The sequence below is a fragment of the Excalfactoria chinensis genome, chromosome 3 (genome assembly GCF_039878825.1).
Source record: "Excalfactoria chinensis isolate bCotChi1 chromosome 3, bCotChi1.hap2, whole genome shotgun sequence".
Taxonomy (NCBI): Eukaryota; Metazoa; Chordata; class Aves; order Galliformes; family Phasianidae; genus Excalfactoria; species Excalfactoria chinensis.
The window spans coordinates 73,607,997-73,680,085 of record NC_092827.1 but is presented as its reverse complement, the minus strand read 5'-3'; positions in this window follow the sequence as shown (position 1 = coordinate 73,680,085).

Below are 72,089 nucleotides of genomic sequence, written 5' to 3'. Positions count from 1 at the left end.
CAACGGCAACTACTCAAGTCATTGGGATTTGAAAGCATTATCAAACTGGAAGTTCTGTTCTAAAGCACTGAGAAGTTGGTGTGGTTTTGGGCTATGTTTTACAATTGTTTTGGTTTGTGCTGACCTTTTTTTTTTTTCTCCCCTCTGTTTGGAGGGGGTTGTTGGCCTTTTCGGGGAAGTTTCATTTTGCTTTCATTTTAAATGTCTTAAAATAGGCAGGTTCTCTAAGATTTGGTGGTTTTAGCTGAACTGTGTATGAGACAGTACAAGCAAGTCAAAGTTACATTCTGTTCAAATGTAAAATAGATTTCAGTAAGTAAAAAAAGAGCCTCTCAGGCATCCCGTGTCCATTTGGCAACAAAGCATGGTATCTCTCAGTAAAATGCATCCTTTCAATTAAAATTTTATCATCTGGAGTTTTATTGGAATTGCACTAAACAATTTGTAAAGCTTCAATTCTGTGATGTATCAAAAAATACATGATCTGTTATTTGGGAGCATTTCCACAAGCCATTAAAACCACTGGTCTGAACGCTTCCTTCCATTGCCTGCAATAAATGTGAAGCAAAGTCACTGCAGCCAAGGGAGTTACCCCACTTCTGTAGTACTGAAATTGAGATCAAGATTTAACTAATTTTTTGTCATTATCAAAGAGAAGTACCCATACATTTCCAAAACAATAAAGTGTTGACAACAGTGCTCCATAACACATCTATTTTTATTTTAAATAGTTTATCTGTGGCTGAAGAGAGTGAGGAAAATTAAGCTTCATCAAAAATCTTATTCATGCTTTCCAAACTGGAATGAATAGTCTGTCATTTTACTTATGCAGCTCTTTCAATTCTTTGCTTATGGAACAGTGGTTTTCTGATTTGTTTCTTCCAGTGTGGGCTACTGATTGTGTGCTGCAGTTAAAGCCTCTTCATCTCAAAGAAAAGTTATTACCAGTGCATTGTGGGATGCCAGAGCTACTGTTGAGTGTCCAGTAGCTTTAGCAGTTCATCAGACTGAAACTAGGAACACACAGCGGGTGGGACATCTGCTTGGAAAGCTACAATAGCATCAGTCAAACACACACACACAAATTATAATAATGACTCATTATAAACTCTTTGTGCCTCTAGAAGAACACGCATGTCACAGCTTGCCATCCTGTTATCATCAAGAAAATGAAAATGCTGCTTAAAAATAGATGAAATGTATGTTCATGTAAACACACATTTTTATGAAGAAGAAAGTGACAATTAAACTACATCAAAGTAGGAGGCAAAACACAACACTGATGAAAGAGAAAAGGCGCCTGGAACTACGCACAAAGCTCTTTCTAAACAGCTGAATAAAAGCAACACTTCACATCATTGTATGAGATAACTCAATCTGAACATGGAAATCCACTAATTTTTAAGGGAGAGGTAGATATGTACATACCATAAAATTATCATGCAAAAACTATGGAGTCTTTGACATCATATATTTTTTCACCTTATCAGTAAGACTTTGTACTCTCCAGGGATTCTTATCTGTTGCCCAAAACTCTCTTTACATGTCAAGGTCTAAATTTACATTTGCATAAGTTTTTCCATTCAGGGCCTTATCTCTTTGGGACAATTGAAAGTGCACTCTTATATGCTGCAGAGGTGAGAGAGATGAGCCACAGTTCAAAACTGGAAGCATTGAATATCAGACAAATTAGTACTAGAGTTGCTCTGAAAGTAGTGTCCTCTATCTTATTATATTGGCCCATGACATCAGAAGTGGATGTTGGTGTTATGGTAGTAGAGGCTGAACTGTCTCACCAATATCCCATTTTATTGCCACATGACAGATGGCAGCAGAGGGGCAGTCTGACAAATTGGCAGATATGGAAGCATGTATAAAGCAATGGAGTGTCAATGAATGAATTCCACAAGGAAAAAATCACACCCATAGACATCTACTGATGCATGTTGACTGTTTATGGAGACCAGTGGATGTGAGAAGTACAGTGAGGCAGAGCATGGTGCATATCAGCAATGACAACAGTGATGTGAAAGAGAAGCTGTCTTGTGGATAACCATACACATCTGCTACACCACAAAATGAAGAGTGACTCAAAACAGCTCATCTGTGCAAACCAGAGGATTATGATCAGCTAACTTGTTGGTTTCCTGGAACCTGGACAAACCATCAAATCCAACAGCATCAAGACACCAACAAATCTGAAGACTTGAACTTCCAGAGTCAGTCCAGAGGAGAAAATAACACTTCTCTTTCAACACAAAAACACCAGGTACCATACCAGTTTTAAGACCATGCTGCACGCTACCAATCTTGGCTGGAATGTCCCATTACACCTACTATACAATCCAGATTTGACACCTTCTGACTTCAGTCTGCTTGGGCTAGTGAAAGACAGACTACATGGGTAACATTTCCTAGCAATGATGTCATCATAGTAGCTGTATAACAGTGGGCCACTTCAATTGGTGCAGATTTTTACAAGCATCACATTCAGGCTCTTGTTCATTGCTGGCAATGCTGGCTAATCATGAGAACTGTTGAAAAAGTGTTTTGTAGATGAGAATTTGCTCTATTGGTGTTATTGCACTCCTCATATCTGTTTTTAGTTCCCAAATAAATAAATAGGAGGTAGAATCTTTTCAGAAAGGATTCATTATGAAATCACAACTTCAATAAACACTTAAGTTTGGGAAGGTTTAATATTTAATACAAAGCCAAAAGGAATCTTTGTTGTCTGGAAGTCATAAGGTAGAGAGAAAACTAATTCTACCTTGTTCCTCCCTAGAAGTACTTGAAGCCCAAGCTAAGTCCAAGAATATAGGATGACCAGGGAAAGTCAAGACCACTTCAAAAAGTATCTGGCAAGAATATATCCTGTCCTTAATCAGGTCCTTCAACTCTGAATACAGTGGGAGTTAAATGTTCACAATGTTCTGGAGAGTCATCCAAAGTGTGAACTTTACAGGGGAATACAACTCTGCAGCAAACCAATTTTTCAGACACACCAAATGATGGAAAACGAACAAAAAAAATGAAGAACTTAAAACGATCTTCTTTGAGGCAGCTTCTACAAAACACCAAGTTTTGGAAGTATTATCCTTTAAGGTACCATTTACAAAGCAGAACATTTTAGCAGCAGCCTATCTTCCCTGAGCCTGCTGCCAAGAAGGTAGTATCAAAGTGATTTCCATCTCAGCTGCAGAAATCCTGTTAGCAATAGAAAACTTTACAAGGACAGAGACGCAAACAAATATCCTTGATTGTTCCAGTACTTTGCAGCATTACTGACAAGTAGTGCAAAAACATGCCTCTTTCTGAAATTATCCCTTACAGATGTGATTGTGACAATCTTGGGAGATAAGAATTTCATACACAGTAACAACAGCAAGCACCAGGACAGAGGTCATCAATGCATATTAAGACAAAAATATAATGTTTTCCTTCATTCTTTTTTCTAATATTAACTACTGAGTAGCTGAGACAAGTTAAAACGACATCCTGAGAATAGGCTTCCCTTTAGCTAGGGTCATGGAAACTTCCTTCAGCATCATAGTGAAGGCCATTTACTAGCATACAGAATAAGCCACTGTTTTCAGCTTCCACAGCCACTTTGTGATCTGTGAGAAGTGCTTCTCCCCAGCTGAGTTTTCTGAATGCTATCATGAACACAGTCAGCGCAGCAAAATCACAGTGCACACAACATTAAACCCACTGTCACCTCAAGGATGACTTCTGGCCAACACTCCCTTTCATATTAATCCAACTTTTCCTTCAAACAAAGTTGTGATGTATTTGTCCACTGGCTTTTTCCCAGCTAAATTCCTCTGAATAACTCTGCATCAAATAAGAACTGACACCAAGCAGACATCAAACGTGATTGAGTTCTCCAAACTTTTTAACTATTGAGCAGCTGGCACAACAGAAAAATCATGTGGATTTTCCATCCAGCAAAATTTGTTCTTTCTTAAATGAGTCCCTGGCAAGATTACTTAGGGAGATATAAAAACACTAAAAATAGGAAGAAAGGGAGGAATGATGTTCGTTTCTTAAGAATAAGATAGCTTACAGGAACTAGGAAACTAAACACCTGAAAATGAATACTTGAATATGAGGGAATATAACTGAAGAAAAAAAAAAAAAAGTTTAAAGATCTATAGATGTCTGTGCTAGAGGAGGCTTAGATGAGCTATAAAAAAGTATTCTTAGAGGAGAGGTAGTGAAGCACTGGAAAGGGCTGCCCAAAGAAGTAGTGGAACCCCTATTCCTGGCAGTATTTAAGTGGCATGCAGATGTGGCACTACAGGACATGGCATGGTGATGGGACTCAGTAGGTCAGGATGAAGCCACCTTGAGTGCCTGTACCTAGCAGCAGGCACAGAGGCTGGTCCCACATTAGGTCTGTGGAGAGGAACAACAGGTGCTGGCATCCAGTGTCTGGCCCACAAACCCTACTTGCTGCAGTCTGGGCCCAGGGAATGAATGCCCATTGGCATCCATTGGGGCCAGCCTAAAGCACTGCTTTCACCTAAATTTCCTCTCAAAGAAAGCTCACTTGTTGGTCTGAGATCCCCTTAGGAATGCAAATCAAAATACAGTAAGCAAAAAAGGCAAACAATTTGCTTCCAATCCAAACTGACACGACAGCACAGACACACGCTGACACAGCTAGTTTTCTCAAATAAAGCTAACTTCCATTCATAGAAAATGTGATTAGATCAAATAAAATTCATTTATGAATAATAAACAAAGAGCCTTAAACCCATTTATTTGAAAAAAGGCCTGTAAAATTTCTAAGAAACATTATCTGGAACCCACTGACAATTCCTCAACGTCTGTAACTGGGAAATAGCCCAACCCCTTGCCTCCTCTTCCAGTTTTTTCATTTAGTTCCCTGGAGCTCAGGCTGAAATCCAGGTGCCCACATCTCCCTAAAGACAGGGAATGCTTTCATTTAATGGAAACACTTTCCTTGGCTTAGTACAAGAGTTTAGTCCACAGACAATCCAGTCGTCTTTCTCTTCTCTCCCAAAAAGCACCCTGGCAGTCCATGATGCTCAGATGTATGTAGGATTAATTTGGAATACTAGTAATTACTTTCCACCTCAGTCTCACTATGTTTAAGAGAAAAAGATAGCATTTTTTAATTGGCAGCTTATTGAACTATTTCTGCAACCGGTGTGACCAACAAAAATAGGATCCTGACCTTGTGAAGCTGATGAGTCATCACCGGTTGACTAACTCCCAAGCCACAGTTTTTTTCTTATCATCCTTGCCATTAGCAAGAATAGACATTTTGGGGGTTTATTTACAAAGAAATATATGTACAAATGTGCATAGCAAATGTACACAGTAAATTTAAAACAACTCTGAACAGCTTTGAAACAACACAATCTAAACATTTTGATTAATTTTAATGTTTTCCTGAAAAGACATACGTTTTTCTTTATTGATTCAGTGGGCTTACTAGAGATACACCTCGTGAATAGATATCAGTACCAAAATAGTGCCCACAAAGCATAGAGCAGTCACATAGGATTCTCAATGACAAAAAACAGCCGGATCAGTTAGGAGTAGGTAGCAGTTTTGCTGGCACACTAGACTGCAATTTCACTGGTTTAGTGGTTTAGCTAAAGAGGAGTGGAAAAAGGCAAAATGATCTATAATAGAACAAAAGTTATCTGATCATGGTTCATACCAGCCAATGAACACATCACCAATTCAACTAGAAGAAGCATCTAACTAAGCTTTGTGTTCAACACCAAGTATAACAGAGTACAGACCATACTGCCTCTAAATCCTAAATCCTCCTACTCACATTTTATCTTCTTAGTGAGTAATACAACAAACAGGCTGGAAGTCTACTGTCTTGACTGAGATATTTGTGTTTCAAGTAGTAATATTAATTAACAGCTGAAAAGTGGAGGAGACAGAACATTGTTATCGCTCCATGTGGTAACTAAGAAATTAGAAGATAAGCTCAGATTGGATTAACAGACAGTGAAAAGAATGGCTGCAAGGTCCTTTTTATTTGTTCAAGCCATGCTGTCAAGTTAACATTAAAAAAAACGATCATTCAAAGCCCATCATAGAGGACTTGTCGCATTACAAGAACCCTGTTACTTCCAAAAAAGTTGAAGCTGAATGTTCTTTTTCAAAAGCAGCTGATTAAAAAAACTACTGACTAGGAAAAACAGTCTTAAAATATGATGCTATTTGATAAACGTCTGAAAAGAATATAAAACTCAGCAGAATTTCCATTGCATTCCCCATTAAAATGACAAAGAATCCAGAAAGTGCTGTTCATTGATAGTGTAAGTGAACAAAATCAAACTTGAAAGTAAAAAAAAACATCCTACAAATCCAATTTTAGAAGTTCTATGAATGTCTTGCTAAAGATTCCATTTCAGTTCTTTTCAGCCTTTCTAGAAGAACTGCTGTAGCATGCACAATGGTAATAGTCAGCATAGCGTTTTCAAATATTCCACTGAAAAATTTTAAAGCAATGCTATACCGAATGTTACCTGTACACTAACCAAGAAAAATAAGTCTAATCAGAACGGTACAAGTGAACTAAACTACAACAACAAAAAATAATAAAATCACAGAATAATGGAATATCCTGAGTTGGATGGTACCAATAAGGATTGTTACATCCAATCTCCACCTCCACACAGAACCACACAAAATGCAAACCCTGTGTCAGAGAACATTGTCCAAATGCTTCTTGAACTCAGGCAGGACCTGGACTATAACCACTACCCTGAGCAACCTGTTCCATACCTATTGTCCACTGGTAATGTACTTCTTCCTAACCTCCACCTGACCCACCCCAGTACAGCTCCATGCAATCATAGCCCTCCTTTGAATACTCTGATAGGTTTGTCTCCTCATATTGTATCACCCAAACCTGCAAATAGTGCTCAGAGTGAAGCCACACAGCACAGATGGGGACAACCCCTACACAGACACCTATGACACAGGTACACCATATCACACCCAAATATGTATGCTGGCCAACTTATACTGAAAGGCAACTGACAGAACCATTTTCCAGAGAAAAGTTTCAGCTTCTAACATTTAGTTTCTGAACAGATAGTACCTAACTACTGGTTTTCTGCTTCCACAATGAATGCAAGTTGTTTAGGATCCCAAAGAAAACCTTCTCATAATCATAACCTCCTTACATGCTGCTGAATCATGCAATGACCTCTATAAAAACTCTTCAGTTTCATTATTATTTTCCACAGACAAATGTGTAGTGCTTTCTTTCAAGATCTCATTTTAGTATTACCGGGTGCAATGCTTTCTAGCTAATGTTAGCCCCATCCTTCTCAAATAATCACCCTGAGTAAATGCTTCTGAGTCAACATCTTATGGTCTGTTTTGTGTAATTTTCCAATAATCTCACACAATGTATTATTCCCCACTTTTCATGAGATTCATTTAACTATCAGTTAGATACTCAAATCAGATGCACACAAGCATTTGCTCTCAGTTAATTGTCTGGGCTTCTTTTTACAGGCTATAGAAAAATACAGAAGACCCCCTCCCCCAAGGATGATTCAGCCCATCCTGAGCACTCACTTCAACAGAGGGTGATTCATCTCTTTCTCTTCCTGACTAAAACTACTTTGAAGGAGCTGAAGTCAGATGAGATGAAACCCATAACTAATATCTTACAGTAACGTCTGCGTCATCAGCTAGCATGGTTCAACAGGAGCATATTTGTGGTGAAGAACACTTTGTGCTAAGAAGCGACACTAGACAGTAGAGAGAGGCAGCAGTATTTCAGATCTGTTCCAGTTTGTCTCTATGGGCTTAAAGTCCATTAACAGCAAGAGCTTATTTAGATTTCCTACTGCAACGTTGTCTGGTAGTTTAGTTTTTGTCACCATTTTCCATGGTCTAAAAACATTCCACAATAAAAACCAAAACTGGTAAATACAGGTGGTGCAATTTAAAAGCTTAGTCCAAACTGAATCTCTAATGTAGATTCACTGTGTTAGTATTAGTGTACTTCAGAACACAGCTGTTGGCTTCTTGGCACCCTGTCTGCACCCTGACATCCAGGCAAATACAATGCCTACTGACAACTGCCAGCACTCCGTACCAGCCCTGCATTTTTGACCCTTCTTACATCTGCTAGAGTGCCTAACATAAATGTAAGTGCAGTGTTTCAAAAGGAACCCCAGCACAAGCTGCACCACCAGCTCTGCTTCCCTTGCTGAAAAGGCTCTGCCTGACATCCTCATGGTTATATACAGCCATCTTCCTCTTTCACTCCACAGTTGATTGATGTAAGAGACAAACAGCATGATGCAACAATAGCAATGAGGGTGAATTGAAAAACTGTTGGCATGGGTTGAAGAGTGAAGGATTCCAGCACTCCCATTTTCTGAAACACAATTCTTGCCTTTGACCTTAATGAGTTTCACTCACTATTCAGGTTTTAAAAGTCTCTGATGAATCTAGGGGCAAAACATTTTCGTTTTCAATAAGAAATCAGGCCAAACACAGTACGAGGCAAACTAAATTGAAAAGTACTCCCTGGGAACAAAGTGAAGACTAATAACAGACACTGAATCACCTGATGCTGGGTCTCACTAGCAAATGTCACTGCTAAATCAGGCATCCTTTGTAACCTTAGGAAAGGAGTTGCATGGAAAATTTAAATCCCACAAAGAGAGCACCACTGATTTTAGAAGAGGACATAAAGGCCTGCTATTAATGAAACAGCAACAATGCAACTTCACAAATACTTAGCAATCTGAACTTCTTGCCTTGAGTCCTTTCAGTAGTATGAACACCGAAAGGTCATTCTGCTCTGTCATTCATACCTGCACATTTCACTTAAGAATGTTTTCTACTACCCACAAGAAAGAAGTGGGCATTTGAATAGCGATTCGCACATGGAACACTCATTAAAATGGACTCAGGAACACTACAAATGTAAAGTTTGCAGCCCAACTTTAAGCACTGATGTGATTCAGCAGAGATAAAGCAGTAATTCACAATATGTTTTAACTGAAGCAAAGACAAAGTAAGTTGACATTTATCTCTCCTCCTCCCAAATAACTAGAACAAGCTAGTCAAGGGCTGCTATACCAAGAGGAAAGACCACTCTATTCCCCAGGCGGCCCACTTTGTTACCTCGTTCCTTTCAGAACCTTCTTCTAACCATCTGCACAATGCAGTAGAGAGCAGAAATAGAAATTGTTCACAGACCTGAGCTCTCAGCTGAATTCACCATGTGCAGAATTCACCAGCCATTAGGCCTCCCATCCTCCACATCCAGCAGATTTCTTCTTCTCTGTCTACATCATCTCTCACATCTGAAAAATCAAAAGAGGTAATGAATTAAGTAAAACTACACTATTTTTTACATACGAATATATATGTTCTCTTGTCAGCTTATTCCCTCATTGTGCTGCTAATGAGTTACAACACCTCCTACTCTCAGTAGCAGCAGATCCATCTCAAAGATAAGAAAAGTAGCACAAATTACACATCCACATGATACTAAAGCCATGCCAGCAACACAATGCCTTGAAGGTGGATCAGGTTAGGCAGAGGTAGATACAGCAACAAGCTCAGCAGAAAGGCTGAAACACCTTTCTTGGAAGCTCAGTAAGTTCTTGGCAGTGCTACTTATTATACTTTTATCAAGCCAGCTGATATAAATCTAATTTGTGTATGCAGTCCCTGTGCAGTCACAGCAGTAGCTACACTGGAGCACATAAACCCTAAATAAGTTCTGTGTTTTCTGGTCCAATTCCCCCCACTTCGAATTCTGTCACTACATAACCAATGAAAAATGACTACAGAATATAGCAGTTCTATTTGAAAGCATTTCCTATAAAAATAAGCATATACACACAACTCATGTGAAACAAGCTGTAAATACACATTACAAAGATTCAAGGGAGGCCAGAATTAAATGCAAAAGCTCAGATCTCAGAGATGCTTTACCTAAGCGTTCAACTGATGTTAGCATATTACTCCCAGTTCACATGAATGTAAGAACGAACAGATGCAGGCCCAAGGACCGAGTGCATAAAAAAGCAAAAGAGCTAATTCATATAAACTATGGATCTCTTTAAGCTGTCCTCATAATTTCTAAATTTGCGGCACCACATATTGGCACATGTATTTCTATAACAAAGCAGTTTTTAAACAAATAACATTTCCTATTGAACAATACTAGAAATATCAAGATTGAAATCTGTCAAAACAGTTCTGAGAAAAACTAATCAGAATTTGCACACTGTAGGCTTAACTCTGCCCTGAATTCTAAACCCAGATCTTTATAAATCTTACAGAAATTTTTCGTTCGAATTTATTTGGTGTTGCTGTCAGCTATGTCAGACTACTACATTTTTCTCTTCATGTTCAAAATAGAAATGCTGACAGTCGCATCTCATTCAACAACAACCTGTGAATTACTTCAGCAAGAGAGTATATTGAGACATGAAGTGCATCAATTTATGTCAATTTATACCAAAATATTGTAGAAGGACATTTTTCATTACCAGAACTCCCCACTAATGCTTTTGACACCTCACTTAGTTCTAGTTTTGCTGACTGCCATGCTGCATTGCAGAAGCCTTTTCTTGCCTTATATCAAAGCAAAAATGAAACAACAAAAGATGTGACAAGTTCAGTGCAGTCATGCCACTTCATGCTCCCCACAAAGATGCAAAATCATTCTTGGTGAATATCAGAAGTTTCAGTTAACAGCTCAGCTGAACACTGTTGTTCATCTGGAGTGAGAGTCCTAAGACATTACATCTTTATGCTCATTAAGTTTTTCATCAGATCTCTACAGCTGTTATTTTTATCAACTTGGTTTCTGGGATTGAATATCATGAATTTTTCCACACAAGGAACATTCAGCTCTACATTTTAAATACTGTGAACTAATTTAAAGTAACAAATACACATGAAAGAGTCAGGAGGCGCACATAACCATTCCTCCAGTCACAAGTAACAGAGTTTCCTAATACTATACACTACAAATTATTCTCACATAATTTGTATACTGATTAAAGTTCACCCCCAGCTAGCAGCCCAGGCCTAAACCCAGGGTCTGAGATTTTTTTCCCTAAATAGAGTGAAGTTGAACTGTGAATGTACGATTTTCTGAAGTTTAGAGTCCTTCTTTAGACTGAGATCCAGAAGCCACAACTTATTATAAAATCACAAAGGATGAATTAAGGTCAAGAAATACAGCATAGAATTTAATATAGTCTGGGAAGAGCCATTTTTCATTTGGAGACTGTAATTTAGTTCTTGGTAGAACCAAGCATGACCAACCACCAACAAATTCCCTTCTGCAACCAGTATAAAGGCTGAAATGTGCATCTGTAAACTACATCAAAGAGCATTAACAACACCTATATCCTGTCACCTTTCCTTCTAGGTCATTTGAAAGGTTGCTATATAGTCACATTTTGGATCTAAATGACAGACCGTATGAAGAATCTCTTAGATACTGAAACTTCACACACCAGCCAGAAGTGCTTCGACTTTCATTAAAAGTTTTTTATTTTATATCAAAAATGATGCATGTCATAAGTGATTAGACTTGGAAAACCTTGGCATTCCACTGAGTACTGACACCCTGTATATGTCATCCTGATTATGTCCTATTCCACAGATCCATACTTCCTCTTAGCGTCAGAAACCTTTCACAGTAGTAGCATTACTGAAATCTTTGCATTCACTCAATCAAGAAATGTAGTCCCTGAAAGCAAAGTACTGAAATAGGTTAGGCCCAAAGAAGAGCAAGATACAGGCCGTAAGAAGCAGCAACTTTGTGAAGGCATAGTAGAGAAGTAGATCCCATACTCCTGGGAGACCCTCAGCCTCTGCACTGTCCAGTCCAGTGATGAGCTCCCTGCCCCCTGTGCTGTACATCTCCTTGTACATCCTCACAGTGTCACCTCTAGTCTACAAACCATTCATGTCACAAAACCCTGGGAGAAAATCAGGATCTATGCATAGCTCTAGGGCTAGGTGTATCCTCCATCTGCTCAGCTGAGTCACTGTGAAGTTTCTCTTGTAGCATTTGCTTCAACCAAAGAAAAAAAGTCTGTTCTCACCTTGCAGCCACCTTGTGCCACAGTCTGATGCCCTGCACTTCTGGATCACAGCGTGCCATCTGGACTTCTGCCTTCCTCTGAGCTCAGTCCCTGTCCTGGGCCACCTCGCAGTCATTAATTAGCAGCACTGCCTTCACGCAAAGCACTCTACCCATCATCATTTATAACATAAATGCCTTTTCCCCCTGACTCTCTGCTATGTTCCTGCTGCTAAATGTCCTCAATTTCGTGTTCTTTGTACTAGGCTTTGGCTTCAATAATACTCCAATGAAAAGCTGTTCTAAAGCAATGCATGCTGTCAGAAGCCCCTTCAAGCAAGTATGATTTCTCATAGATTAGCCTGTCCATGTAGGTGGAGAACCTCAAATTGAGTAATTAAAAACCTAAACAGACAATAAAGGTTTATGGTCAAGTCACTGAACATGCTAGATTTTCAAGTATTTCCCAAACAGCTGCCCATGTGCTTGCGAGCTCTTGCAGACCATTAGTTTCCACACCAGCCTACTTGCATCATTATAAGATTTAGCTTGCAAAAAAAAGCTAATATAACACATTACAAAAGGGAAGTTTTAGCGATGTGAAACCAACTAAAACGAATTGGTAATGAATTCAAGAGCTGACTGCCAACATGTTCTGTTCTGCTATTATACCAGCATGGTATCATCAACGAAAATGAGGCTTTTTGAACTGAAGAAGTTGGCAAATCATCGAAACGTATCAAAAACTATTGCAGGCATGAATAAGGAAAAGACTGAGAAAGCATATTCTTAGAGACAAGGTCCTAGACTGAAAACCACAAGAGCAAGATTTTGGTTTTCTGATGCTCTTCAATTTTTTTTTTTTAGATACACCGTATCTGATCTTGAGTAACCTTGGTAATAGCAGAGTAATATGCATCCCTGAACGCGCTGGAGCATGTGTTGAAGATCTGCATCCACACCTGGAGACTTGTTCCACAGACAGCAGTCCCTCAGCCAGAGGCAGAATGCATGTCTATGGTCTCACTCCCACATCAATCCTGTAGCAGCATCACCACCAAGGCAGAGCTCCCTTCCTGCAGACATTAGACTGTAGGCCTTCCTCAGGGAAGCAGCCTTGTTTTTCTTTTTAAGAGATTTGGTTTGCAAGAGCAGAACTGAGTATTTCTCTGGACAGGGAGGGAACCTCTCTATGCACTGTACAACCTGATAGCAGCCCCCAAGCATTATAAGTCTACTAGAAACCAGAACACCATCTAAAACCAATCCACTTCTGAACAGGAAGAGATTATGACAATAAGGAAATACAAGTCTACATTTCTAATGCCCTAGAGAGAAAATTATTATCCTTTTTCCTATGGACCTTCAAGGCAGAAAATGTGAGCATCCCATCACCATAAAAAAGTTACATAATCAAAACTCCACAAATCCTAAGGCAGGAGATGACAGGTTGCCTGCATTAACTCTAAAATATTTCATAAAAGCATGCCAGAAAAAGAAAAAAAAAAATCTGCTGTAGTTTTAATTCTATTCCCTCAGCCACAGATAAATGCAATGATACAGCATGGCAAATTAAATATTCTAATGGAAATCAGGTCCTTTTCTGAAAGTCAGAGTGACCTGAGCAGCCACCCAGAATAAGAACTTGCCAAAGTTCTCTCAACCAAAGGACAAATCTAATAGTTCTCACAGTACATAGAACTGTAGTAATAGAATTTTTCTATCTCCTATATAAAAGCACACAACTTAAAATGAATACCACTGAAGAAGATGAGGTAGCTAGCAGTTGCGTAAGAAAACAATGGGAATTTTAACAAGGCAGTAAAAAAAACCAACAAAAAACATCTGTGATGGACACAGCTGTTCAGTATCTCTTACATTTCATCCTCAATTTTAAATAATTAATTTTGAAAACCAAGCAAACAGTAATTGGGTTTTAATAATTGAGAGAAGACCAGATAAGGAAACAATATCCAACAAACAGGAAAGGAAATTAAGAATTGATGGAAACGGTCTTAGAAGTTACAGATAACTTCAGAATCATGGTTCAATGTATTCAATTTTCTCCTCAGGGAATTCAGACACCCTTGAATCTTACTCACGTTCCTGCTTTGCTTCTTGTTAAACAAGATTTCAGCATTTTCATGTACTGCCGCAACACTATATTTAGTTTTATGACTTGCAGTAGCTAACAGTGCAATAGGATGGCTGCGTCCTTATTAAGAAGCAGCTCTGCTAATGGCGTTCATGATCTGTTCTGTAAAATGTATAAGTAAATTCAAAGATGTGTTCCTAGAGATTATACCCACAACAGCTCCTTGAACAGCACACAAATGTATCCCTGCCAACTCTTGATGGATGGCTGCACAGAGAGTGGGATTCACATACACACAACAATGATATATAGGTAAACTGTTTGTCTGCACTCATTCTGTTCACTAGTGTTTGGAGTGGGTGGGCACAGACAGGAGCAAAGGTCACTGATGTCTAAGAACACTTAATTTTGCTGCAACATACTTTAAGAAAATAGGCTACATTATATATAAGAACTGTGTAATAAAAGTCAGTCTGTTGTTCTCTTTATTCATTGCATGGAAGTGTCAGCACTGAAAGGGTGCTGTGGATTTACAGTGTCCCAGAGCTTTCGTATTTCCAAATGCATAAAGGAATTTCAGAGAGGCTTACATGGAGAACTTCAAGCAACAACTCTGGATACTCTTCAAAAAAATAAAGAAAAAGCCTTTGACAAATTTGGAGTGCTTTTCCTACCCACCACTGTCCCATATGCATGTTTATTTAAATCAGTGTAGTGTGAGATTGAAAGATATGCGGTATGTCTCTGATATAGCCAAGCTAGGGGCAACTGGCTTAGAATAGAAATCCCCAGGAATGCATCTCAAGCCCCCAGATGAGCGCTAAGCCTATCGATAGTATCTCAAAGCCGCTCTTTGGGTCTCTGCTGACCCAGAACACTCCAAGACAAGTGAGCTAGGTGGTTGAAAGTTTTCCAAGCCCCGTGACATGGCTCAAACTCTAACAAGTCACTCCTGCAACTTGTTAGAGCTTTAAAGCTTTAAAAAGATACAGCAATTTTTGTTGCTGCTTTACCATAAAGCAAAATACCAGAGCATTAAATTAACCAACAATAATCTTCCCAGGCATGAGTTAATGCCATGCTGAAAGTCAGCAAGCTTACTTTAATTTGGATTATGAGTCAACAAGGAAATACATGTATTGCAACTAAGGTCCCATAAGACTAATTGGGCCAGATATTGCTACACCTTATCTCTTACAACTTACTGCACAATTTTTGTTCTTGGAATAGCTGAGGCTCACAAAGCAACATATATCTTGTCCCAAGACACATTACTACACCCCTGAGCACCAGTAGTTAGAGATCTGGTCAACAATTGAATTGAAGCCAACTCCGTAATTAAACTGCTTAATCAGCTTCATTGGCAGGTCCATTCTTTTCTCCTAGTATTACAAATCAAGTTGACTGAGATTACTCTTAATTCTTACCGATGTATCTGAGAGAAGTCTCTAGCGTACTCTTGTCAGGGGATGCCCTGAGCAAGATGTCAACCTGAAAAACACATTCCGACCACCCAGGAGATGTCCTCCACTGTGCATCAGGACAAAGATGAGATTTATTTCCTTCTCTCTTTGAGAGTTAAAATTAAAAATAAATAAATAGATAAATTAAAACTGCAACTATTATTTCCTAGAAGTATACACCGCAGTGAACAATCTATGCTGGTCAAGGACTGAATTAATCTTTGAAAAATTTAAAGTGTGCTAAATCAAAGAAAAAAATAAATCTTGCTTTTTGTCATACCAAGGTGGCTTTTTTTTTTTTTTTAGAAACAAACTAATTAAACATTTTAAACAGCATCGATGGGATTATAAATCAGGTTTCACAATCCAGTACTAAAGAAAAGAAATTTATGTCTTCAATAGCATTCATGAAGATGTATTATTTATAAGTGCTTTTTTCCTTTGATTTACATCCTTAAATAAAATCTGTTATCATAGTATCATTTGACTTTGGTCTCCTAAAATTCTACCTCCAGTTATAGCACCTGAGAAGCTATTTCATGCTAGCTTTAAGAAACCTTCTGTTTTGAGCATGCTCTGACCTTTGCTGGACAAACATTTTAGAATTTGAGTCATTCTTGGCGATTAGAAGGGTTGCTCTCAAATAAACATCTGAGAAGTGTGTTAGCTCAGTCTACTCCCTTTCGAGCAGCCTGAGCTGCCAGCTCCATTGCTCTACAGGAACAACACCATGCTCCAGCTTTTACAGGAGGCCACAGGACCACGCTGCACTGTACCCTGCTCCCTTACTGCAGCCAAAGAACAGCAAGCAAAGCCTTCAACAGGTCAGCACTGGCATTTCTCCTGTTCACTTCAGTGGGTTTCAGACTGCCAGGTATCACTGGCCACAGAACCACTGTGGGATATAAAGGCTCAGAGGCCATTTTCCCATGCATCCTTAGAAAGGTTTGGCAGCAGTAGCAAGAGTGGCCAGCTGCCAAGCTCACCACTGGCTGGCGGTCAGACTTGCATGCTGTTACAACAAGATTACAGGAGCAAAAGCTTATCCACAGCCACCTTGCATGTGGCTCATAGTCCTACAGCACTGCTGGATCGTGACCCCAGGCATCTCACCCAAGTTCTATAAAACTCTTCACTCTACACTGCTGCTGTTTCAGAAACAACCTGAGCTGCTCTTTCCAGACTCTCATCCCTCCAGCACAGCCACAAGCAGCACCACGAGGCACGCTCTCACCTGTCCCAGTAAGGCTCAGGGTTTGCTCTCATTTCAGAGCCTCAGTCCCCCAGGTGCTTTTCAGCCCTTTGCTTCCTGTTTCAGCCCCATTAATACTTACCATCCAGCACACGTATTATAGACGCACAGAAACAAAAGAGACAGGTTATCAGTCTGCTTTCTTGACAGGATTTGCCTTTTAAAGTCTCTCCTGGTAATAAGCAGAACCAACTACTGCTGGAAAGCATTTGGAGAGAAACAGCATCAGCAGCACAGCGTAAATAATTAACTAAACCATTCTTTCAGATTGCATTATGCAGAGAGGAATAAATCATCAGACAAGCATTTAATATTTCATGAAAGTTTTCATAAAGTTGGGAAATCAAGTGTCCTTCTACATCATTTCAAAGCACGGACGAGTCATCAATACATTAAAGAACTGCATCTTATACCCTAGGCAGCACTGACAGATGGATTCACTGAGTTTTCTGCATCCAGTAAGATATCTAGATGGCTCATGATCAGAATTTCTTGGGCTGGGAACAGGGAGGAGAACCAGGGCTTTTAAAATTGAGTAGCTAGAAATTGAGGCATACAGCACTGCTAGCTATTGCTGAAAACACTGACTCACTAAGCTGGTGAAGAGCATTTGTGATGCTGAATGACTTCTTAAACAAAATATATTATCTACCCCCTTAAGTGATACTTATTAGTAATAAATCTATCCTCTAGAAAAAGAAACAAAGAAAAAAAAAAAACAAAAAAAAACTCCCTATTTATAGTTTTACCAATGAATATTTAGTATCATTTCTTTTAAACCAAAAATTAGAAAACATGGAACTCATTCAGCCATGTAACATATTCTCCAAATCATTTAACATTAGTTTTCTCAGGAAGGAAGGATTTTGTAAGTGTCTTGGGACTTTTGCTAATGACAAATTATCTCTTAAAAATCTCATAAATTCTTTGTATTAACATCGACTTTCCCAGACAAAATCATTTTTCAATGCAGAGCTTGCCTGGAAATGAAAAGATACAAGTAATTTGCTATTTTCCTGTTTTATATTTACTCCTACCTATTTCCAAATATACACATTTCAGATTTCCTTTGTAATTTCTGCTCATTATCAATAGCAAATCAAAGCCCAAGAATTCTCTAGCATTTTGTGCCAAGCTTTTCCCCAAATTTAACTGATGTTCTTCACCCTATAATGAAATCCCAGAGTTTCCTCAGGTACAAGAAAGCTAAAAGTACTGCAGTATCTGGAACAGAAAGCAAATAAATAAAAATAAATACAGGAAGGATTAGAGAATCATGGGTTTTGTTCTTTGCTGTAGTTGTAGAAAGCCAAAAATAACTTCTATTCTATCTGAACCAACACTGTTGTGTGCACAGGAGACAGACTTCTTCAATTCCTAATATCACCCTACACTGAAGAGCAAGTGTGAAGAATTGAAGCTCTAAGGAGTCAGAGTTCTATGAGAATTTTTCTGACAGCAGAACCTCCCCACAAAACCAAGATGTGATCAGAACATTGCATTTCTAATCTTATGACAACATTTTAACTTAAATGACAAGACATACTAAGGCCATGATTGTATTTTTTTTATTGCACCACTAGATCAAGATAGAGAACTATGAAAGTTCTCTCATGAATAAAGGTGTTCTTTAAAGAGAAATGGAAAATTGAAGACTGCCTCCAGAGTAAAAGTTTTCCTTCTACTTATCATATATCCTCTAGAAACAAGATGATTAGAGAACTTGCAGAATTGTGTAGTAAGCAGAATAATAAGCTCTACAAAGATAAGACATGAAATAGAACTACAGAATCATCGAGTCCAACCCTCCTGCCAAGGCAGGCTCCCTATACCAGGTCACACAGGTAGGCATCCAGGCGGGTCTTGAATATCTCCAGAGAAGGAGACTCCACAACCCCCCTGGGCAGCCTGTTCCAGTGCTCCATCACCCTCACTGTAAAGAAGGTCTTGCGCACATTCACGTGGAACTTCCTATGCTCCAGTTTCTGGTCATTTCCTAGAGTTTATCAGGAAAAGTCGCAGTATGCGAGCCTGTACATAGTAAATACACAGATTTCTCAGGCTAAACCCTAGCACTCACAGCCCTAACGACTAAACTTTCTCTTAAAAGCTCTTCACAGAAGAGAACAGAATCAGTATCCACCAAATGCTGTATAAAAATGCAGGCTCCAAGTTCAGAACTGAGTAGAAACACACAGATTCCCTAGAAAATTTGACAAAACTGAAAATCTCATCTTAAAGTGAGTGAATATTTGAGGATGGATTGTTTGTCAGTTCAGCAACGTGCTTCCTCGTGGCTGGATCTATGGAGCCCTGGGTTCTGAGCTGGGAAGGGCTTCTGACTCAGCTCCAATCTGAAAAGGTGTTTGACTTCTTTGTTCCAGTTTTGCTTGAATTCATCAATTTCCGAAATACAATTCTGATACTGAGAGCACGTTTGTCATACATATTTATCCAAGTTAGCACCATGATAAACAGACAGAGCTTTATATGTATACACACACTGAAGCATGCTTAGATATGCACACACAGACTACTTGGTTGCCTCTCCTCTTTTCCCTAGACCAGCCGCGTTGCTCTCTACCATCTACTGTTGGATGGCCTTTACAATACTAACATTTGTAACCCAAATATTACACCTACAATGTATTATAAAGCTCAGCTGCATCAGTTGTACTGGGAAAAGAATAGATTCCTTTTTCTCTTCCCAGTTTAGGTACAAGCAGACAGGCAGGCACAGCCCAGAGCACACACTGTGCTTTACCTGAGCTAATGGGCTACAGCTAGTTCCTTGTGCATTCTGTAATAGGGCCAGGTGCATCCAAATAAAGTGCACTTTGGTCTCTGCTGCTGTTATTTTAACTGGACTTGTTATTCTCACTTCTCCCGAAGCCAATTAGTCAAAATTCCATCAGTTTATTCCACTTCTAGCCAATTTCTAGTATGCTGTTATCAAAATATACCAAATCAATATCCTTGAATGTTTTATTTATTTAGCCTGTAAGGGGTTTAAACCACCCTACATCAAATCCAGTAGCTTGGTAACAAATTAATCATCATCTTCACACAGCAACCAGCAGAGCACTGCACTATTACCCTGTTCTCTCCTAGTGAGGACAAAAATCCACATGACCACACAAGAAACACCAGTGAGATACAAAGTACTAAGCATATTAGTTGGCATAGCTCTGCAGAAAGCATGTGCATTCAGCTGTCTTCCAAACAAAGGAGCAGGACTGCTATGTCTGATGTGTTATCCTAAGAGATTGTTTAAATCTAACAGCATTTGAGATTCAAATAGGCAAGCAAGAAAGTGGGCAGTTTCCCAGAAATGTCTCTGAAGGCAATCTATCCTTCTTAGCAACCAAAAGATAATTACTGCAAATTAAGGAATTAGATAGTAAAACATAAGCCTAATCAGAAACACCACTGCCAACATTTTACAATCAGTGGGCTCATTGGAAAAAAATAAAGGCATACTGATTTTCATTTCGCTAAAAATTAATTACAGGAATAGAAAAATGTTTAGAGAAATGACGAAGATAAAAGAACTCCAAACTCATGAAAATCTTCCAAGGAACAGGAAGGAAAAATGACCATTTGGTAGCTTTAGAGGCTTAGCTGAATTTGAACTAGTCAAATCCCCTGGCAGTGTACCTTGCATGTATGGACACTGTGTCATATCTCACCCATTTGAAAGAGCTGGGCAAAATTCACATCTAGTTCAAGCAAACATAGATGTCCTAAATACAGGAAATTCGCGCTTGCCTGTGCTAGTGACAAACCCAGATGCCTCCCACACACTACCTAGGAAAGATGAGTTAATGTTTACATTCCGAACTGTGAGGTCTCTCACACTATTCAAGTTCTGTATACAACTAGCAGTGCAGACTCACAGAAACATTATCTGAGCCATGTTCCCAGTACAGTAAACCAAAGCAGACAATGCATTCCCCCACACACACAACCCACATTTATGCAGGTCACATGGCACCCATGCTACATAGGTATTCCATATTATACTGTATTATTCCAAATACTGCTCTGGCAGTCCAGAAATTCCAACACTAAGTTCACGTGAGATAAACAAGAGATTCCTATAGGCAGACTATCTGAGACAAGGGAAATTCCAAAGCAGTTTGAAGTACTCGTAGCAAAATTCAAGGGGTACTTTAGCTGAACAGTCTTATGATGGAAGAATTTCTCAGGTTCTACCTAATTTTTTTACTTTTTCTTTTGTTGCACCAACAGCCTTTGAAAAATCCAGAGGTTTTCTTTGTAGTTTTCCTTCATTGCTCCTTTCTCCCATGCGAAAAACAGGAAGAGAAGATTATGACAATGAAAAATTTATGTTACATGATCAAACACACAGAGTTCAGGGAATTCTAGATGTAAGGTTAACAGCTTTCACTGTTCATAACATAACGTGACCACAAAAACTGACAGATCCAATAGACTTCACTGTTTTCTCATACAAAGTTATACACTTTCAAGGAACTTCACCACATATTTATTCACTGTTCACATAGTTTTTCAGGCTGTTCAATAAGAGCTACTACGAAACTCAAGTTTTTCTTTTGGTCTTTCAATGGATTGCTATTGTAGATTATGGTTTTCTCTTACCTTCACCTTAAAGGAAATGCTGCCATAATATTTAATTTAGTTTATTATACACAACCTGACTTATAAGATATCTTCATCCCCTTGGGTACTAAATACTAAAAAAAAAAGAGAAAGAAGACTCAGTCTTCTGGTATGCACCTATTTCTTCTGGACCATGGATAAGACAAGCCCTTTCCCAAGATTAGACAGTTAAAAGGTAGAGAGTTGTGGAATCCACATGACTTGTATTTGGTTAGTCAGTTTGGTTTCACTGTTCCTGTTAGCTCGTTGGTGTTTATTATATAGTAAAGAAAAAAATAGTGGATCAGTTAAACAACAACAACACAACACCAAAACAACACTCCCAGATTGAAGTTCTCTCAAAAGTGGTCAACTACAAGAAAAAAAAAATCTGTAAATTCTATGTCAAAAGCAATTATGCTCCATAACATAACATAAGCAGTCATATGTTCCTTGAGGTTTTCTCTTCAGCCAGCCTTGCTATATCAAAATTTGTTCCAAACAAGCACAGATTTGTAACTACTACTCCCGGTTCTTTCTTCTCCAGCACCATTAAGTTCAGGAGTATAAGACACCTACCTACTACACACAGGCTAATTATTTTGCTCATAGCAAATAATCCCATTACCATTTTTTTGTCTGTATGTATTAGCTATATTGATTTTTCCAAAGATCCTACTTCCGCATTAACCAACCTGGGGCCAGGTCCCTAGTGAGAACCCAGATTTTCATTTACAGTGAGCCAGTTTGACTACAATACATTTCATCTGAACCACCATAACAATTCAACTGTATTAAGAATATGTCTTGGAAACTAAATTAAGTGTTGAATCAACTGTGCTTGATGAAAGTTACTCTGGAGTGTGTCAGGAATTGTCAAGAACAAGCAGAGCTGCCGAGGCCTTTCATTAGCTCATGGAAATTCACTGAAATCTCTCAAGTTTAAAGCTTAGAGAAATGAAGGAAGGACAAAGAGGAAAAGGGAAATCCCAATATTATTATTTATTCTGGAAAATACATAAGAGCAAATAAGACAATCTTTTTCTTCACAAAAACTTCAGCTTATAAACTTCAAAGTGGATTTACCAAAAACATTCAGGTTTCTTCTGGTATATGAGAACAGTGAGAGCCTAAGAGTGAGTAAGCACAAGAGTTGCTGCAGTGGCTTTTCTTGCATATAAAACATAGGCATGAAAACAAAGCAGAATAAAGATTTGTGAGTAAAATTGAAAACTAAAGACTCAGCTTCAGGGCAGCACACATTAAGAAAATTTTAATCTGGTCAGATGTGAATCTGTAAAACAGCTGGAAGAAGGACCAGAAATCTAGAAGACATGAACTGTAGAAAATACTAAATTTATCCAGATTTTCTATCTTAAACAACAACAACAACCCACACACAAAAAAAGGAAGAAAAAGAACAGAAGGTAATTTCTTGATCTACATTATAGGCCTGTTTAACCATAAGGAAATATTTTTGCAAACTGTAGAAGCACAAAGCTCTAGGAAAAAGTCTCCAATGGCCAAACAACGTTCCGCAACTGACTAATAAGAGAATAGCCCCATCAGAACACCAGAGATGCACCAGCTGAGAGCAGGTGAAGTAACAGACATCTCTTTGAGTTCATCCCAACATCCTAACATGATAAATGTTTTCAAGTAAGTTCCATCCAGAGCCCATCATATGGTTTAAGAACTAAAAAGCTTTTGCTTCTATAACACGGAAAGAAAAAAATGAGTTTCAGTGAGCCCAAAGAGGGACTATCTATCTACACATACAGTAATATCAAAGTTGTCAAAATGTATCGTGTGAGAAATGCAAGGAGGCCCTATGACAAAAGTTCTTTAGGTACCCTGCATTAATTAAAGATAAGAAAACTTTAAACCTGTGCAAAAAGTATATGCATCTCTAAAACTTTTGGTTCTTAGTGCAGACATAACTACAAGGGCATTGGCCCTGTCCCTTTTAGAAGTCCACATGAAAGAACACATGAGAATTAATACTTTACAAAAAGTTGTAGGTTCGTGCTTCTTCTGGCTCATAAATGAAGTACTGAAGTTTAGCAGCACAATATACCACCAGACTGACAACATGTCTTACTTGCCTCTAAAGACTCTTATTTGATAGACTGTTATATCCTATGGCCCTGATACATTAACAGTATTACTTTTCCCAATTAAAGACGGAGATAAATTATTTACAGAGTCACCTGACAGCTAAGAAATAACAGATTATTTTACCATTTTAACTTTTATATTTGCTTCAGTCAGTTGTGTGTCATATGCATACAACCAGCCTTACTGAAAGCAATATGACATCTCAAAGAAAGGAATTTTAGATGTAGATACCAGATAACTTGCTACAAACTTCTGGGATTTCTAATGAAGTAGCAAACATTTGCCAAGTTTCAGAAGGCTAAATAATCAGTCTCATTTAAACCACAGCCATTAAAAAATTGATCCATCATGGACTGACCTGGCTCCAAATATTCTTTTCCACATACTAGTTAAACTAAGTTTAAGAACTTAGGGTGAGCAAGGCAGTGAAAGCAAAGTAAACTGCTAATATTTCAATCCCTATGAAAAGTTACCAAATTTTATTAAGTGACTGCTGCCCTAAAACTTTGCAGGTATTTAAGATGATAGCACAAGTGTTATTTCCAATAACACTTCCTTACCAGGAAACACATGCCATTGACATCACAAAATAGTTTGAGGTAACTGAGCTCCTAGGCTGTGGAGAGAAGACCTGGCACATCAGAGCAGAGATTTTTCACAACTACTCCCCATCCCAGACCAAACAGTAGCACAAACCAGCTCTCATGCATCTGCCTCTTAGGCTATCACATACAGAATGCACACAGAGGGGGATCCACAACAACATCAGAAGGATAATCATGCCAAGGTTTTATAAAATAGATCGTACTACAAGCACCTAAACTATTTCAACCCACAGCATCACCATGGGGAAAAGTGCTAAGCAGCACAGCTTCCACGGAGCCAGCATGCCTTTAGTAGTAAAAGCATCCTAGAGCACCTGCTGAAGGCTCACACTAGAGAGATCAGAGCTCCTGAAACTGCATTCACATCCTGCTTGGTCTGCTGGCTAATGGGGAGGGCAAGCAACATATCAGCTTGCCTTCCAAGCAGTTTGTAATTAACCATTACCCAGACTCAAGGAGAATACCATGCTTTCCATTAGCTCCTCTCCCTCATGCAAAGAAATGACCAACACACCCCTGTTAACATCACTGAGCCTAATATAGCAAAACCCTGGATTCCCCCTCCGCAACAGTGCAAAAGCAAGCATGCCCAGAGGAGTTTGTTCAGTCCTCTGCCACAGCACTAGTTTACGTCCATCGTTCAAAATGAATCAATAAGCACAACAAACACAGAAAAATTATTCTGTTTCAACAGCATGCAAGGTAATGTTATAGCTTTTGATCAAATATTACTCAAGGCTTTCAGTGGTACACTTTTCTATCTCGCTGTAAAAGAAAGATGAGACTCACTTCAGCTTCTCGATTCACCCACCTTCCTACCATATAGGCTATTTAAAATGACTGAGATAAGCAAAGCTCTTCACCAACCATTTCTGCCATCCTCAAGCCAGAGATTTCACCTACAGCAGAAAAAAAAAAAACAGAGCAGAGCAAGAGTGGCATCCACTTGCCAGTGCAGCCATGAGTGGCACTGGCAGCATGGGTTCAACAGACCACATGCAATTGCTCTAATTTCCCCCAGCCTCCTCCACTCAGTGCTGAGAAGCAGGCTACAGATCCAATTTGAGTTTTATCAAAGTATTTTCCTCTAGCATTCATAAAAATTTCATTTTCAAATTCAGAAGTTTCTGGTGCAAAGGAGCTCCTAAGGTTCAGTGGTATTTCAGATTACACATTTCAAATACTCTTACATACACTGAATTATTTGCTGTGCCTTAGTTTAAAAAACTGGCCATAGATTCCACTTACAGTAGTAGTTTAGTAATTTACTCATATAATTTAAAATGATATGAGTAAAGAGCTAATTATTTTACTTTTGTTACATTTGAGTTTTCAGTAAAAAGGTCTGAGGCTTTAATTAGTATAAAATCAAGTCATTCCATTGATATTTTTGAGTACGGTGCAATTACATTAATGAAAATCAAACTACAAAGAACTTGGCTTTCAATAGGTATTCAGGACTATTAAAGTAAACCTTTAAGAGCAATGCTAATTGCAAAAGAACAGAACTTTTTATTAGAATGGACATATTAAAAAGCCATGTACTGTGCAGAGGGAGAAATATTTTATGGTTTAATGGAAGCGTGAAACTTTTGGCTGCAATATCTCAAGCGGTATGCTTTCAAGAGAAAGCTATTTGGCCCAAGTCCAGAAAAAGATTCGCTGTCAGTCTGATTGTGCTTTGCTCAGTTTCTGGATGCATAAACACAGAGCAAAATCCATGACGCTACAAGCAGCCTATCTTTTTACATATTATATATCCCCAGCATTTCTTCTTCAGACTCTCAGTTCCAGAGTTAGGAACGGCTTAGCGAAGGACTTTCATAACGACAGCCATGGTGACAACATCTCATCCCTACTTTTCATATGAGTTTTACATTTATTTTTTAAATAGATAAAGCCAGTGAGTGCCTCTGTAGATACAAGGAAAAACTGTAAGAGAGAAGGAGTAGTTCTCTCAGCCAGCCATGCTCCTCAGTATATTTTTACAGACAGCAAACTCAAATGAATGAAACATAGGGCAGGAGCAAAGAGAGGATTACATTCTTTGGGCAAGCACAGATTTTCCCATTGAGCAGAGGGCTTTCCTTAGAAGGGCAGCTAGATTTATACAAGTTCACATACACACTGTTTAAAGTCTGAGATCTGGAATTACCTGAATTTCCAGCTAACTGATTACTTAGCTTACATTTGTTACCTCTGATTTCCACCTTTAATTTCTTTTTCTGCAATTCTACCAAATCACAGCATCAAAAGACATACAGAATAGTGCTTTCTCACTCAGTTATATTGTATTGGTATGCTTTACAAAGATGTTAGTCTGCACAGAAATAGCTGTTTGACTTAAAAAGCAGCAAAACCAACCACCCTCTCAGACATGTTTAAAAACCTCAGGAGAAGCGGGGAAGTTATTCACACAGAAACAATTTAACATTCCAGTAGATCTCATTTATTTATTTTTCAGAAAGAAAGGTTTATTAGTGCTGCACTGACACAGGTATTTTTATTCATTTGTAAGGCACTTCTCAGCAGTAGCAATTAATGCTATTGCATATGCAGTCTGCTGTGAAGTATACTCTGAAATGGTTTCTAAAAACAGTCTAGCTAATTTTCCTAGCAAAATCTTTTAACAGCTCTGCCAAAACACCCAGACATAAAGCAGTCTCATTCAGACAGGTCTTAAATATTTGTCCCCTTGCTCTGAAGTATTCCTTTCAGTCACATCGTTACGTTTGGATTGTGCTGATGAACACAGATTGCAGGGCTGTTTACCAATCCATAACCACAGTGATGCAATTCCAACTTAGAAAGAGATATTTATCTCCAAAGGGAATTGCTTTACTTGTTAACAAGCCTTGTCTTCATATCGTGTCTGATTTATAAACACTGGTATGGGATCAAATGAAGATTTTTCCATCCACGCATGCATTTACCTAGGCAAAGGGTAAAGCCAGGGCTAACAAGTTTATTTTCCAAATTTCCTTCTGCAACACAGAAGAAACCATGAAGTATGTGTTCCCCATGCACCCTAATGACTGTGAAAACAACCTCCTCCTACAGAGAACTTTGCTCTCAGTGATAAAACCAAGACAACAAGTACTACAAAGCACCGCAAGAGATTAAGAGGAAAGCACCACTAGTGTCCATGAGCCAGCATCATGCCATGGCAGATAATTTATTATGTAATTAACCTATATAATGTACTGGCATCAGAAGGATTACTTAGAATCATAGAATGGTACTTGCAGTTGTACCATTGAGCTTAAGCAGAGCTTTAGGAGCTTCAGCTACAAAATCCAGTTGTATCCAATCTGCTCAAAATAGTAGTATGTTTCTTTGTCAAATAATCTTATGCACCACTTAAAGTGCGTCATGCACAGTAGAGGAGAAAATGCATGCAGGTGACAAAACAACACAGGCTTACAGCCAGTGACATTCTGGTACATGGTAAGAAGAGAGACTCATTGTCTCACATCATCATGTGACTTCTTCAAGCAAATTTTGCTTGAACTTGAACTTTAAGCCACTGAGAAATAAAAACTCTTTTCACCTCTGTACTATGCTTCATCCTGCCCCCTTCAAGATGCACAAAGAAACTTTTATCATCCTAAAGGCTGGAAAGACTTGAAGTAAAAGATCTTTGAGCACTGAAGAGCCCTCTACATAGGAATATCACAGAGCTGAGTAATCTCATCAGGGAACAGGAGCATCTCTTCAATAAGACAGCACAATTAATACTCACCATTCTTAACCTCAGTAATATGAGGATGGAAATTTAGCATTATAAACACTTCTTACTTTCATGGTTTCTTCTTTTCATCCCTCCTAGAGCTTATGCTGTAAAAGTAATAATACCAGTATCTCATCCAAGCAGCATATCAACATTTTTGATAAGGGGGAGATAGAACAGTGCTCTTTGAAGCTACCTAATAAGATCCAAAGCAGTCCACAGAAAAAGGCTGAAGAAAAAGAAAATTCCAAGGCAGACAGCAATACTTATTACTGACACTAGTTCCACTACAGGCACAACACCTTAACTACCAAAGCAGATATTCTCTCTTTAGAATTGTCAGAGGTATCCTATTCATTCAATGCACAAAAGACATTTGCTTGAGAAAGACAGAATTTTGCAGTCAATCAACCTCTTTCAAAAGCCATCCAGCCTTAGGGACAGGTAGCACTGCTGAGAAACATGCCTGCTTATTTGGGCAGAGAAGTGCAGAAGCCTCCACGAACTGTAACGGGTCCTTTTGAGAGGAACACAATTCTTCTCACCCCCCCAGTTACACTTGAAGCAATTCTGTGCAATTAGGTCTAGTCTCTCACCTGTGCTCACACATTCAAGGACATTCTAGTAGTTTAGCAGCAGTTCACCATCAGTAGGCACAGACAGCACCCTGGTGACATAACCACAACAAGAAGGGGGCACTGTGACAGAGCAGCAAGCTGGGCCTCATCAACACAAATGAAAATTTCCTATTTAATTAGAGATACAGACTGCTTAGGTAGCACATGTAACTATAGGTATGTAATAATCACTTTTTCTCTCAAGTTGTCACTTCAGCTTAAGAATTCAGTAAAAATAGTGCATCACTCTCCTCCTCAGTTTCTTAGTACATAAACTTCATTGGGTTTCATACAGCACTTACTCTCACTTACAACCTGCGCACCTGCATGTTGCCATTGAAGTCTCACTTGCGTTTTCTAAACCTGGTTTTAGTCTGTATCATAGATGACTATATAACAGAGGGAAATGTTTCTGCCCAGTACTAGAGAATTATCAATGTGTAAGAAGTGATTTAAATGAGAAATGCAAACCTAAGGACACAAGAATATTTGACGAAAATAAATCAGGAACTCAAAACTATACTGCATGCTCTCCAGAAACAGAAGTATTGATGTTGTAGCTATGCTCTCCAGAGCAAGTAAATCTTTTTCTCCTCCATTTTTGTGTGAGTGAACACCCATAGTCTGAAAGCAGGACTTGAATACACTGAAAAAAATAAAATAAAATAAAATAAAATAAAATAAAATAAAATAAAATAAAATAAAATAAAATAAAATAAATAAAATAAATAAAATAAATAAAATAAATAAAATAAATAAAATAAATAAAATAAATAAAATAAATAAAATAAATAAAATAAATAAAATAAATAAAATAAAATAAAATAAAATAAAATAAAATAAAATAAAATAAAATAAAATAAAATAAAATAAAATAAAATAAAATAGTATCTGCTTTCTTTTAAGGAAGCACTTTCAGCATCTCACACTTTACCTCCCACTGATTATCTGAGCTTTAGATTGTATTTTCTCAAACCTTTGTGCATTTTTTTTTCCAAACACAGTATCACATTATTAAAGTCTTTATTAGCTCACTTAGTCCTTCTGTTCCTCCTTCCAGTGATGCATGCAATTCATTTCAATTTGATATTATCTGCTAACGTCATTAGTATATGCTTACATCCACTCTGAAGTAATTAAAGATAACCCATTGAAAACACTGAGACACCAGGAACACAAACATATTCATCAATGATTGCTTGAGAGGGGAAAAAAATAAATACAATCAAAGTCTGCTCCAGGGCCAGATTTCAGCACCAGAATAACAGTTGATGTAAATGGTACATCACGCCTCTTTTGACATAAGAGAGAGATCATTATGCATCTTATAAAAACCTACCTGTGGAGAAATTATCCCTTACCTTTCTTCCCAGTCCCTGAGGAAGTTTTTGGTCTAAGTAAGAGCATTCAAATCTCCAACAGATTCTCAATTTAAAATCAACCAAGCAAATATCACTTTGTGAGGCAAAGTATGAAGTACCTCACTAAAAACCAGATATTATAGCACCTATATCATTCCCTGTCTTTCTTCCGTCTTCTTTTTTATGGTTTTATCCATGAGTATAACCCAGTTTGCCTGACAATATTACTTCTTTATGAAGAGACACTGATTGTTCCTAATAGCTCCATTACCCTCTGGAACAGACTCGTCTATGATATGCCCCAAAGGCATCATAGTGCATCTCACAGACAACACATGCAATGTTGGAAGGGGATTTGCACCAGTGCACAGGATCACAGAATACAGCCCATGGAGGTCACCTGATCCAGTACTTCACCCAAATCACAGCCAGCAACATGGCCTTTCAAATCTTCAAGAAAGTATAGCCTGTCTTATCTGGTGCCTTGTTCCAGAGTTCTCACCTCTCTCATGATTTATAAATAATCAAAAACACTCTTGATCTTTAATTGTAGTTCCAGACCCTACATCTTAAAGCCCACGGATTGTGCTAATGCTGTATACTCCCATTAAGTTTCTGATCCAGTGTCCTCAGTATTCTCATTCTACTTAATGTAGCTGAAGACAGACTTAAGGTCTCTCCCTTTTGCCCTCCTTTCTCAAGGCAAAATGGACCAAGGACTCTCATCTTCTTACCATATGCCATCATTTCCAGACCTCAGTCATACACTGGACTTGCTCCAGTTTATCCAAGTTCAACTGCCTCTCCACTTGGGGGAAAAAGGTCATATTGAAAACAAGTTTTTCTTTTTGGGGCAAAAAGTAAGCATTACTCATCAACCACCAGCTTCCATGGGATTACATGGTGTTAGGTGCAACAGAGGTATTTCTCTGCTACTACTGGCCTACCATTCACTGCTAAGACATTCCCAGCTATCATTTACCCCTAATAGGAACTGAGTAACTCCTATCAAACAACTGACACATTGCTGGTATTAGACACAGGAACTCTAAATATAACCATTCCTATACCATTTACATGAAAGTCAAGCAAGGTTTTGCATGCCCCGAAGAAACTGTTTCCTTTCTCTCTTGTTGCTTCTTAACTGCACAGCAGTCATCAACCTCATGGTCCTTCCTAAAATTAGCCAACGCTCTCTTTTAACCTAAGGTACTCTTCAGTTTCTTTTCTTTTAAAGCAGTTATTTCTGCCCGGTGATCACAGGTGGGGAAAGCAGTTATGCCCCTTGTTAACTCTTTCCAGATTTTGCTGTTGTGAGAGATAAACAGAGCTAATTTTTAGTAGGTCAGTCACCAGGGGAAGCAATCTCAATACATCATTTATTCTTTCAGTACTTTGGAATAATTAAAGAAATTACAGTCTATAAAATGTATGCACAGCTATACAGAATGGCAAATGAGATTTTAATGATTTATTCACAATGATTTTCACCAATCTTTTTCATAATCATAGCTAGATCAAGGTGCAGGCTCCTATCCTACTCCATTTCCTCTAAAACTGAACTGAAAACAACATCCCTAGATTACCAAATTTTTACTGACAATTTCTAGTTCTCTGAAGAGCCTCAGATCACCAATGAACCCAACCAGACTCCAAGGCAGTTTACTTGCCATTGGATACTTCTTCCTCACTATGGCCCTATTAACATATCCCAGGTTCCCATCAGAACTTCTATTCACATTGACACTTTCCTCTCTTGCAGCCATAGAAGTAAATTCGCCTGCTGCACCAGGAAGCCTCAATAGTTTACAACTCAAAATAACACCCACAAGCAGAGCAATACATAAAATCTCTCTTGAAGAGCTGACAAACAAAGCCAGACATCCAAAGCAGGACACACTGACACGTGCAGAGCCCTCCGTGCCTCTTGGTACCTGCTGGTACCTAAGCCCATTCATTTGATTGCCTACTACGTTCCTGTTTGTGAGTATGCCCATAAATGTCTTGAAACTCCTCACAACCCCTGGATTGGAGCTGCTATAAGAAGAGAAGGCACAGAAATAAGAAGATCAAATGGTGCAACTATGTCAAAACCCCCAGGCTGGAAAGATGGAGGGGACATGCTACAGGGAAGGGCAATGGGCTGTGATGGTAGAAAGATGTTCACACACAAGTGTCAGGACAAAATTTGCAGTATGTTATCTTCTGCTGTCTGGAGCTAGGTCCCTACACAGAACTACTAAATACACAAGTTTTAAAATGCAGCCTAATTTCTAAATCATTAACAAAATATTGTAAAAATAGGACTATAAACTAAAACTACAACAAAAACTGTGAGACTTTTCAGTAGATCCCTATTTTCTTTCTGACCTCTCATGAGTCAAGCTGCCCATAACAACAAGGTTTTTGCACCTAAACTCCTTATATCTGAAAATAACACAGGACTTGCCTGTGCTACACACAACTGTATTGCGTCCCACGGGATATAACACAAATGAATTTGTTTTTAGAGACATACTGCTGATGTTCCCAGCATCAAAGAGGCTTGAGATACAGTATTTTAGAAGCACAGCACTTTCTGAAAAGGAAACATTATTCTGAGTAGCTTCTAAAAGTACTCACTTATTTACTGAGGTTCAGTACATTTGTGTTCATGGTGACCAAGGAACTTGGTTTTCATTCAGCTTTTACCCTGCCAATATCTGACCATCTTTGCAGAAAGCTTTTCACACATAGCATGTATAGAATACATGACGTGTGATGTGACAGAAAGCTTTTACGGTTCCTTGTCAGAATTTACTTGTCTAATTCCTTTGGGCCCCTGACCACTTTTAGGTATGTAGTAAGACTACCCCCATGGTTACACTGAATCAACTTATCAGTCAGCCCTTGACATCAGTGGGACAACATTCATTTATGCAGATCACAAACACCCTATAATACAGCTGTGCTGTATTAATCATTTTCTTGTCTTTTTACTTAGAGTCATTGTTTGAGCACTCTTTTCAGACATTGGGTTTTGTGCCATTTTGGTTTTGGATTTTGTTGGCTGTTGTTTTTTGTTTTTTTTTTGTTCGGTTGGTTGGTTTTTAATTCTCAGCTATTCAAATAGACTTGGTTCATATATACTGGAAGACATACATATTGTTAGAACGACAATTGTATCAGTTCCACATATAAGCTGATGGTATTAGCTACTTTTCTTAGGAAGAAATGAAGTTACCCTTTTAACAGGATATCTGCACACACACATACACACACACACACAAATACATATATATACAAGCAAAGAAACTTCCATAACAAATTTTTACTTCAAGAATTCCATTACCACAGTATATACACTTATCTGACACTGCTATAACTAACTTTACTTCTATCAGATGGAATATTCATTCACACTTTAGACTATGACACATTTACTGCATCTAAACAGAAACCATTTGTTTTGTCCTACATGACAGCCATGAAAATTTGTGATGTTTTCCTCTATAAATCTTGCTGTTCTCTTTGACAAGTGAAGGAAATATAAATAAGTATATGCCTGAATATCCTATCAGCTTGCACCTGATCTGCAATCCTTTCTAGATGGCTTTTGTTTTTTTAATAATCTTATTTCTCTTGTCTCTAATCTTTTGTGTTAGCTATACAAGTTCTCCAGGGCAGGAAGATTATTTTCACTTGCCACTACTGGGCATTTACCACAGATATTTTTGCAGAATTCTAACTTTAAAACAAATTCCCTGGCACAAGATCCATACATCTACTTATGTAGTTAGGTATAAAACATGTAATTTTCCAAGTGGTTTCAGCAATAAGTGTTTTTCAAAAGTGTTATCCACTTCTAGTATATTAAAATGCCATTTTGCACAATACAAGAAACGTGTAACAAATGGTGGGCAGTGAAAAGGAAGTAAAAAAATTATATATATATATATCTCATTCTCTCTTGAAATTACAATAGACCCAACTCAAACACTCTGTTTTTTCTACCCATCCCTGCACTTGACTTGAGTAAATTCAGCTCAAAACCTAAATTCAATATAACCCCAGCCATGGTGAGAAGCTTCTTAGTCACATTTAGCATACATCCCACTCTCTATCAATTTTCTTTCTCTAAAAAATGTCTGACAAATGGCTAGTTTCTTTTAAAAAGGAACAGCTGATAAATTCAAAGGGAAATCATTCTAGCTAGAGAAAACAATCACCCCCAAAGGAAGGCAGATCCTCCTGTACTTTTCATCAAGCTGTTGCACTGAAGCCTTTAAAGCAAGAGCTTCCATTGCGCTCTGTAGGAGAGCTGCACTTTCAGGTTACTGGGGAATGTACAGGCAACATAATTTGCCAAGAATGCCAGGCAATTTACATAGTTCATACAAGTACAGAAGTTAAAACTCAGTCACATTATAAAGAAAAAAAAGAGTTAAAGGTATCCCAGAATCAGGCAAAAATCAGGCCAAAACCTCTCTTCTATAGCTTTCTGGGTTGTTTCTTTTTTTTTTGAAATGATTCTGGCAGACGTGATCAACAGTTGATTTCCATCAAATGTCTGTTTTCTACACAATTTCTACTTCCAACAGCTTTACCATTGCCCTAGATGTACACTATTTCAGACACGTTGCTTTTTCACTTCCTTTCCAAGTGCTGTTACCCAGTTGCAAGAATGCATAAACGGCAGTTTGTGCTCCATTTTAGGCTGGTTTTATTAAAAGGTTGTTCTTCAATTCACAAAGGAGCTCTGTTAAGCTGTTACAATCAGCACAAACACTTCAAGAGCAAGTGTCAAGCTGACAAAATGGCCCATAGCACTAGGTAAGTTAAGAGAGGAATTCACCACTTCTGATTGCAACTATAAATCCCCAGCCAGGCTGGCATCTTCTCTATAATAACATTAGAAGACAGACAGCAAAGACTACATTCAGCTCCTTCCATCTTCATTATAAGGGCCTCTTCCTTATGTTTTCTGACACACCAGTAAGCCTCACTCTGCTCCCCTAGCTGTTTCACATTCCATCATAGCTTAGTTGTAAGACTTTCAGATCACTGCCTAGAATTCTGAAGGCTTGTGTTGCTCTTTTCAACCCTGAAAGGCAAGCTTGACCTAATCATGCACTGGCCCTCCAATTGCCAAAAAACACTGGATGAATATATTTCTCAGTGCAAATCTTATACCTCACATTATATAATTGAGATAAAAAAAAATCATTCAAGTCACTCGTTCATATAAACCTAAAAAGTTGTGTTTATTTATTTACTTATTTTCACCATAACATTAGCTGGAAAACTCAAAGATCAAACTTGCAGTAAGTCAGAATCTGAGGTTAAAAATGCTAACATGCTCTTTTTTATCACATAATTTCTTGTCTGTTTGGCAGGTGAGATATGACACTCAGCAAGAGATGAAAGGATGAGTAAGAAGATTAAAGACAGTAGTGCTAAACACTGTTGGCACTGCCTGTGCTTTGATCTACTTTATGATGAATCTTATGACCACAGATTTCAAGACTGAGCTGAGAACTGGACAGTACACCACAGAAAACAAACAAATTTCAGAAAACCTCTCTCAGGTACAAATCTTATGCTAAGAGCAGATTCCATGTAGTGCAAAGTTGTCAGAAAAAAAACTAATCCCAGTTCACAGCATTAGTATTGGAGAAAACCCAGTCAAACAATGTAGTTTAGGAAGGCTGTCCAGTAACTGAGTTTGTTGGCATTTTCCCTAGTGGTCTACATTTAAAAATAGGCCCCACAAAAATATAAAAATCCAGACTAGGTCTGACATTTCTATGGACTCGGCCAGAAGTCTAGAGAATAATACTAACATACCAGATCTACAAAATCTGCTGGTGGATATATTTAGGTTCAGACTGAAGCCAGAGTTGCAGACACAAGAGGAAAAAGCAAACAGTGATACAAGCACAAACCAGTATTGGCTATACCTAGATCACTGAGGAATTTATCAGAACTGAAACAAACTAGTAGATGGAAGTAACCAGTTTTCAGCTGCAAGACAACTTGTATCTCCACATGCCACTCAGGGGATTCACAGTTACATTACACATAGTCTACATTAGGTTAGTTTCCAGAATGTAAACTCTACAATGTGTATTCAAGAAGTCAGTGGCAAGGTGGCCCACGTGCTGCTTCAGTGCCTGGCATCACATTTAATCACAAGGGAACATATGGGGTAATTACAAGCCAGTTAGCCTCACCTCTATCCCTAGAAAGGTGATGGAACAGCTTGTGCTGGATGCCATCTCCAGACAATTGGAAGAAAAGGAGGTTATCAGGAGTACTCAGCATGGCTTCACCAAGGGGAGGTCATGCTCGACCAACCTGGTAGCCTTCTATGATGTTGCCACTGGCTGGGTGGATGGAGGGAGGGTGGTGGATGTAGTCTACCTTGATTTCAGCAAGGCATTTGATACTGTCTCCCACAACACCCTTATAACAAAGCTAAGGAAGTGTGGGATAGTTGAGTGGACAGCAAGGTGGGTTGAGAACTGGCTGACTGGCAGAGCACAAAGGGTCATCATTGGTGGTGCAGAGTCCGGTTGGAGACCTGTAACTAACAGTGTTCCCCAGGGGTCAGTGCAGGGTCCGGTCTTGTTCAACATCTTCATCAATGACCTTGTTGAGGGGATAGTGGCCACCTTCAGCAAGCTTTCTGATGATACAAAGTTGGAAAGATTGGCTGACACACCCAAAGGCTGTGCTGCCATTCAGAGAGACCTGGACAGGCTGGAGAGCTGAGCAGTAAGAAACAGATGAGATTTAACAAAAGCAAGTGTAAAGACTTGCACCTAGGGAGGAATAATTGCATGCACCAGTACAGGTTGGGGGAAGTCCTGCTGGAGAGGAGCTCTGCTGAGAGGGACCTGGGCATCCTGGTGGACAACAGGTTGGCCATGAGCCAACAGTCTGCCCTTGTAGCCAAAAAGGCCAATGGCATCCTGGGGTGCATTAAAAAGAAAGTGGCCAGCAGGTCAAGGGAGGTGATTAGGAAGTTAGCCTAGACTTCTAAAACAGTAAATAGAAAATAGTTCGGGTTTGTTTTGTTGTTTTTTTAATTAATTCTCATAAGAAAGACTGTTCTACTCTCCAGGAGAGGGGAAGCAGGACACAAGCTTCTGCTTTAAAATTGTACAAGCATCTTCCTTTAACTTGCATTGTCCCAGAAGATCATTACAGAACATAGAAGCAAATACCCAGTCACAGACATGACTGAAATTAAAGTTTTTTGAACTTATTTTCAAGTAATCATTTGGATCTGTTTTCCTGTAGAGCTTTAGAACAATGGGCAAAATATCTTCAAAGTAAGTAACTAAGACACAGCATTAATTTTAACCATGCAGAAATATGTAAATTTACTTTATATAATCTATGCTGTGGCTGGCTAAACTCTCAGCATAGCATTTTTGATGGCAGTCAACTACATGTCATTGACCTTCAGTGGAAATAGAACACTAAAATTTATTTGAAGCTACTAAAGACCCTATATTTGAAGTTCATATTGTTAAATCAGTTTCCTAGATGTTAATCACTTCCAGCGGAATCCAGTTATTCTCACCTTCCTTAGTACTGCACAAAGATACTGCGATTTAAGGTCAGGTAATTTACATCTAAAGGTAAATCTGAACAGACATCCATCAGTGGCCATACACTTCACCTTTACCAGAATTTTCTTTATCCTTGACCTCACTTTCTACCTAATTAGCACTGAGGCATTTTAGACCAGCTACCACAGGGTGACATGACAGTAGCATGACAGTGTCTACACATGCCTTCAAGCAATTGGTTTCGAGCCTGAGGCCCCAGTATCATGAGTCCACGCTCAAATCTTACACTGCAGTGTTCAGTAATCCTACTCCAAATATCAGGGAACATTCTAGCACTAACAATTCACTTCCTTCCTATCTTCACAATAAAATAATAACAAGGTTTTCAAATTGCCCTTTGAAAACAGGGTCAATTACATGCAAACACATGAAGTACCACTTAAAGTAACAGGCCCTCAGAACAACTAACCCAAAACTGCTGTAGAAAGCAAGTTATAGACAGGCTCACCTCAAGTTTGAGAATAGGAGGAATGAGATTTCTCTACAAGCACTTAACTTATTGCTTGTTAGAAATGAAATTATAGTCAGCATGCCTTCAATCAGCTCTTTCTTGTCAAGAAAAACGTGAAGAGGTGGACCTATTCCATTGCTGATTGCTTGCTTTCTGCATCCATAAGGTGCTGCACAACATCAGGGCTCTGTGGTGGAACAACTAGTCTATAATTCAAGACAGCCAGAGTTCAAGTACTAAAATTAACACTCAGATGAGCATTAACTTTAAGATAGAAACCGTGTTCTGCAGGGTGAACAGAACAAGTAGCTAATTAAGAAATCAGCACTCGCTTAGGGTCAATCTGGATCCCACCATTCTGTCTGAGAAGCCTTAATTTTCTGACACCTGCTCTTGATAGAACAGCTTCTACCTGTCATTTAGTTGTCCTTTTCTTGCTCTAACATGCTATTTTATTTTTTCTTAGCAGCCTTTTCTACAAAGCATGCATCCATCTGGTCATGTAATCTAACTGACAATCCATGCCTTTTTTGCAAGACTATCTACGCCATCCACTTTCTAACTTCCAATTCTCTTTATCTCGGCGATAAAATTTACCACAGTGACTTATATAACATTCAACTTGTCTGAGTTGTGAGAATGAGATTGTTGACAGCAAACCTTATCCATCAGGGCTTTTTCCCCTAGCTCCCACTGCATTCATCTTCCCTTTCAGAAGTTAATTAAACCTAGAATGTAACAACAATGAAACTACTAACTTAAAACCCATAAATACTGACTGCATGCTAAAACAATTGCAAACTAATGAAAATGATCAGCCACTAATGAAGAGGGAATTTATGGAACTAGCAAACTGAAAAGCAGCATACCAGTTTTTCTGTGGTTTCCCTCAGAACTAATTCAGTACAGCATGTTCTGCTACCCTACAGGAGGAGGAATTACTGATGTGCAATTGTCTTACAGCTTACTTAAAGGTTCTGAGGGAGAAATTTCTATTAGGATAAGTTTAATTGGATTACGTTTAGTGGTGTTTTTCCCATTAACACTTCAGTTAAGCCTTATGATAAGGTTTTGATGTACTTGATAGTTACCAAATAGCAAAATACAGCAAAAGAGAACAAGCGCTTTACTGAATAGATACTGCACTGAATTGTGGAAACAGGACTGAAAACTATCAGAACATAGGACCTAAATGGTAGTGGTCAGTGGTGCAAAGTCTATTAGAGGCCAGTAACAAGTGGAGTACCCCAGGTCAACACTGAATCCAGTTTTAACTTCTTCATTAATTATCTGGAAAATAGGGTGACTTCACAGGTGACACAACCAGAGAGCGCGGCCAATTTACCAGAGTGATCTTAGCAGGCTGGAGAGATGTGCTAACATGAAATTCTTGAAGTTTAAGCAGTAGAGTCCTGCATCTGGAAAAGAACAACTCCAGGTACCAAGGGGACAACAGCTGAGAAGCAACTGTGCAGAAAATAATCTAGAAGCCTCCTCCTATTTGCACGGTAGCAAAACACTAGACCAAGCTACCCAGTAGGTTGCATCCATTGCAGGGTGCAAACATCACAGCTTATGAGTAAAGCTTCCAGCCACAGAACAGGAATCTGGCCAGAAGTATACTGCACATTTTTAACAGAACCTCTTGGCCACAGAATCCAATTCCTCCATTCTGCGTGATTATGACACCTTGCTAAGAGAGGTAAAGTGATAAGTCTGTGTAAGCTTCTAGCTTGGACTTCATTTTTATCTAACCAACAAAAAGCCATGACTTGGAATAGAAGTCACAGAAGTCACCTGCTTGCAAAATATTGCCATTGCCCATACATGGTCAAGAAGAGTTCAATGTCCAAATGACACTGGATGTTTGGAGTCTGCCTGTCACAGTTTTATGATTTTTAGTTACTGGTATTCCACATCATAACATCATGTAGTGCACTGGGAGTTAGAAGTGTTAATGCTCCAGTTCTGGGTACCTGTCCAGAAGAGAAGAACTACATTCCCCAGGGGGCTTTGTGGTCCGAGAAGAGATAGAACTCCTGGCAAGGTCACCTGATTGCTCTCTTCTCTCTCCTCCTTCGCCTCTCCTTGCTGCTGCCCACCCCGACTGCATGTATCACTTTAGTATTAGTGTAAGGCCTTCAGCTTTTCAGCCTCTCTCTCATTTTATTAGCTTCAATTCTTACTGTATAATAGTGTGTTATCTTATATTCCAGTATCTTATTTAGTAAATTCGTTTTTTTTCTCCTCAGATCGTTGCCACTGTTTTTAATTATTCTGGGGTTCCCTGCTCCCTTTGGAAGCATGGATTTTGAGAGATCCCTCCACCCCACTAGTCATGGAACCAGGCCAAACCAGCCCATAAACCACTGACACTGCCATAATGAATTCATTTTGCAAGGAAACTCTCCACTGGGCTTAGCTAATTACTACTACCAAAGTCATTAAAGAGGGCACAGAGGGCCTATATACAGAAGGAAGGACACTTGTCCAACAGATGCAAAAATAAAACAAAACAAAACAAAAATCTGATCCTGCTTGACTGCTGATTTTAATGCATAAAGGTCAATATAAATCATCACCCCTCCCCAGAAGATAACCATGCAGAGACACACATTACATTCCATCAATCTTAAGCACCAAAATCACAAGCTTAATACTCGTAAGAAGAAAGCAGCTGCATACCATATAAAATAGTACTTGCAGATAGGATAGTCAGTGTTCCTCTGCGCTTCGAAGTGCCCAGTTCCAACACAGAAGCATGATTGTTTTCTGGTATTCGGTAACTGCATAGTCAGTTGCTACAACTTCCTTTTTTTCAATAAAAAAGCAATAAAAGCAAAAAATAAGGTGCAGAGGAAAACAAAATAATTAGTACATCTTAAGTTTAAGACAACTTTTCAATCACACAGTGATCTAGGAGTCTGTGAAAGCTCTGTTCTAGCATAGAAAACTCAGAAGGATGAGGTCAACCAAGCTGTATGATCACCGCTAAATTCTGACAATCCTCAATATATTCTTTGTTAGGAAGATTTATGCGAATAAAGCAGCACTGGGGAGAGTATTCATTATTCCAAACACCTTCTGCAATTCTACTTGCTGTTATCCACTCATCAGTTAAATACTTCTCTAAGACACAACGCAGCTGTATAGAAGACTGTGATAGTAGATGGTGTAATGCCCAGTACCTCCTTTTGCTCCAGAGTGATCTACACATACCTGACTTATTTTCTTATAAACCCATAAAGATGTACTAAACCTTTATTTCAAGACCAATCTGCTTTCCTACAAGCAAGAAATATGTATCTGTAGTGGAGATTAGGACAACAAGGAACTCAGCAACTTTCCCTCATTCGCATGAGTCACAAGAAAACACAAATCATACCTTCTCAACTCCACTGGCTACAAGTCCCTCCTTTCTCCATTTTACAGTCAAAAATACTACCGGTATTTATTTCAGATCCAAAGCACATTTACATACCATATATAATCTGATCCATTTCTTGCTCTTTATCACATAATGTCTAAATTTACTAGTGCCTTGCATTGCAAAATATTGGCAAATGACCTCGTTTACAATGAGTCTTTTGACAGTTTGTAACAATTAATGAAGAGTCTTCTGTTATGCTCGTGAATTATAATAGTGGTAACTGTGCATACATTCAGTACTATACAAAGTAATTTCATTACTCTGAGCACAGCTTATGTCCCTAAAAAGTGAAGAACATTGTTGAGTGACACTAATGCTTTCCAGTCATCTGTATCAAAATATTTAGCTGGTGCACGTACACGTAAATAACACGTTGATCTTCGTGCCTATATTTTATCATAAATTTTATGAACTATCACTAAATGTTGATCTAAATCAAAACAACATTTCTGCCAATCTTTCTCTAACATTTATCACCCTTTATTGCATTACAAGGATAAGAATGTAACAGGACATGATTCATTATCACAAAGCTTCAGATTCTGAGGTGATGATTCAATAAAAGCTTTTGAAAGCATCACTACGATGGTTCTGATGGCCTTTACTTCCAAAGGTACTTAAGGTGTTACAAATAAGCAGTTAAAATATGAGGTAACTATCAAGAAACCCAAGTGTCTGTTAGTAAATCACTTGTCACAAGAACCCAGAGGTTTATGAAATACCCACATTTCCTACAGGTATGGTCAATAGAAAAGTCTAGGTAGATGTAGGAATTTTTCCACACCTGGAACCACACAGTCCAAGTATGTGCACTGTGAAATAAATCATCTGGACCACCATGGTCTTCTACAGAGACAGAAAAAGGACACAGGAATAAGCTAAATGACCCACAGAATGTCAGCAAAGATTAAAAACTGCTCATTTTGCAGAGTTCTACCAGTCTAGGAAAAAAAAAAAAAAAAAGCCACTGAAGCTGCACTGATAGTGACTAAAGCAAACAGAAATGTCTTCATGCTTATTTCCCACCCCCCAGTCATTTGAATAGCACATCCTCTACTTAAGTTTCTTTAAATGCTTGATTACTTTTAGCTGAGAACATATTGACAAACATCATTAGGGGAAGTTTTCTGATAAACAAAAGCATATTTACAGGCTTACCTAAACAGAATTCTAGAATTTGGCATGCTCCAGCTTCATGAAAGCAATGGTGTCTCCTGGGAGAAATTCTACTGCAAATCTAATGTAGTTTACTGGCATAGATATTCCCACTTAGAAATTTACTCCTACTGGGTGTATTCAAGTCACCATTTTAGTAATTGTACACAAAGAGAAATAAGTGGAAAACAGCTTAATCAGCTCCATATAGACAGCAGAACTGGAGCTGGCTAAAAGCCATCCAATGCAGTGCTTCGTCTTTGACAGCAGCCAGTAGCAGATGTATGTGAAGCGCTGTAAGTATTTGGTAAGAATAGAGATACTTCCCAGGTACACACTTAATTCAAGAGCATCAAAAAATTTGAAGTCCATACAGATTTTAAGTCACAGCAGCACTGACATGGTGTTTAATGATAGGTTGCAATCATAGATTTTCTTATATTTTATTACCTTTTAAACCCATCTAGAGATTTTAGATCAACATCATTCTCTACAATACCTAATGGAAAGATTACCTTCTTAACAATCTTTTATTTATCTTGAATCTGATGATTAATGATCTAATCTGAAAATCATTTTTGTAATGGAAGAGAGAGGAGGGTGTTGTTGTTTGGATTCTTTCTTAGGAGGAGAGGTGGTTTGTTTTGGGGTGTCTTTTTTGTGGGGCGGAAGGGGAGAAGGGCAGCCCATTTCACTTTATTTTTACATTTTCTCTGTATCTCCCACAACTGTCTTTTCTCCTTAAGTGTTTTCAAGACTGGTGGAATCCTACTTCACTTAGCCACTTCTTTAACAAAGCCATTCTATGTACAGCTGAAACAAGAAGATGGACATTCACTTTTGGAAAAAAAAAAAAAAAAAAAAAAAAAAAAAAAAAAACACCTCATGAGACCTTTTCGCATCTATCCTCTTCTAGGACAATTTCCATTCTCACCTGGCAACACTTTCAGCAAGAGTCTGAAGAGAAATAGGGATCTCACAATACCTTCCACAAAAAGTCTCTATATACTATAATGTATTCACTTCAAATTAACCTAAATTCTATTAGCCTAGTCACAACCCCTCAACAAGTGCTATTTAAGCATTTTTTGCTGAGCCTGGGGGCTGGAGGTGGAAAAGGTGGTGAGAGGTGGACATAAACCATAAAACATTGGTCTTTTCCTTCCAGTAAGTTGTAGTCCACTTAGGCAAAGTGCCCATTCCAGTCTCTACCCAGGAAATAAATGATGGCATGTTATGGCCCAGTGAAAAGAACTGAAATGAAAATATTTAGCACACTGTGAAGCTGTCCCACAAAAACATCAACACATTATACTTTTTCTCCTAAGGAATTTCTCTAATGTGTAAAGAAAAAAAAATGAATTAAAAAACAGCAAGGGAATGTTTACGGTCTGTGGATAGCCTGTGAACAGGTACAGTAATTCAGATCATGTTTCCAAGTACAAATTTGATACATGTTTTCAAAGCCATTTTGACCTAAGGTCCAAGTATTTCATAAGTGCAAAATCTCACACCTGCAAAATGTAATTGCCTCTTTCCTGAATCACTGACAGGTATCCAACTGTACTGAGAACATATACGTGTGAGTAGAGTCTGCTGGGACCCAAAACCTGCAATTTCATTAAATTCCATAAATTGAATCAAAACACACTGGAAATTCAGATATTTTTTTACCCGAATCTTTTCAGATACTGCTATAAGAAACTATTCAGGAACTTCAAGCTGCTTCTCACGGAAGCCAGTTGCCTCATCCAGTGAGATCACCCAGATTGTTAACTTTCCTTTCGTTCTCCACGGATAGATCAATGGCAGATAGAAAGGATATCATGAGACAGAAATCAGTTTCTAACCTGTGTGAAATCTTGGCATCTTTTAAAGACAGCTAAACCAGACAGCATTCTGACCATACTCTCAGAAAAGATTCTCCATTTTCGATGGAAAGATGCAGAATCTGTGTTTCAATGATTTAGATTTATTTACAGCTTCTCATGATGCAATACTTTCCATAGAACATTACTTCGAAATACATTTCCTTCTTCTCTGTTTAAGCACAAATACGACAAAGCCTTACAGCACTCTTTATACAGCTTACAATCTGAGTTCAGTACTTTTCCTTAGGGCAAGGGGGCACTTTTAGACTACAAGATCAGATTCACAATGTATTTTTTGAAGGAAAAATTACTGTATATTACCATCTACCACCAATCAATTATTCTTTGTGAGTTGCCATGTTCCTCTTCCATACTCACATACGCAATAAGAAGGAAGGACATAGCTGGTGTTCCACAAAAACTTTTCCTTTTGAAATTTATGCCTGTAAAACAATTTGAATGTCTGAGGTGTACCTAGGTTTAAGATTACAGAATGCCTCAAAGTATTGCATTACTTGGTCTTCATGCCTGCTTTTCTCCTGTAGCAAGTCCCCCATTCTAACCTGCCATCTACCCCTGCTTGAGCCCCTGTTGTATTTAAGTCTGAGATCAGCGCTGCTTTCTTTTCTTTGAGAGTCCATGGTTGAGAAAGGCTGAAGCAGAAATACAGAGTGGGAAGTCCTGCCCAACTGTTACACTTGCACTCATGTCCAAGCTGAAAAGTAACAAGATCTTAAATAGGCTAAAACTTAGACTCTTTAAAGGTAATAAACTGAATGTCATTCCTTAATAACTTTGAAAGATTTCTCAGCTGAGTCTGAAAGCTTCCTTATCATTTCTCTTCTGTCCTATTACTACCCAATAAATACAACAGGATTCTCGTCAACTGTCATTTTTCTGTTCATATCACATTTACTACTGCATGTATTAATTGCATACTCCAAAGATGCTGACACAGGAAGAGTTTTTCTCCTTAAGATATGATTTGGCAACCAAGAAAAGGTAAGTAACATTCTTTCTTTTTTGTGAAACTGAAAACTGGCTGAGCTTAAAAACATGTTACAGTTGAAGCACACTAACCCTAGTAGAGGCATTAAACCCTGCTAAGTATTCAATTAATTATCAGCTGTAGGATCAAGGGAGGAACTGTCTCAGACACAACACAGATAGGGACTATTAGAAATACTTCTGTTTACCTCTGTAACTGTGCTGTGAGCCCAGAGTGGAGGGCTCAACCATGAATTCACTTCCCAGAAAGAATCTCATCTTCCGGGAGTTTCTGATGCCCCAGTCCATCTCGGCTCTCTTCCTGGAGAAGATAAGCTTTCCCACTTCAAATTTTAAGTTTGCTCTGAGATAGTCTGCTGTGGGAATTTTAGGAAAGCCATGAACCCAGTGCTACAGTCAGCTAGATAACTAGTTCATGAGTCTCATCTATAATGGGAATGCAGAGCACTTCAAGGAGTGCCCGTTCTTCTGGAGACAGTCATATTATGAATGTGTAGGGACACAGTCCACTATGAACAGCTGTGCAGAATTCAAATCATGACAAATTTCACAGCCACCACCTATATGTCAGAGATCCCTCACAATGTTTCCTGCCTTTAGAGCTATTAGCTACTTGTTTCTTAATACTGAACTATTATTAAGTGAAAACAACCAATGTAAATCAACAATTCCAGGCCTATAGCAAGCAGCTTGTACTCAGTCATGATTCTATCAGGTTTATCGGGTCAACTAAGACCTATTTTATGTTCTCAGTAGGGAAGACTATTCAGCTCAAGTTATGAAATACATATTCCCTTTATTATGAGAAAAGGAATAATGTATTTATCTATCAAAATAGTCCACCTTTATTCCAGAAAGAACAACATCTAACATCTGAACCTTAAAAGCTCATTGATTATCTCCAATATAAAGGAATTACAGGAAAAAAAAAAAAAAAAAAATTATTCCTTGAGAGAAGGTATTTAGCTATCAGATAGGAGTCTTTGACTTTAATTAGTTGATCCATAAAACAAATATTCCATAGATAAAAACATATGCAAAACAGAAACAATTACTATGCTTTCCTTTCTTCTCTGTATATACCCATTTCAACTTTATAGCTTTGCTAATATCCAGGCAGCAAGATAGCTGCAAAATTAAGAATTCAGCTTATTCAAGTTTAGTCATTAACAGCACTTATTTTTTCGATAGTGTCACGGAGTTGGGGAGAGAAGGAACAAAGTACCTCCCCTCTCTAACAGCATGGTGCGGCGCGGCCCGGCCACGTGCGCTCCCTGAGAGGGGAAGGGGAGGGAGATTCCGAATGGGTCTAGGAGGGAAAAAATGAAAAATAAAAGAACGATCTGAGAACGAACGGCAGTTTAATGAACCCAATGACACTAAATAACAACGAGAGAGTTTTAACAAGGAGAAAACCAAGTCCCAATCTCACCGGCGGGCTGTGGGAGGCGGGAAGTTCCAACCACGCTGTCTCCTCGCAGGGAACCGGGCAAAAAAAACCCAGTCCCCTTCCCGACCTTCCCTCCGTTGCCGCCCCCTCCCCCCATGCCCATTTAAGGCAGTCCACAGAACAGAAGAAAAAAAGAAAAAGAAAAAAAAAACTTGTCTCCTTGACTCCCATTATCCCACATGATGTTCTGATGTGGAATAGCAACACCAACCAAATTACAAAACCATAACAGACAGTCTCTTTAAGATAAGTATTACAATACAAGAGTTAGGCCAGGCTCAGCTGAAACCACTTCACTGACCTCCTCCTCTAAAAAGGATTCAAGAACTGGAAAGTTTAAGAAAAAGCAATAAAGCAATTGAACATTCAATCGGCTTTGGATACAAGAAGCCAGCAGAAATCCCACTGATGGAGTAGGCAACAAAAAGAACTGAGAAGACTAGCTTCTGAAAACTTTGCAAAACAGAGAAGGTGCTGGGAAAGGTGACAAGCCTTGAATCAGAGTAACAGTAAGGCAAACCTCTCACTACCTGGCAACGAGATCAGTTCTCTCAGCTGCATTAAAACCATTCTCTCTCATTTTCTGGCATTAGACATTAAGGGCTTTTTTCCACCTTCCTAGAGTACTATTTTACCACAACTTGGCTCTGAACTTTTCATGCCCTACAACTGACTGGAAGTGAAGTGGTTTTCTCAGCACCCATGTGGCTATAGAAAGAATTAGCTTGATTGCACCTATTACACAGAAACCATGAAGATGCAAGTTCCTATGCACTCTAAAATACCTGAGCACACTGCCTAGTAATAACTAGTTATTTGATATGGCATGAGGATCTTATTTACAGCATGGAGTGTTTTACTAGGGGCAACAGGTATCGGAATATAATCCTATGATTCTAGAAACTGTATATCATAAAACCAGTCTTTGTAAGCAAAGTAGCATTCTAGGAAAATATTCATGTTTCAGTCAGTCCAGCAAAGTTAGGATTACCTCAGAGTTTTCTGTGTGTTGGTGTGCCAGCAGTGCCTTGCTATACACTCTGTTCTGAAAATCTGTGCCACAGGTGAGCAACGCATGTAATTTTAAACACCTGCCTACTAAAACCTTTGTATTACATATTACTCCCCCACAAAGAGAAGGGATTTTCTGTATTCTAGTGCACAGTACACCCATACACACTAGTTCATGGAATGCTTGGCTACTTCTTATTCTACATGCTTCTGATTGCGCAGAGGAGTCAAGCAGGATGGAATAGAGCTACTGTTCAAAGTCATTCAATGATAGCCTGGCCTGTCAGAATGACAGAAGGGATTTGCTTCAGAAAAACAAGGAAAGTTAAATATTGTGAAGTAGTGTTTTGGGCATTATTGCCTCAAATAAATCAACTAAAGTGTTCTTTGTTGCTTTTCTCAGTAATATTTTGTTAAAACATTTATGTACAAACTTGAACACCATTTTGATTAAATGCTCTGCCTGTTGCCTGAAATTGAGCGGCAGTAAAAAAAGCAAAAAGAAAAAGCAGAAAAAGCAGCACAGAAGAGTGTTTTGCACATCACAACCAAACTCTTGAGTGTTATTTCTCTTAGTTAACTGTAAGCCCAGCATGGCTGCATCCTTCTTGATATGCTTAGCTAATAGAAGTAACAGATGAAACAACTCTGCAATGACAGCTGTTAGCACAATTTAAAAAGTAACTCAAAAAGATAACGGCTCAAGGAAGCAACCTGAATTGTCCACTAGAAATTATACCAACGTTTGATGATGCTTCTAGCATTTCGTGGCCATTTCCAAGATAGAAACTCTCTCCCCTTTGCACAGATGCTATTTTCCATTGTTTCCAGTAAATAGCTACTAAAAATAATAGTTACAGCCTTTGGAGCCACATGCATAGATGTGAATCAGCAAGGCTGACTCTGACAAGAAGCATCTGATACACTTTAATTCAAAATACAGTGCACCATGCAGAATCCACAATGGTATGCTAACATGTGCTTTTATTATCCTGCATATAAACCATCGATTATCCAGGTTTGATAGAAATATTTTTCCTCATTTCCCTACCAGTTTTGACACTCAAAAGCGTATTTTCACATATCACAAAAAGATAGAAACTTAACTAATACTGCCGGGAAAAAAAAAGCTAGAGAAAACATTTTGGTTTCCAAAGTTATTTTCTGACAGGAACCTAGCCAAAAATATTCAGACTGCATTGCATATCCACATTTCTCAATAAAAATGAAAAGAAACATCCTGAGTCTGAAAAATAGATTTCAATTAAAAATGAAATCTTATTTAGGGGGGTGGGAAACTCTAAAAATAAGTTTTCTGGAGAAGTAATCACATTCATTGAACATGCCTGCACAGTCACTTCTTTGTGGTTAAAAATATAAAAAAGGCTGTCAGTTAAATTTCTTCAGCTTCAAATAATAGAATTTAAAACTATGTTTCTTATGAATCTATGAGCCCCGCTGAGTGTGAACAAGCATGAATATATTACAATCTATAAGGCTCTGAACATGGGATTTTCAATGATATTTTTGTTTCCATGGCACCTCATCTCCCAGACAAGCACTCTCAGAAGTTTAACAGGTTGGCAGCACAGTGCTTTCCCTCCCCACACACAATCATGTGTTCCCCCTCTCTTGAAAAGGATTCAGGGAAATATTTGCTACTGAAGCAAGCAACAATGAACCTAAAGATACATAAGCAAATTTCAGAACTTTAAGTGAGACTAATGATGTTCTCAAAAAATATATTTTAAAGGCTTTTGAAAAAACATATTGAGGCAATTTTGGGGTCACTGAGGTAAAGACTGCAATTCAGTAGTGCAGATATGGCTCCTGATTTGATTCCTAGGAAGCCCAAGTGCCAGGCTTCATATGGTTTATCAGCCTTCACTGACAGCAGCTTTGTCACTGAGCTGCTTGTGGCAGCAACAAGGTCTCTAAGCGCCTCTAGCAGAGAACTTGGTGCCACATACTCAGTGCATGAAATATGAATATCCATTGTGATGAAGGAGAGTTTGGAGCACTTTTCCTTTTGTGCCCCAAGATAGGCTAAACATAGATCATCTTCCTGCATGAACACTTACGGTCCACCTGACAAAGCTTTCACTATAAACCCAGCTAAAGAAACTGCCTTTATATTCTTACAGGCTGAAAGGTGGGAGCAACTCAGTCATAAGAATTTGGTATGGTCAGTCACCAAAGGGAGACAAGATTGTATCACTGCTGTCCAGCTTCAAATACCTAAGCGATTATAGATCATATGAGAGCCATGTTTATTTGGACAGAAGCTCTAGTACCTTCTGCCAAGATTATTAGAGCAGTAAGCAGTACTGCATCCCTTCAACAAGGACGATAGGTAAAGCACTTAGCTCTACTGTCTCTGGGAATGGGAGGAATAGTCACTTCCCCCTCTTCCAGCAAGTAGTATTTGCTGCATATGTAGGTTCACCCACTTGCTGAACACTGTGCATTCTGTCTGCCTATGTCCTCTGAGCACAGTAAGGCCCAGAGAAAATGCAACTAGCACTACAGCTAGCAGTACAAATAGAAAGTCTCACGAGCATCTTTCAGATTCAACTATGATCACCTAATTCATTACTTAAGACAGAATGTCCTATTATCATTGCTTAACAAGGTGCCAACATGGAAATGCTCCCTATTTAATCAGCTCTAAATAATCTGGCATTTTTCAGAGAAAATTAGTCTTCAAGGTTACCTTGCAGACCACACTCAGGGGAGAGTAAGCACTCAGATGCTGTATTCCACATCACATAATGTGTCTCAGGAGATTAGAAAAGGAGATAGCTGAAGTATTACACTTTTTTTTTTTTAAAGGGAGGGGGGGGGAAAGCATTTTACAGTTTCAATTTTATGTTAATGAAAGTGTCATTACTAAAGTCCCAGGAAATATTGAATCTGGACAAGTGTAATGGGATGAAACAAAGTATCATGAAAAAAAATGATGTAAATCACCAGAAGCAGTAAATCAGGCAAACAGGCAGACTTCAGCTTTTCTCCACAAAGGTCAAGCAGAGCCTGCCATCTGATGAGAAGGGACACCAGTATCCAGTAAGTTACTCTAACTGCAGTCATGAAGTTTAAGCAAAGAAATACTAGATGCTGGTGGCTGATTCACCTTTGTAGATGGCATGAAGCTTTTTTTCTTAAACCTCCTTCGACATAATTTCCATGTGAACTTCCCCCTCTCAACAGCACAGGATCACCAGAACTTTATTCTTCTTTTCACTACTTTCGATCCATTATTTACCCCATTTCTAACATTGCCTGTAATTCATTTCTAGCTAGGTATTTTCTCCAGCATATATCCACCCAGTACTAACATAGCAGCATAACTTATCTGAACATGAACTATCACTTAAGTTCTTCCTTTGTGTCCTCAGGGATTTTTTTAGTCTCAAATTGCTATTCCCTATACTTAACTCACAGGAAACAGCACTGTTTTCCACTTTTCATATCTATTTACATGGTAGACATTTGTTCTTACCCCTAAACACTAATACTGACTTAAGCCCCTCATCTTTCTTTTTCTTATTACCACCTGCAAAGCAGGTAATCTTTGGGCACTACACAGAATTTCCTCATTTACATTTCCTGGTCTCCAGCATACAGCTCTCCTCTTGCTTTACAGCTGTGTGCTTCTGCATGTCATCTGCACTACCTAAACGTTTGCTTACAAGCCCAAGGTAAACTATCCCTACAGCTTCCTCTTCTGCTTCTGTGAGCCCTTAGTTCTTCTGTCCCTGAATGCCAATCAAGGAAACATTCACACATAGGCATCCTGAGATTCATAGAATATTAGTGTGAGGCTAATACAAACTCCCTCAAATCCAAATTTTCAACCCTCCTCTCTTTTACCTTGGGAAAGGAAATAAAGCATTTGTTTAGGCCAGCTGTGTTTCTTTTCAGCTTGGCCACCCACCAGCTGTCTTCAATGGCTGGAAGCTTCCACAGCCATTACTCCAAACCTCCTCAGCTCTACATCTACTTTTCTTCATTTCTTTTATTTGAAGTGGATAGCAATCTATATAGAGAGGGAATGGGTTCAGCTTCTTAAAGGCCTTAGCTATCTGTTCTAATGCATCCATACTTAGGTTACCTAATCATTTTCCAACAAAATACAGAGAAATTCAAGTCTCTCTCATTTAAAATCCTAATACACACAGGCCTTAAAAATTAAGTCCAAAAATGTAAATCATTAAGTTAAAAAAAAAAAAATCTATTTTTTTAATATATGCTAACAATTCTACCTCCATTTGGAAAGACTGTGTAATGGAAACACTGTATGGCTTTACTCCAGAAGAATCAAACTGGGGTTGTTGCTTGGTAATTTGCTGAAGTAATTAAAGAGTTTTTAAAGATAGGAATTCCCTCCAGTTTTCACTGAAGTCTGTGGGAGTTCAGGAGAAACTGCATACCTAACGAATCAGATTATACTTAAAATTCCTTTCTTACTTCTGACATCCTTTCATGTAGTATTCTGCTATTGTTCAGGGATCAATCTTAAAACCAAAAGAAAAATATTAGGGCCATCTTCTCCACTTATTATACAAGCACCAGCTACAATAATGCTAGATGTAGAATATCTGCTTCTACACAATACTTTCATAAAGCTGTCATTGCTTATGTTCAGTGTTCTTAGGTTTTTACCTTGAACAATGTCACCTCCCAGTTGCTTTGTTCTTCCAGTCTCTTAGAGCTTTCAGGCAAAGAATAATCTTTCTTCTGTCCTACACAGTTCCCAGAACAACAGTTTAAGCTTTTCCACAGAATCTATATTGTGGAATCTATAATGTTTCCCTGCATTTTTCAGTCTATGTACTTTCAACGCAGCAGGCAGTATTGGCATTTGTGACATGCTGGAATGAAAAGGAAAGTGCCATTCACCGTTCAGTTTCATTTTGAGTCTTTACACAGTAGGATCGATAAAATTTTATAGCCAGTTTTAGAAGCCATTGAACTCTAATAATTTAATCAAAACCCTTATAAGAGGGGGAATAATCATCTAATTACAGAAGTATTTTCACAAACAGTAGTAGTCTTCTATAAACTGCACTTAGTTCTTAAACCAAAATTCAAAGTAAAAGATAACACTATTTTTAGCAAGGCTGTGAATTGCTCCTCACCTTCATTATGTAGAAACAGGCACATAGTGTGGAAGCAGGTTATTAGAGGACAAGTACTGGCATAAATACGTTTGTGGATCAGAGGCAAATTTAATCTTATTTTTCTAAATTTGCTGATGGTCAGCAATACTTAACAACATTCAACATTGATTTTATTGTCACGGCTCCACAGAAGATGATAGGATTTTTACTCACCAGAAGTTAAGACAATACTGAGTACTCCTAAAAATTATCTTTAAGTATGCACAAAGAACTTCAGAGTTCACTTGAAAAGTCAACTTCATTATGATAAAGTACACAGCCTTAAAGAATTCTCATTATTGCAAAAGATTTTCAAACAGGTTTGCTTCTTTAAGCACATGAGATTACAGCAGCTTTGCACCTGCCTAATTCAGTTCATCTCTAATGAGTAACACACCGTCTTCAAATTTATTTAGATGAATCCACCCTTAAGCATCAACAGTTCTATAGGTCAGCTACCTATAGGTCATGTGAGAGGGTACTGATCTGGGGCTCTCCTCATTTAGTTCTCCACAAGGTAACGCAAAGCCTTCCCCTACTGCAGCCATGACTAGTCAAGCCTACTGTGTGTCAGGATATTCCAGTGTCTGGAATCAGAACTACTTGAGGTACAGGGCTGACAGCTAAAAGAGAAGATGGTAAAGAGCATAAACTGAAGAGGGAGGCAGAAATTAAGATAGCAGTGTAGTTAAAGGGACAGACTTCAGAAGCTGTCTTAGGCTTTTCAACTGAGTTTAAGAAGCAATAATCCACTTTCAAGCATTTAAAATATTTCCCCATTTCACAAAGTAGGTAAGTAAAGCCTGTAACGGCTCAGATATTAACACTAACTGTGGAATTAAAAGTGTTCAAATAGATCTGACTGTTTTCACTGAGGTGCAGAACATGCTGAAGAAGATTAGGTATTTAGTTCCACAGCACTCTGAAGTCCAAGCAACTAAGAAACAAAGTAACGTTACAATATTATCTAAGAATATATATTAAACTAAAATATCATTTCCTCTTGGAAACAGTCAGGAGAATATAGAGTTGCAGAATAATTTACTAGCAATTGAATCTAAAAGTGAACTGATGAAACATCACAGCTAAACAAAATCACATTTTGTTTAACTGCCTTAGAGCTGGAAGCTAGCAAGTCAGTCATATTGCATGTTTTCAAAGAAAACCAGTAAAGCTTGCTATGAGGTTTCCTGATTCTGGCACATTCCTACACTTTGTGAAGAAGAGGCACTGTTAAACTAACAGTAATGATTTATAATGCATAACCTTCCTCTAGGTGTTTGAACTAAATCCGATCAAGCAGAGAAAGACCAAATTTTATTTAAGACGGAACTGATGGAGGTTGGTAGAGCTTGAGAAAATAAGAACACAATAGTAGCTGTTTCAGTGCTCTGAATGCTACAGTCTCTCTCTGATCTTCTCCTTCCAGCCAAATTCCAGGCACAGATGCCTGGAGTTGGGATGACACTACTTTGATGCATACTTTTGTATTCCTGACAAACAAAGAGAATAGAAATTGACTTGGCTACTTCTTATGTCTTCAACAACCACCAACTACTCAGTTGTAAAATAATAACCTCCAATTAATTGTTTCTAGTATTATAATTTCAAAGTTGTTCCCTCTCCCCCAGCCTCCTTTAGATAACACAGCAAAAGTACTCTCTGCATGATAGCCTCATCAGAGAGAAACAAATAGGAAGACTGTTTTAATGGTTTTAATGTTCAGGTTGGAGCAAAGCTGCACAGATACTCAACCATCATGAAAGCTCTGCATGACACTGAGCTAAAAATGAATGAACTAGATATCTGAAAGGTAGACATACTAAGAATTAATTGAACATCCATTAAACAAAGCAAGAAAAAAAGAGCTAATAAGGTTTCAGTAGTAACAGCCTCTGCAGAAGTTCATGAGATAATGAGGGTAGGCTACAACAGGTCAAGGAAAACAAGAGGGCAACTTGTTCAGCTGGCACAAGCTCAAGTGCTGTGGCTCAGCCAGAGGGAGAGAAACGTGTGTTTGTTTTCCTTGCACAGTGAAAAATCTGACTTAAGATACAGCTTAAAATAAAAGCAACCGATCTGTTAATTGTAAAACACAGCCCCACACAGCTAATAACCCGTGCATGTCACGCACATAGTCAGGAGTCAGAGGAATACGCTGTTTTCCATGACTCATCAGCAGTGGGCACAGAGACTCTTGTAAACATCATCAAGCAGAGTTTTATTCATTCTGAAGTACGCATTAGGGAGTTCAGTGGACACTGTTAAAATTCTTCAAGCAGCAGTCTGGAAAATCATGCTAACAAATAACCTACCTTTGTAATCTGCTGTGCATTGAACATAACAGTAAGTTACAACAGGCTGTGCAACAATAGGCTATTGATGCGTACTTTGGAGGCATTCTAAGGACCAAGGCAGAAGGAAGAGCGCCTCCAGCCTCCCAGTAAGAACGCTTGCAGCCTACTAATGTACACTCTGAATGTACAAACAGCATGGCTCATAAATTCCAAATGCCAGGTTTTGAAAAATACTCCTCACAGTACTCAGAAGTAAACACACATCTCTTGAAAAAGAGACATAGGCACCTCCTTAGCTACTATCTACAATGCATCATTTGTCTTAAGTGCTGGTTTTTAAAAAAGTATTATTAGTTCAGATACTATTACACACACTGACGTTTTTACTGTAGCATAGGTTTATAGCCCCTGACACTGGTAATTGTCATTACTGGGATATTCTGTTCTTCCCCTTGCCATTACCACCACCATCCCTGGACAGGGAGCAAAGCACAAAGGGCTGAATTGACTTGCCCAACAGCACAGAATAATCAAGTGACAAAACCACTTTCTTAAGACTCCATTGTTCATCCCAGCAGATTTATGGGTGAAAAGTGTAATGGGAATTAATCACTAAAGGTTTCCTCAGCCTTCCATAACCCTCATATCTTTCTTTTTACAACCTGTACAGGGAAACGTTTGTTAGACAAATGTCTGCACAGTTGTTTCTGTAATATCTATGGTAATAAGATGATGATTCTTCACTGTACTTACTTGCTCTCAGTAGAGTACTGATTTTACTTCAGGGTACTGTATTTAAAAGAAACTGGAGAAATATTACAGGATGAAAAAACAATCAGTCAAAGAAAACCTTAATACCAAACAAAGACAAGGAACCAGTACTTTTTTAATTATACAGTACATCTGTAATTACAGAGAAGATTAAAGGAACTCAAACTATCAATCATGAGGCCTGAAAAAGAAACAGAAGCTTTTAAAGTATTTAAACTTAATTTTTTCCCAATATTAGGAACCTCTAGGAACCATAAAAATCAGAGAACAAGACAAGCTTCCATGAAATATTCTGCAGTCATGGGTATAATCAACACAGTAGAAACTGGTTCATCTTTAAGAACTTAAGAATGAAGCAGGAACTGAAGAAAGTTGACCATGTGACCTCTCCAACTCAGAGATGCACAGAATTGCCTTCATCAGAGCTCATCTAATGAGATGAATGTTTTATAAATCACCATGTTATCCTTGGGAAACAAAAAGAGTTGTAGTGTCACCACCTCCACAGAAACTCCGGTGACTCAAGCCAACCAAGCAGAGCAATGCCAACATTCAATAAGACTTCTCTAGCCAAAACACAAAGCAGTGTAATTATGCTGATAATTTATATACAGCTTTCTTTGGAATACACTAAGGAAACTAGGAAACTGTTCTCTTACACCAATGAACAATCCAAAATTAAAAAAAAAAAAATAAAAAAATTCACTCAGATGGAAAGAGCAATCACTACTAGGAAATATTACATCAATTCTTTTCCCTATTACTTAAGGCCATCTCACCTTCAACAAAAATGTGTTTCTATAAAAGTTTAAGTTTAATGTTACTACTTTAGCCAAATAAATATCCAGACTAAATATCACCCATTTGTGCAGAATATCTGAGAATCCAAACAAAGCTCCTTAATGTTAGTTTCTCATTTATCTAAGTTTATCTAGACAACTGGTCTACTGCCTACAGCAGTTAAGTAGTAACATCCCATGCATTAAGTTTTCTACTACTCTGGAACATACTATACACATTCCATATCTCACCAAAACTACTGTTTTGACTGGTTTTGTCTTCCACCCACAGCTTCCAAACACGTCAGTCCATAGTAATATGACATTCTTTAACTGTGTTCAGATTTTAAGAAGTTGCATATATAGACGCACATCCAGAACTGGATGCTACAGTCTTTCAAAAATAAGGATAGCTTAGGTCAAGGAGGAAATTCAGATCTACCTTGAACGTAACCTGAAACAACGGCTTCCCACAAACTCTTAACTTTGCTTATTTCAGCCTTAACTAAATACAGATAGCTTGCATTATGTCAATAATCTGACTTCTTAGCATAAGATCTTGGTCCTGTGCTTGTGGCAAGATGATGTTCCTCATACTGTTGTGGATGAGGAAAGGCATTCCATCTCAGTGTCTGGATGTGAAGATTTAACAAGAGTACAGTGTCCATTCCAAAAGATATTTCAAGCTATTCCAGCCACCCATGGACCTGAAGAGCCCACACAAAGAGCAAGAATAGAGCTTGGATCAGTGTGAACCACATCTCTGCCAAGCATATGGTATCACAGCTCCACTGGTGGTCCTCTGCCACCCACAGAGAATTCCCCTGCAACTCACTAATATAGAAGTGGTGACAAGGACTGAAGATATGCCAGATTTTCATTAAATATTAAATATATACATACATAAACTATATATATATACACACACACACACACACAATTATTCTCACTTCAGATGAACGATATCCCAACACTCTCTTCAGTTAGTTTTCTGGCTTGACAGTCTCCTTCTTAGGGTATTTCCCTTCACTGTCTCCAAGACAATGCAGAGACCCTTTAGACTGCATACCAGGTTGCAAGATCTGTGAGACTTGTTTGGCCACAAATCACACCACAGAAATGAAACCTATTAATCTCCCTATAGACCATCACCTCAGTTTACAAAATGATGAAGTGTTCTCATGTCACTCATGTTACTGCTAGCAAAAGCCTAAATCCACAAGTAAATAGATGAAGTAGATAACACCCCACTTGATTTCACTCAGTTTACAGAACTATCCAGTAAGTGAGCCAGTAACTCCACAGGCAGCATAGGGAGGGCTACAAGGTGGGAAAGCAGCAAACAGCCTCTGCTTAAATAGTGCTATGGGTTCTATTCAGTAAAGCAAGAGGAAGGAGGTGTTTGATTGGAATAGAGGTCTGCCTTCCACTCCATCAGGAAGAAAACTTTGATTGTCCCCCTGTACTCAGCACTGGTGAGGCCGCATCTCAAGTATTGTGTCCAGTTTTGGGCCCCTCACTGCAAGAAAGACATCAAGGTCCTGAAAGGTGTTCAAGGGAGGGCAACAAAGCTGGTGAGGGGTCTGGAGCACAGGCCATATGAGGAGAGGCTGAAGGAGCTAGGAATATTCAGCCTGGAAAAGAGGAGGCTCAGGGGAGACCTTATTCCTCTCTATAACTTCCTGTAGAAAGGTTGTAGTGAGCTGGGGGTCTGTCTCTTCTCTCCTGTCATTAGTGATAAGACCAGAGGGAATGGTTTCAAGCTGTGCCAGGGGAGATTCAGGCTGGACATTAGGAAATGTTACTTCTCAGAAAGGGTGGTCAGGCACTGAATGGACTGCCCAGGGAGGTGGTGGAGTCACTGACCCTGGGGGTGTTCAAGGAGCAATTGGATGTTTTGTCAAGGGACATGATTTAGTGGGAGCTCCTGCTAATGGGTGAACAGTTGGACTGGATGGTCTTTTAGGTCTTTTCCAACCTTGGTGTTTCTATGAAAACAGCCAGCCTCTTTACTGGAAGAAAGTAAGATATGGGAGCTCCTACTTCAGAACTATTTCTGAACTGCATGTTACCCTAAAACAAATATAGATAGGGAACTGGGTAGCAACAGCACCTTATAGGAGAGACTTATCACTCATGGCTATGCTCACCCATCTAGTTCCTTCCCTTTTGGTTTATGAAGCTGACCATCTTTGAACATATTCTAATAAAATGCTCCAGATGTCCATAAACTACCTCTGAAAATACTAACAGGCATATATTACAGCATACAGCAAGAACAGCTTCCAGAAGAAAAAACTCTCCCTAACATACAGTACAAACCATTCTCCCCATTGTAACAAGGTTTGCAAAGCAAAAGGAGTCAGCCCTGTAGCAAAGAGACAGTGAGGATTTAATCTCAAGAAGATGCTGCTATTCAGAAATTATCATGGCAAGCTCTTTTGGATAAATTCTCTCACTTTTCCAACTGGCAGCACATGGAAGTTTCCATTGAGGTCCATTAAACAGGTCCAGATCTGCCAGCGCTTTCTGCAGTGACATTTGTTCCAAATCTTGAATTTTAGAACCTAAGAGTCTCCCCCTCAGCCTAGGGAACCTGAGGCAGGTGCAGAGTAGTCTTGATCTTGCTTGAAGGCAACATCATTCTGTTCTTTGTCATGAAGCACAAGCATTTATTATGTATTCACCAGCTACATGTGAAAGGGCAATGGGATTGCTGACCATGAACTTTAAGGGCATCAGGGAGCAATACAGATTTAACTGTCAGAAAATTTTAAGTAGTTCTTGTACCAAAAGAAGTTCAGACTTCCACCACTGATTAGCATTCTCTCCTCAAAGCCAATACAGTTGGTTTGGTGGTTTTTTTTCCCCCTTAACTGTGTTCTGGGAGATGAGATCTGTTTTCAAAGACCTCATGCTCCTGAGTTGAGTGCAGAAGGTCACCAGACTATGCTCTTTCTACTTGCTAGTCTACTATAGGGATAAAAAAAAAAGCAAGTGAGGATGCTGGGTTTTAAGTCAGATGAAAGCATTTGCAATTCATTTCAGTGCAGGTTGATTTGTTTAAGGACTCTAGCTGCAGTTCTCATACTCATAAGGAATTCATTGTTTCATGAAATGGGAATGGCTCCTTTCCATTGCTCCCCACTTACACTGCATTTGAGGGTAGATGAGTCTGGGCCATGACTCCTGAACATAAAAAAGGTGCACAGTCGTGCCACAGAAAATAAAGAGCAGTCAGGAAAGCAGAAGAGACTGGGAAACTTGCAGACAGAACCAGGCTGTGTGACTACTAAGCAGTCTTCTCTGCACCACAGCATCCAGTCCTCACCCAAAAGTAGCTTCAAGGAGTTAAATGAAGTTTTGTGCACAAAAAATGCCTTTATGTAAACCTTAAAGAGCAGACAATTCTTCTGTTCCTACTCACATTTAAATTAACTGATTTCTCATATCTTTTCACCAGCACTGACCATTTACTTGCATAAAGTATGTTTACAGATGAAGTACCATTAACCACAGCAAAGATAACTCCACAAATTCTATATTCTTAAGGTAAATTAGAGTTTACAAATGAATTACATAGATAAGGATGAAACCTCACCCGGTCACAGTACCAAGAAGAGGGATGGAAAATGATTACATGTGTCATGCTGATACTTGTCTCCAGAAAGGAGCTTTCTACCTGCAGCTTTGCTAGCATCTCATTGTTCAATAAAATGGAGAACAGAAGCTTTATTACCAAAGTGATCAACTGTCAAGTCACCGCTACAAGACCCTCTTCATTGAGTCCAAAACAGACGCTTAAGTCCTGTTGTGTATACAATCTCCTTCTGGACATAAGCATTAGCCTGGGAGAGACATACATTACATCCAACCAGAATGGTACACTTACTATTTCTGAGGCCACATCAGCATCTCCCAGTAAATGCCCTAGAAGACAGAGACCACACAAGGGCCTAGCAGTCACATTTGTCTGCTAGCCTGTTCCCACCTCCTGAATTTTGTCAGAGCATTTAGACATACTGAAAAGTCATTTTAAAGTAAACTTCTAACTGCACAGTGCTCTAAGAAAGGTTATTATTCTCACTAATTCAACTTACAAAGTTTTGTCCTTGCCAGAAAACCAAATGGCAGGGTGTTTTTTTTCCCCCTTTCTTGCCAAAGACCAATTACAGCAAGGTTTTACTAACACAGTGTAAGCCTCTATACCCCCTTCATGTTTTGCATGCTGGGAATATCATATGTTTTGATAGCTTTGTATTATGCAATTTCGCATGGCTGGAGATTTCAAACACAGTGATTGTCCTGCCAGGAATCACACAGGGGGCTTTCCTTTAGAAATTCAGCTGCTATGATTGTCCTGCCAGGACTCATAGCTGTGTCCTGATGTAGAATGCCCTACAATTTCACTGTGTTCACATTTTAGCTCCTGTATTTACCTTGAGGGGATGCAGGAACACCAGCAGTGAACTATTTCCCTTGGACTTGCCTGGGTTCCAGGATGTGATTTCATCTCACTTTGTAGGGTTTGCACCAATTAGCAGGCACTGAGGGACCTCATTTCTGAATAGGCACATAACAGCTCAGAGGGAGCTCTGTTTTTTCCAAGTTCTCTATCGGAAATTCTCATGCAGTCCTTCAAAGTTTCAGTTCCCTTCTCAGAGCAGTCAAGTGCACTTGAGTGAAGACCCATCAATCACATTTCTACTGCTCTTCTGACCATAGGTATCACCATACTGAGACATTAGAAACACATTTGTAGTAATCTGTATTTCAAGAAGGTGGCTGCATGCATTGAGGACACATTTGCCCCAATTCAGTACATTAAGGTCTTGAGAAAACTCTCTCCTCCCAGCACATAGAAGCATTATATTAAATAACCGCAATTAGTAGAGTTAAATGAAGTGCTTTTGCCACTGGGAACAGTAAAGCAGAAGTCATGGGGACAGCAGTTACTAGTGCAGCATAGTGCTATTTCTGCTTACCAAGGGAAGGGAAATGTTCTCCTGAAGGCAAGTAGATGTACTGTAGGGATCTTCACTTTTCAGTCCCTCACATTTCGAGGTTGTTATACATCTCACACATACAGCTCCTATGACTAAAAAGCAATTTGAAAGTTTGCGTTTTTTCTTTCTATCTAGCAATTCAATTGCCTTCTAAAAAGGAACTGTGATGCCTCTGGCTGTATCCACACCATGGGATGCCTCTCCACCATCTGCTCTTTGAAGACAGAGTGCTAATTTGTACCAGGGAGAGAGAATTCCCTACTAAAAGGCAGGCACCTGCCCAGCAGTTGCCACACTGTCCCTTTGTACAGTCTGCTTCCCACAGCCTGGACACATCTGCTCTTTTTCTGACACAGTGCATCCATGGGGAAAAAAACCAAAAACCTAGAACTTTTCAATATCAAACTGACTTATTTAGTCCACACAACACAAAGCATGTTTGATGGTGAAGAAGCAAAAGTTCATTTGGCAGGACTGAAGTCAGACTTGCTGCTGCAAGTTGCGAGTAACAAAAAGATCAAAAAGTAAAATAAATGAAAAAATAAAAGAAACATAACCAAGACTTATCAGAACAACTCTTCCACAACTTTCAGTGCCCTTCCTGTTTCTCCCACACTAAGAACTCAGAGCACCATGTGCCACCAGGTTTACAGTTACCTTCCTACAGCATCTGTATGGGGCCTCATAAAGACTGAGTGTTGGATTCAGTCACTCAGCAGTTTGTTTCTGTCTGGAACAATGCACTGCAAGTAAGTGAACCTGGATTCCTAGTCCCAGGCTACCAAACAGGTCATACAGTGATATGTCAGCCCTTGATGACTCTTTTGCCAATCACTCACTGTTGACACCTAGGAAGGATTTTGTCTGCTCCTGACTGTGCCACCAGTAGCTGCCTACATTATATCAAGTTGTGGCTACTACATTCATAGAAAATATTATACAAGACATGTACTATTGCATTATCAACATAATTACTTCTGCAGCATCAACGAACTTAAGGAGTCTACATGCAACACCATAGCCTGCACAGAGATTGGGGTTAGTCTGCCAGAAGCAGTTCTTTCTTCCTTATCTTGTGTCACATACTGCCCAACTGGAGAACCACATCCAAGACTGGGCCCCCGGCACAAGTAGTATGTGGTGCTGTTGGAGTGAGTCCAGAGAAGGGTCATTAAGATCAGACAGCTGCAGCACCTCTCCTACAAAAACAGGTTGAGAGAACAAGGCTTGTTCAGCCTGGAGAAGAGAAGGCTCTGGGGAGACCTCATTGTGACCTTCCAATACTTGAAGGGAGCAGGTGGGAGACAAAGTTTTTACGTAGGCAAACAGTGATAAGACAAGAGGGAATGGCTTTAAAGAAAATGAGGATAAATTTATCTTAGATGTTAGGGTTTTTCCTCACTGTTTGGGTGATAAAGCCTTAGCACAGGCTGCCCAGAGAAGTTGCAAATGCCTCATTACTGGAAGCATTCAAGGCCAATGGGGCCCTGTGCAGCCTGAGCTGGTGAGTGGCAGTCTTGCCCACAACAGCAGGTTGGGATTGGATGTTCTGAGGTCATTTCCAACTCAAGCCATCCCATGGTTACATTACTCTTTCCAGAACAGAAGTAATAAGTTTTCCCAAATAATTCCAGCATGTAAAGTCTTTGCAATCAGTATTTTGGCTAAGAACCTTGAAGCAGCACGTCACTTTCAGAATATCATTTGGATTTTATTCATAACAAATGCCTCTAAATGAAAAATGCAATTGCATGCCATCCAGGTGACTTCTAGATATTGTACTGCATATTAGATTATCTGCTTCCTTTATCTAATCTTATTTAGTAGGGGTATGCATGTCAAAATACCTGCAAGTTGCTCTTCAATCCAAACCATTTTGCTCAGCAATGAAATACTACCTTATTAAGGACTTCTCGAAATGACACTTCACTCCCAATTAATCAAGCCTTGTTCTAAAGCACCGTATGACATTCAGTAGAAAAGAACTCTGAGTATTGGCAGATTGAGATCTCATGTGCCTAGGCATATAGTTGCACGATGGGTTATTATGTAGGTTACTATTTGTGCACATATTACAGGGATATGTAAACTGGTGTTATTCGAATACCAATTTCAAGATCATGCACAGTAAACTCAAACTACACTGGCTGTTATTTATAACAAGAGCATTTCCAGCACTGAACATTAATTTTATCAATTAATTTTATCTGTCCAATTACAAGAACACAGTTCATCACTAATATTAATGATTTTAAAAGATTGTTTGTACTACTTTTCATATTGGATATCTCCCAGCATAATGCTATCTAGATCCTTCTTTAATGGCCCGAGTGAAAACACTCCTACTACAAAGAGGTGTAATACACTTTCTACTCATTTCTGATCACACTGAGACATCTACATGTAGAGCTCTGAGCAGATTTACTTAGAATTCAAGCAAAAATGAAGCCTTTTTGAGAACTTCAGTGAAGAAAGGAGAGGTAAGGACTTCAATAAAGACTTGCATTTCAGCTTCCTAGCTTTGAGTTTCCACTCAGCTATGGTATAGCAAATGCTTTCCTCAACATAGCACTTAGGAACTTGTACACCCAAATCACCATGTAAAGTCTTACCCTCCTTCACAACATCCACCTGAGCAGATATCATTGAGCTACAATGGGGAGCTATGAAAGAGCAAATAAATACTCCCACTTAATGCAAATATCATCTTGACTTGCAACAGTCTCAATTAAAGCAAGCTCCACTGTCTGACAGTAGAACAGAAGGAACAGTGAGAAAGAATTTAAAATAATTATTTCCAAGCTTATAGACAGCAAGATAAATAATATAACACTGGAATCACTCCAATGAAATACATACTCACAAATATCATGTTTTTGAGAGAGAGCTATTGCTCTCAAAGATCTTTATGTCCGGAACAGCCAATCTCATGGGAAAGAGTATATTGACTTAAAAATCCTTATTAAATGCTGGAAATATACAGCAGTCCTGCAGTAATACTATAAATATATAAATGCCAGCATTAGACCAGAAGTGGGTAAAAAAACAAACAAACAAAAAAAAAAAAACAAAAAACCCTGTTTTTCAGCCAGTTTTGCCATTTCCAGAAAAAGGGTTTTTTGTGTTTTTTTTTTAAGCTAATTAGCACTATGAGAATTCAAATTTGCTGCCTTGATAGTAATAATACAAAGAGCTAAGCTCCTCTCTTAATCTGCCTATCTGCCTGAAGGCAGAAGAACTCTCCTAGGGGTGTAAGTTATGGGACAGCTGCACTCTTTCATCTGTCATCTTACAGCACAATCCTACCAGTCAAAACCTTCACTATATTCCCCCTTGACACTCCAGCTTCAGTTCCTTTCTCTTCCTGAGGTAAGCAGCTTAATTGTTTTTTGGTGTGTGTGGTTTTTTTTGGTTTTTTTTTTAACCCAATAATGGTTAAATACAGGTTGAAATTATGTTAATGAATCTCTTCCAATCTGATATTCATATACTTCTCTGCTGAAGATAGCCAACGTTGAGTCCATCTACAGTATATGTCTTAGTTTTTATAAAGACATTGTTTCCTTTTAAGTTATGTTGAGGGGGAAATGTAGGTTACTCCTTTACATATCTGTACCGGTGCCTAGGGCTCTTATTATAGTGCCAATATCACTGTTTCTAGTATACAGGCTCCTGCTCAAATTAAAAGGAAGAACACTGGCCCATATCAATTGTGTTCAGGCTGACAGCCTATCTCCTGTATCAGTGTGACAGATGAGATAGCAGAAGCACTCTGACAGAAGGACCATCATCCCCTTTGTCCTTCCTGTGCACTCTGGTCTATTGCTTAGAAATTCTGATAGTGCGATAGCACTTGCGGCAAATAAAGACCAGGCAAGATGGATATATGTAAAACCACAATAAGCAGTATACTTTGCTGGGTTCCAGATCCTTCCCTTTCTCTACCTATAGACTTCTGTTGTGTTCTATCTGTGATCATCTGTGATTTCCAACTTTCTTCATAACAGTTTTCATGATTTTCAGTGTAGACACTGTAGAAAAGATTATCTGATCTTTTCTTCCATTGGTGCCAGTAGCAGCTAGCTCTTGGTCTTTCAGCAGCTGTACTGAAGTGTGTGGCCCCAAAATCCTGCCATCATCAAACTTCTTTCTGCAATTCACATAATCCAGGTTTTCCCAGTACACAGATACTGTTCTCTTGGCATACTCTGCCACGAGGACAGATGCCATAAATTGAAAGAGCCTGCAATACAATACCGATGCTATTCAAAGTGAGTAGTATCTAGCCCTGCAGACCCTTGTGCATGATTACCAAGACAGGAAAACAAGAGGAAGGATTTTTATCCCTCTTCTCAAATTCAAATACCCATGTAAACTTCCAACGGACGTCTAGATGTTGCATACTTTTGCCTTGAAGCTAAATCAGTTTTACAGCTCTCCATAGATTTTTCAGCTCTCCAGATACTGGTAAAACCTGCTACCCTATTTAGTAGATCCGCTAGAACAATTTAGGTCTTGTAATTAAACTCACTGGGCCATGATTCAAGTGTCCGTTTTCATACACACACCACACACACCCCTTTTCTCCAAGCAAGCGCATTTGTCCTTTTGAAAACTTACCTGTCCTCTATGAATTATCCAAATTAACTGAAATTGAATCCAATTAACCAGTTCACTGAGCACACTAAGCTAAATTTCATCTGTCTGCTGATTTGAATATGTTCAGATTCTCCTGAAATCATTAACAAGCATTTTCCTAATCTGTGACTTTCCCTTCCTTCCCATCAGCTTCTAAGCTACTGCTGCATTCATTTTTAAATGAATCTTGTAGCACTACAATGGTTACACATTTCACCCTTCAGAATTTCCTCCTAAAGGACAAATTGGTTATGCATGTTCATCATCAAGTGGGGTTTGGTGATTGCCAAGGAAGAAATTTGGCTCTCCCATACAGCTGTCAGTTTTTTCTTGATTGCATTACCAGCCTCCACAGCTCAGTTCTCTGCTACAGTGACCATCCAGCAAATACAAAGGACACATTCACCTATAGCCCAGCTCACAGCTTTAAAGATGCTACCAGATCGTTGCTACTTGGCATTTGTTGTATGAGGTCCTTCTTCAGCATGAGGTTTTCTTCAGTGATCAGTGCCTTTAGGTTAGAATTGGCAGTTGAATGCATCACGGAGCCGAAACCTGTATCTTTTGCTTTTTAAAAGTACTCATTCCCAGTTTATAGCTGTTCATAGTTCAGAAGCCTCTGATGGATCATTATTAAGTTTAATTGTAAAATAATATCGGTTTACTGAAACGCCTCACTGTTATGCTCTTATCAGCACTTTCTCCTTCCAATTTATTTTAAGAGACAAACCTATGAAGATACAAACAGCCATAATTTCAGTAAAGGACTGTGCATCAAAATCAAAACAGCAGCACTGTCCTGTCAAAGAAAGAATCTCATCAAAATTCTGTCGAATGGTTTTGATGAAGGAGAAAAAAAGTACATCAAGTATATCAAAGCATAAGCACATTTGTATATCGAATGACAGAAGATACATCCTGAACACTATGAAGACAACTACTGTAGCAATACAATAAATAATATTCATGTTGCACAAAAAGAACTTTCAGTAAGCAGTGAAAGTGAAGACAACATGAAAAATAAGAACCCTGTGTCTGAAATCAGTTCTCATTTAATGGGAAAATTTTGTTAAGAGCTTACTGAGAATTCAAATACATTTACAGTCACGTCAGCAGAAAGTAGATGATCCAAAACTGATGGTAATTAAGTGAATGAGACATTGTTGCAAAATAGAGCTATGACTAGTGGCACCAGCAAGTTATTTCAGCCACACAACTGTTTTTCTCTGAACAGTTTAAATTTTGCAGACAAGTGAACAGGAATAGCAATGCTAATGAAAAGCCATTGTGAAACACTGACAAACTTTTGGCTTGAGTAGTTTTGGAAACATCTAAGAAATTATTCAAATTGTACACCTCTAGCTTAAACTTTTGTTTTCTTTTGCCAGAGTACCTGCATTGTGCTGCCATTGAGTTCCTCTCTCTGGTAGCAAAAAGGTTTAATGAAAGCAACAGCTGAAGATCGCTAAACTAACTGAAAGCAAAGTTTGAGACTTTCAGTAAGAAATTAACCCCAAAAAAGATTTTCCTATGAATTCACAAAAGATTGAGTAGAACCAAAGCTCACCACCTAATACAACAGAAGAAACCTAGTAGCAGCATTTCCTAGAGTCTGCTACTCCAAGAAAAAGAAGCTTCATTATGCTGTTCCAATAGAGTACATTCTTCAACATGAACTACTACTTCCATAGCTATCCTCCTCATAGAAGAATTTACAGTTGATAGTATACTCAGACAACATTTCAGGTGTACAATAGATATCAGTCTTCTTGAAGAATATCCTGTTAGAACAGTAAATCTATCCTAACTTCAGCAGAGAATCATGGGATCAACTAGGCCAGAAAAAACCCTCAGAAGCATCAAGCTCAACCATCCACCTAGCGCAGGTCCACCACTAAATAACATCCCTAACCACTGTATCCACACATCTCTTAAATACCTCCAGACATGGCAACTCCACCACTTCCCTGGGCAGCCTGTTCCAGTACACAACCAACCACCCTTTCAGTGAAAACATTTCTTCCTGACATCCAATCTAAACCCACCCCCAGCACAGTCTGAGGACACTGCCTCCCATCTTACCATATGACACCTGAGAAAAGACATCAACGCCCTCCTTGCTGCCACATCCTTTCAGAGGGAGAGCAATGAGGTCTTCCCTTCATCTGCCACTGTCTTACCTCCAAAAGAAAGAACTTACAGCCACTCTTCATAATATATCACTTTGCTGTATTAAATAACTGAAAAATCCCCTTATAATACTAGAGCCATTTCTTTCCATGTCTAATTGTTAACTAAACAGCCTGTTAAACAGCTGCTAATCTCCTGCCACACCTTCATGGTCTCCCATGAGATGGATAGAAGTATACCTTATATGACTAATCAAGGTAGAGTGCTAGCATGCAGGCTAGAGAAAGTAAACAAAAAAATCATAGGCTTATCAATAGCTGAAGGCAATTCACTACAAATCCTAGAGCTCTATACACACGATAACAAGTACAGAAGGCACTAGGCAGACAGCAGGTCATCTTTCCAGCCATATAGCAGCTTTATGAAGACTGGATAATGAAGCAGCAGCAAGAGCCATGCATGAGCTCAAGGGCTACAGTGACACCAGTCATAGTATTCCTAAAGCTCCTTGGATGGCTTTCCTAGGTCAAGAGCTTCATTACTAAGGACAATCATGCCAGCCTTAACACTGCCCCTCAGCAAATGCTCTCAGGAGAAAGGCAAGTTGCTTATAATCTCCCATTATTCATGGTGCTTCGCTTACTGGCAGGAATGGATTAACATGTATTCACTGCTCATGCTGATTTTTAGGATTCACTGAAGTGAAAGCAAAGGGATCAGCCATGGATTTCTGACTCTCCTGCATGTAGAAGTGTGTTTAATAGCAGCTGTGCTAACATACTGAGCTTACAGCCTCCCTTCATTACACTTGATCAGTCACTCAGCTGCAATAACTGAAAGGTCTAATTGATAATGACAAAGGCTAGCAAAAAAGGTGGATGTTTTTTCCCTTTTGAATTGGCAAGGTTAAAGCACATGACAGTAGCACAACCAGTAAATACTGTACTCATGTGTATTTTGTATTAAAAGTCATTGTTGAAAACTATCTCTCTATCAACGCAGAAGAAAGTTCCAGTATTGAAGGGAGAACTGGATTTCTTATAAAACAAATTTGCTTTGGCCCCAAAAGAGAGAAATACTATGTACTTCTAAACAAGTCATTACTGCACATAAGTGTTTGAAAACTCATAGAGAGACCTCAGACACAGGTTAATTTCAACTGCAACAAGAGTTCTTACTACTTAAAAAAAAAAAAGTAAAGCAGATATTTTACAGGACTTCATAGAAAAGTGCTGAAAGCATAGCAAGTAAATCTTTATGAAGAACATAAGTCGGCCAGCTTTCAGGAAGAAATAATGTAAACTTGTTATTCAATTATACTCTAAAGAGATAAGAGTCTCCAAGGAACATTTAAACATGAATCTATTGTAACACAGCAGCATATTGTAGGTATAACAAATTAATTATGTTTTTCACTGCTAAACTACTAACTGGCATAAGGTAAGGGTGGAAATAGAAATTGACCATAGCAGTCGTGCAGTACAGTTGCTGAATTTTTTAGAATCCTTGTCAAGTAATAACATAAAGCTACATTTATAATAAATGAGAGTACTACTCAATGATATTCACATACAAGTGTCCAAAAATTAACTCACATTAGATGGAAATGTGACCAAATGCACTATAAAGATAATTTAGAGTATTCACAAAGTTAGAATTAGGGCTCTCAAAACAGTAAGATCATCTGTTAGCTTGTGAGACTCCAATTCACAAAATTTAGAAAAAAAAAAAAAAATTGTTCTGTGACAGCACAGAACATCTCAGAAAGTCTAGATTTTTTTTTAAGTTCTCACTGCTAGAAATCTTGCTTGTGAAGAAAGTCTAGCACCTCCTAGTCTTCACTAGAACATAACAGATCAAGCTTAGAAAAAAAACCTCAAATTATTTAAAAATCCAGAGCTTTTCGTTGTTGTCTCACTGAGATATTCTATTTCATGATAGCTGAGACATGAAACTCCACAGGGCCTTATTTCTGAGAGCGCTCATTTCCTCCATAGGCCTTTGTTCTAAGCACAGAATGTTTAATGTTGTTTCTTACAGAGTGTTTTTCATTGTATTGCCACAGAGACACCTCTGAAGTATATATACATATGTTTAGGCTAGAAAAGAATATATAAAATAAACTGTATTAGGAAAAGTATCAAAAAGTCACAAATAACTATATGGTTAATCTAGTCAGCAAACTGACCATGCCCTTAGTACTTACATTTCCTCAGTCAGTCATACACAGTAAATATTTTCACATGGAATCACCCAACAATACCTTCCCAAGAAAGCTAACTTCAGTTATTTGTTTAAGTTTTCCTTTCACTTGAAGTTTCCCCTGAATAACATTAGACTGACCTGCTGATGGGAAACTGCTGTAGGAGGGAGTTGGACACAGTAGTCCCTAGAGGTTCCTTCCAATTCCCACAACTCTGAGATTCTGTGGTTTCCTCTCTTCTAATGACAAGGCATTAGAAGTCTTGTCTAACGAAACCAGTATTTCTCCATTGCCTCAGTGAGAGCGTACACAGACCCTTCAGATTCCTTTACATTTAACCAAATTCACATTCCTAGAAACCATTTCAAGAATTTCCATCTTCATACTAAGATGGTGTCTCGCACTTTATAAGCTGACCAGACACACAGTGTTGCATCATCACTAACCCTGGATAAGCTTCATAAGAATCCAAAGATTGTTTTTCAATCATTTATCCACTTTAACACCAGAAGCTGCTACTGCATTCAGCATGAGCTTTGACACAAATCACAGAGGCAGGAGTCTCCAGTACTCACCATCCTTACAAGAGTAAAGCTCTTCTTTTCATAGGCAAAAACATAGTCAAGCTCAGCAGTTTGTACCTCCATCTCAGGCACTCCAAAAGTACCTCAGCAAATCCTGAGCCTTTGCTTCTCTGAAGGTCTACACTCATCCCCCAGAAAGCTTTACTCAGCAAAGCATTCTTCAGCCCCTTTTCAAACACAGCTTTATTTAATCTCAACAATGATAATTAAGGAGTAATAGCATGCAGGTTATACACCTGTTTCACCCAATGCTCAGTCAGGCTCAGCTGATGCAAACATAGGGAAGGTAGGATTCCTCCTGCAAAACATCCCTTCCCCAAGCCTCATTGCACTATACTTGCAGTTCAACATAAACACTATAAAAAAAAAAAAGAACAAACCTGTAGCATATATAAAATAACACCACTTTTTCAGCATTTACCACATACAAACATCCATACAGAAAATAAGCACTGAATTTTAATTGTAACTATGTTGGAATTTACAGAGAACCAGGGAGATCTGAGTAGTACCAAAGTGAACAAAAGTATTTGCATTTCATCTCCTCTCAGTGAGTTTGCTAACAAAAAGAACATGAAGGC